Here is a 67,329-nt window from a genome sequence, read left to right on the forward strand (position 1 = left end):
CTGGCATCTACCCCGAGCCCGGAGGCATGCATCACGCAGCACTGCCTGCTGGCGTCCTCCCGGGGCTCCGTCCGCCTGGGACTGAAAGCAGTGGATGAGAAGTGACTGAGGGGATAGGACACTCCTGCAGCTGACGAGCAGGAGGGCGAGAAGCACTGTGCCCGAGCACTGACGGGGCTGCAGTTTTATAATCAAAACACTCCTGCAGCTGACGAGCAGGAGGGCGAGAAGCGCCGTGCCCGAGCACTGACGGGGCTGCAGTTTTATAATCAAAGGAGGAGTGGGGAGGGGAGAAGACCGGCTTTGTCTTTTTTGAGTAGACGTCATGCTTCCATTATCGGCTCTGCCTCCAGGTTGAGCTGGGGAGTTTCCTGTCCCTACGTGGTCAAGCTAGGTCCACAGATTACCGCTTTTCGTGGGTGGAGAGAGCACGTCCTAGGACTCATTAACCTACTGAGCTCCCGGGCAGGATGCGGGCCTCATGCACCTTGTTGAGGGCCTGTCCCGGGCTCTGCTGGATGGTTTTGTCGCTAAGCCAGCCTGCTTGGTTCTGTGGTTAGGCAACCCTGCTTTCTCAGTTATCATTAACTTACAGGGGTCTCTCAAGTTTCCTATTTACACTTCCCCAGTGGAAGTAACTATGTAATCACCCATGTTGCCCCTTCATTCTGTCCCTGTCATAACCAGGTTTTACAGCTCACTTCTCAGTCCAGGAGCCCCGGCAAGAGGAACAGACACTCCATGAGCGGAAGGGGAGGCGCTGGAAAGGTTGTCTCGGGGGTGAGCGTGAGGAAGTGATTTAAGAGACGTAAAAACCAAACTCAATGTGGGAACCTCAGTTGGATGCAATAACAAATCAGCTATAAGTGACAACCTGGTGACAATTAGTGAAAGTTGGTGAAAGTTTTAGCATCGATGTAGACTGATGTCTACTGTCCCCCCAGATTCCTATCTTTAAAACTGAACCCCCAATGTGATGCTATTAGGAAGTGGGGCCTTGGGGCGGTGATTAGGTCATGAGGCTGGAGCCCCCGGGAATGGGATTAGTGCCCTCACGAAGAAACCCCAGGGAGCTCCCTGGCCCCTCCCACCAGGAAGGAGGAAGACAGTGAGAAGGTCCAGCCACGCAGCACGAAGTAGCCGGAACCAGACACCAAATGGGCCGGTGTCTTGATGCTGGGCTTTCAGCCCCCAGACCTGTATAAGCCCCTCAGTCTGTTACAGCAGCTAGGATGGATGAAGACAAGAATGAACCACTACACTGATAAAGTTAAGGAATCGTTGATTTCGTTAGGAGTGATCCTGTAGGAAATTTGTTTATTTGGAAAGGCACACTGAAGTATTCGGAAGTGAAATGTTCCCCATGTCCTCTGTTCATTTATTTTATTTATTTTTATTGAAGTATAGTTGATTTATAACACAATATTATATAAGTTGTGGGCTTCCCTGATGGCTCAGCTAGTAAAGAATCTGCCTGCAACGCGGGAGACCTGGGTTTGATCCCTGGGTTGGGAAGATACCCTGGAGAAGGGAAAGGCTCCCCACTCCAGCATTCTGGCCTGGAGAATTCCGTGGACTGTACAGTCCATGAGGTCGCAAAGAGTCAGACTCAACTGAGTGACTTTCACTTCATTATATAAGTTGCAGGTGAACAATAGAGTGATTTACAGCATTTAATGGTTATACTCCATTTGTTGTTTTTATAAAAATTTGGCCATAGTCCCTGTGTTGTATAATCCCTCTTTAATTTAAAATTCCTTTCTGGGGGCTTCCTTGGTGGCTCAGTGGTAAAGAAACCGCCTGCCAATGCAGGAGACATGGGTTTGATCCATGGGAGGATCCCACATGCCATGGAGCAACTCACCTGTGTGCCACAACTCCTGAGACTGTGCTCCAGAGCCTGGAGCTGCAACTGCCGAAGCCGCGCGCCTTAGAGCCCCTGGTCCAGAAGAAGACAGGCCACCGTGAGGAGGAGCCATGCGCTGCAACGAGAGGGGCCCACTTGCAGCAGCTGGAGAAAGACCCTGCACAGCCTCAAGTAAAAAATAAAACAAATAAGTAAATAAAATGAAGACTCCTTCTTGAAGCAGAAGCGGTGCGTGTCGACAGTTGTGGAGTCTAAGCTGCACGTAATGGCTGCTCGTCACGCTCTCCCATCCAGTCAGCGTGTCTGAGACTTTCTGCAGAGAACAAGTCTAATGGAGCAGCAGAGTAAGAGAAGATGCTGCTACACTCATAAAACTGATGACTTGGAAAATACAGCAAGCCCTTCAAACCTATGAGAAAAAATCAGCAAATCTTCACTAAAAACAACAAAAACACAAACAGGGCTTCACAGAGGAGGAGACCCCGTGACGGGCAAGCACGCTCCGTCATCAGGGGCCTGCAAGCTGCAGCCACGCTTGACGCTGCTCTGTGTCTCCAGATGCAAAACCCATGGAGCACGCTGGGAAACTCTTCTGAAAATGCCCAGCACCGTCTTGGAAAGTGAAGATGTTAATGAAGGAAAACGGGCTAGTAGACTCAGGTGTCCAGTGACTCTACCCAGGAGCAGAGGCCACCTCGGCTGTGGTCTGGAGAGGAGGGCAGACCCCCAGGCTGAACTGACAGGGTGTCTAGAAGAAAGCACAGGGGTCTGGGGGTAGCCAGTGGCATCTTCCCCTTTCACCTCTCAGCACACTCACGCCGGCCCCAGGACTCTGCCCGGGAACCGATACCCTGTCCATGGTCACCCAAAGGTCAGCACCCTGGACAGGGCCCCTGCAGCCCTGTCCTGCTGGGGTCTCGCAGGCAGGGCCTGGGCACACACCCAGACCTCATCCAAAGAGGACTTTGAATGAAGGAATGGGAAAGGGTCCTGTCCTCAGAGAGTCCCAGGCAGAGGGAGAAGGGGTGGGGCTAGGGAGGCAGAGGCCCGCGCTGGGAACCCGGGCTGAGCAAACTATAGCCAGCCTGCCTTTCAGACAGCCCAGGGAGCGGCCAACCTGCATTCTCCAGGATGGAGGTCCTAGCTGCCTCCATTTTCCAGACTCCCTTGCAGCTACATGCAGCCATGTGACTAAGTTCTGAATCATGAGACGTGAGTGGAAGTGCCCTGTGAGATTTTCAGGACGTCTTCCTGGATGTCTGCCCTTATATCCTGCTCTGCTAGGAACAGGAGGCAGTGACTGAGCTCCAGCAGTCATTGTGTGGCCATGAGGCTGCCAGGTAAGCCTAGGGATTGGGAACTGAGAGTTGGAGGGGCCTGGTTCCCAATGGCTGCAGAGCCAATACCATCCCTAGGCTGCCAGTATTATGGGGAAATAAACAATGTTGCTCAAGACCTGGTTCTTTGAGTCTCGATGCACACGTGCATGCTAAGTCACTTCAGTCATGCCCAAATCTGTGCAACCCATGGGCTGTAGCCTGCCAGACTCCTCTGTCCATAGCATTCTCCAGGCAAGAATACTGGAGTGAGCTGCCATTCCCTTCTCCAGGAGATCTTCCCGACCCAGGGATCGAACCCACGTCTCTTAAGTCTCCGGCGTTAGCAGGCGAAACACTAGCACCACAAGGTCTGCACCAAACCTAGCTCGGATGCACAGGCCTGTGACTTGGGGGTAGGGGTTGGGGAGGGATCTTCTCTGGCTGTGAAAGTTCTCAGCCCCACCCTCTAGCTGGCTCACCCGGCTCCAGATGTCTGTCAAGGGCGCAGAGGGAGGTACGGAGGATGAAGAGGAAGTGGCCAGAAGGGGAAGCAGCAGGCTGCAGAGAGGAGGCAGGTGGGAGGTGATCGCGGTAACGGCCTGCAAGCTGACGGCCTGCGTCTGTGGCGAAGCCAAGATGAACGCCAAGGCGGGACCCTTGGAGGTAAGAGCCAGCGAGGCCAGATGGGAGGGCCGGACCGAGGGCCCTGAGAAGGGGGCTTTAGTCCACCGCCCCTGACCGGTGCTGCCAGCAGCCCTGGGCCCAGAGGGTCACGAAGCTCCAGTGCGGCCTGCGGGTCATCATCCATCCCTCCAGTGGTGTGTGCAGCCAGGACCACAGGGCCTGGGCTCTCCCGGCGAGCTCAGCCTGGGGTGGGCAGCTGCACCCCAGGCCCTGCAGGGTGGCAAGTCCCACCCTTTCAGCTGGGATCTGCCCAGCACAGGGCGGGGGTAGCACGGAGCTGCCCCCCAGGGGTCTCCCAGCCCAACACAGCCTTGAGATGCCAGTGCTGGTGGGTCACCCTCTCCCAACAGCCAGTCCCAACCCTGGACACATGGGGTCCTCAGGGTCGAGCTGCCCAGAGCCCCCTGGACGGTGGGCCTCCCCAGGCCCTTGTAGTTCACAAGGGGGTAGGTGGCCTGGCAGTCATCTCCGCTGGGTGGCCCCTGGGTGGGGCTGCGGGGGCAGGGCACTCCCACCTTCTTGTGAGCCTGGCCCGGGAACCCGCACAGGGCTGCACCCTGATCGCCTCTCCTGAGCATCAGTGAAGGGTCTGGGGAGCCCCCCTGGGGCAGGAAGGGGAGTGGCAGACCCCCAAGCTCCCTTCTTCAGGGTGTAGGGGCTCCTGGTGGGGAGGGGTGCCAGGCCTCGGGCTCTGAGCCCCTTCTCTAATTCCAGGGCCCCCCGCCCCCAGGCCCAGCTCCCATGGCTGCCCCTCCCCCATGGAGGCTGGCTGGGGGCCCTGCAGGAGGACACCCCCAGAACCCGGGGCCTGTGCGACAGCCTGGCTCCCTGGGCCCCAGTGCCCAGCTGAGCTGTGCTCACAGGCGGGCAGCGTGACCCCAGCCCCAGGCCCCAGGTGGCACTGGCCACTCACCATCAAGGCCAGGAGGGAGGGCTGCACCTGCCCCTCACAGAAGCCTCAGAAGTTGGTTGGTGGTGGGCGCCGGGGAGTGGGGTTGGGGGGACCACATCTCTGTGCATGGACCCCGCCCCACACTCAAGGGAGGGCAGCCTCAGCTCAGAGCTGTGGAGCATCCTGCTTGGGGTGGCATTTGAGACTGCTCTGGGGAGGGGAACAACTCCAACCGGATCCAGTCTGCCTGGCTTCCAGCTCCTTGTGAGAGGGACCACTCTGAGGAGATAAGACCTCCGTCCCCAGCTGGCTGCAGAGTTCTGGGGCAGAGAGAGACCCCCGCCAGCATCAAGGGGTCCTGACTCAGCCCCCAGCCCCCAGAAGAACAACCCTCTCTCTGTGCCAGGCCCCCAGCCAGGGCCAGGGTCACTGCCTGGCTCCCAGGAGGGGCCAGCACAGGGCCAGGATGGGGGGCCCAGCCCAGGAAGGGAAGCAGCTATTTATGAACCAGCATCGAGAGGACCCAGCCTGAAAGCAGAAATGGCGGCAGACTTGCTGCGGTTGAAACGAGGAACTGAGATTCAGACGCCCACACCGCACTGGGGGGCGCCGAGAGGGAAACCAGCAGGCCATACATGCCCCGGGCACACACAGGACGCACGGGCACACAGACACGCACACGCACACACAGACACACACACGGATGCACATGCACACAGGATGCACACGCACACGCACACGCACACACGCGCCAGTGCTGGGTGATGGACTCAATCCCTTCAGGCCAGGCCAGGGTGAGGGTCACCTGGGCCAGGAACAGGGTCTGCAGGGTCCCCACGAGGTGGCCTCCCCGCTGCCCAGCTGCCCGGGAGTGTGGGGTCACCACGCCCAGGCCCAGAGCTGCGGGTGATGCCGGTCACCCCGCCCAGGGGCTGAGGCCTCTGCTGCACACGGGTGGCCCCGGCGTGGCCCGGCTCCACACTGCCCTGCAGCCCGCGGGAGAGGGCAGTCAGCACTGCGAGAGTGGGGGCCCGCAGGAGGGGATGAGCCGCCACACAGGACCCCCGGGACAGAGCGGCAGGGGCAGAAGGAGCCACGAGGGGCCAGGACTCCCCGCCCAGGGGCTGCTGGCACCTGTCTGGAGGACCCGGGAACACGTCCAGCCCCCAGGCCGTGGCCTCAGGCCTGCCCTGGCCAGCCCCTCCTGGCGGCAGGGGTGGTCTGTCTCAGGAGAGTGCGGCCCCCGGGACCCGGGTGGTGTCTTCCTCCAGCTGCAGGTGCGGGGGATGCTCGTGCTGCTGTGCCTGGGCGCCGTGACCCTCACCTGCCTCCTGGGGCTGGGGTCCTCCCCTTCCGCCTGGAGCCAGGGCTGCCCTGAGGAAGGGCCCGCCAGGCCTGGGGGCCTTGGCTCCCGTGTGGACTGGGATCCTCGAGGACGGGAGGCCCGGCGGCGGCATCAGCAAAAGGACTCCTGCCGGTGAGCAAGCCGTGGGCTCCGCGGGGCAGCGGCGGGCGGGCAAGCCCGGGAGGCTCTGCCCCAGACGCCCCTGCCTTCCCAGCCTGGGTCTCCCCAGAGGGACAAGCACTGTCCTTCTTCCCCTCCTCTGGGAAGAGGCAGGTTCCGGGAGGGTGGGCTGGAGGCAGGGGGTCGTCAGGGCGGGATGAGGAGTGCTCTTGGCAGGACACACAGGCTGTCACCCGGGACTGGGTGGCTGTCGCAGCCCTCCCGCCTGGGGTAGGGCCACAGGCCCCGCCCCTCCCGGCCGTCCCAGGGTCCTGGAACCTCAGAACCACACAGCACACCCCCTGACCGAGCCCTTCTGGGTCAGTGTTGGTGACTCCAAGGGCCTCCACACCCACAGGAGCCCAGACCCAACAGCTCTGAGGGGAGCACGCTGGGCTTGGGTGGGGGTGGGGACTGGCACCAAGCCCTGACTCGGGCAGGCCCCCCCGGGCACTCCTGGTGTCAGGCCTGCCCTGCCCCATCCGCCCTGGGCTCTGCCTCCTGCTTGCTGACTGGGATGGAGCAGGTGATGCGAGGCTGGCCGGCTGCTCTTATGCTCACACCCGGCACCGCCTCTGCAGGCTCGTCCTCGTGGAGAGCATCCCCCAGGACCTGCGATCTGTAGCAGGCAGCCCGGCCGCCCAGCCCCTGGCCCAGGCCTGGATGCAGCTGCTGGACGCCGCCCGAGAGAGCGTCCACGTGGCCTCCTTCTACTGGTCCCTCACGGGGCCCGACATCGGGGTCAACGACTCGTCTTCCCAGCCGGTGTGTGGCCCTCGCCCCTGACTTGGATCCCGCGGGCTGTGCCAGGGCCAGGCACACAGCAAGGCCAGCAGGCTGCCCGTCTGTCTGACCGAGCTGTGGGCAGTTGGGGCCGCCTCGGGGGAGATCTGGGCCCCTCCTTGTGGGATAGGGTGGTCTCTCTCTCACCCTGGCCTGCTCTAACAGGGCGAGGCCCTCCTGCAAAAGCTGCAGCAGCTGCTGGACAGAAACGTGTCCCTGGCCGTGGCCACCAGCACCCCAACTCCGGCCAAGAACTCCACTGACCTGCAGGTCCTGGAAAGCCGAGGTGGGAGCCTGCCATCCTGGGCCCGGGGGCCAGCGAGAGCTCTGGGGCTGCCTGGGGAGGGGCTGGGAGCCTGGGGGAACCCCGGGCCGACCAACGCCTCCTTCTCCCACCTGTAAAGTGGGGGTGAGGACACCGTCCATGAGGAGGAAGGAACTGGGCTCAGCACGACGCGGGCTCACCCACCGCTCTGCCCCCTTGTCAGGTGCCCAGGTGAGACACGTGCCCATGGGAAAGCTCACTGGCGGCGTTTTGCACTCCAAGTTCTGGGTGGTGGATGGGCGGCACATCTACGTGGGCAGTGCCAACATGGACTGGCGGTCCCTGACACAGGTGAGTCCCCGAGCCCCAGGAGGGGAGGCCCCCTGGAGTTCGTCCGCCCTGGCACCCCTGACGTCCCCGTGTGGGCAGTCATCTCGGGGGATGGAGGCAGGTCTGTAACGCCCCTGTGGTAGAAACACCCGGAGGCTGGTTGCTGCTGCTAAGTCGCTTCAGTCACGTCCGACTCTGTGCGACCCCATAGACGGAAGCCCACCAGGCTCCCCCGTCCCTGGGATTCTCCAGGCAAGAACACTGGAGTGGGGTGCCATTTCCTTCTCCAATGCATGAAAGTGAAAAGTGAAAGTGAAGTCGCTCAGTTGTATCCGACCCTCAGAGACCCCATGGATTGCAGCCCACCAGGCTCCTCCATCCATGGGATTTTCCAGGCAAGAGTACTGGAGGGTTACAGGACTCTAAAGGCACTGCTGTAGAAGGTCGCTTACCCGCCTGGAAACACGGTCAGGTCACCTTGTCCAAGGGGCCATGCGGACAAAGCAGGAACCCTTTCAGGAGAAGCAGCGCTTTAGCCGTCAGCCATCAGCAGCGGTTGTCGATTAGCAGTGAAGAACGAGCTGTTTTTCTTTGGGCGCTGATGCTTTCTATTGTTTTCTGGCAATGAACACGTATTGGCCTTGGATCATAATGTGTAAGAAGAGCAAGGACCCACTGGGCTCCCCTCCCTGTAGCTCCCCTGTACACGTGGATTCCATGATGCTGCTGCAGACTGGCTGCCCAGTGGGGGTGCGCGCCTGCCGGGCAGCCTTGGCCCGGCTGGGGGGGTCCACCCAGCCCCACACAGGGCCCCCCGCCCCTGCAGCACTGCCGGATGCCCACAGGTGAAGGAGCTCGGTGCTGTCATCTACAACTGCAGCCGCCTGGCCCAGGACCTGGAGAAGACCTTCCAGACCTACTGGGTGCTGGGGACACCCAGGGCTGTCCTCCCCAAGCGCTGGCCTCAGAACTTCTCCTCTCACATCAACCGCTTCCAGCCGCTCCGGGATCACTTTGACGGGGTGCCCACCACGGTCTACTTCTCCGTAAGAGTGGACAGGCCCTGAGGCCCTTCTGAGCCCCTGCTCTCTGCCCGGCCACACCCACCAGAAGTCTCGCCCACCCGGGCCTGCCCTGCAGACCGCGGCACCTGCGAGGTCCGCGGCTGTGGTCCCTGGGGTGACCCCGGCAGAGCACCCTGCCATCATCATCCACAGGAGACAGGCGGCCTGGGTGGCGGGGGATGCTCTGTGGCCCCGGGAACCTCCAGGCACATCGCTGGGTGGGGTCTGACTCAGGGAGCAGGAAGGGTAGCGGGGGCGGGTAGGACCAGAGCACCAGTGATGGTGTCCCTCCACCGCAGAGGGGAGGGAACGGGGGGCAGGCGGCCACAGCCACCAGCCAGGAACCTCCCTGGGGTACGGGCAGCTACCCCAGTGCTCGGTTGCAGTGGAGACCTGGCCTCAGAGGAGGGACACGTGTCCCGATGTGGGAGTCCGGCTGAGCCCCCCAGGGAGCTTCCTCGAGGGTCAGGCCAGCCCAGGGCCCCACCCCTGCGGGCTGCGCCTCCTGCCTTATTCCCAGTTCCCAGGGCTGGAGGGTGGGTGTGTGGTGGGGTCTCGGGCCAGTAACCAAGCAGCTCAGAACCAGACCCCTTAGGGACCCGCCTCCACCCGGCCCCACAGGCGTCACCGCCCTCTCTCTGCCCCCACGGCCGCACCCGCGACCTGGATGCGCTGCTAGCGGTCATGGGGGCTGCCCGGGAGTTCCTCTACGCCTCGGTGATGGAGTACTTCCCCACCACACGCTTCAGACACCCCGCCAGGTGGGCCGGCTGGGGGCTGTCCTGTCTTCTCGCCTGTAGGGACCCCGTCGAGGCAGGCTGGCAGGGCTCCGCCGGCCCGAGGACCCTGACCTGCCATGTCCCTCCCCCAGCTACTGGCCAGTGCTGGACACGGCGCTGCGGGTGGCGGCCTTCAGCAGGGGGGTGCGCGTGCGCCTGCTGGTCAGCTGCTGGCTCAACACGGACCCCAGGATGTTCCCCTTCCTGCGGTCCCTGCAGGCACTCAGCAACCCAGCGGCCAACGTGTCCATGGACGTGGTAAGAATGCGTCCCTGGGCCGGGCTGGGCAGCGGCCTGTCTGCTCCCCGACACACACTCTCTGTTCTCCCAAGAAAGTCTTCATCGTGCCTGTGGGGAACCACTCCAACATCCCCTTCAGCAGGGTGAACCACAGCAAGTTCATGGTCACGGAGAAGGCGGCCTACATAGGTGAGCCGGGCGGCAGCCTGCGTCCTCCAGGGCTCCACGCGAGGCCACCCCAGTCTGCACGAAGCTCGTGTCCCCCAGGCAGGGGGCCTGCGTGCAGGAGGGCTCAGGGCTCTCCATGGAGGCAGCCAGCCCTGTGGTCAGCTGGCCCCACAGGGCAGGTGGGGAATCTCCGCACGGAGCTCACTGAGCCCTGAGTTTGTGGGCGGGCAGGGGTTGGACCCCTCCAGTGGCCACAGGGGCCACCAGGCTGGGTGGGGCAGCAGAGGGACCCGTGCGGCCCCATCCCCAGCCTCCTGTGCCCGCTGCCCGCAGGCACGTCCAACTGGTCAGAAGATTACTTCAGCAGCACCTCAGGTGTGGGCCTGGTGGTCAGCCAGAGGGCCTCTGGCGCCCAGCCGGGGGTGAGCACCGTGCAGGAGCAGCTGCGGCAGCTCTTCGAGCGAGACTGGAGCTCCCGCTACGCCGTGGGCCTGGATGGACAGGCCCAGGGCCAGGACTGTGTTTGGCAGGGCTGAGGTTCGGCCCTTCCTGGCAGCGGGGTCCTGGCAGCGGGGTGGGGCCTCCTTGCCTTGCCTGGCCCCCAGCCTGGACTCCAAGCAGCTTCACTCGCACAAGCCCTGGTCAGGGGCGGGACTGTCCACTTCAGGGCGGACACAAACCACTTGCTCTCCAAATCTAGCCCCTTTGAACCCCCCGCCTGCTCCAGGGAGCTGTCCGGGATGCCCCTCCCTGACTCCCACGGAGCCGCCATTCCTGTCCACAAGTGGGGCCTCTAGAAAACGCGTGTGCCTCTGTGTCTCTGTGTGCATCGGCTGTGGGGCCGCGCCCGCTTCTGCTCAGCCTCGATATACCTGCGAGGGGCCTGTGTCTATGAGGCCACACCGAGGCGAGGCCAGGCACCTACTGGGGGAGCCCCTGACTCTCACTGGTGTCCAGTCCTGGGCCCACAGGAACCCAGGGACAGGTCAGGGGATGGGTTCAGCAAAGAGAGGGGTTCAGAGGCCTGTCTCAGCCCAGTTCACCATCTCCTGGTTTCTGACCTTGGCTTCAGAGCCCACCTGCCCAGGCAGAGGGCCCCAGACTGCCTGAGGCTAGAACTGTGGGCTGGTTCAATGTCCAAGAGACCCTGGCAGCTGAGGGAGCCATCGAGTGGACACCAGGTCCACCCTGACCCACCACCCCTGGGCCCCGAGTCCTCACGATCTCAGAGAGAGCCAGCGGGGCAGCTGTCAGACAGCTAGGACGTGAGCATCCTTGCCTGCCAGGATGGTCCCCAAACCCCGCCAGACCCATGGGGGTCAGGAGAGGATGCCACGGCTCCATGCGGGCCTCCCAGGCATCCAGCGGGTCCAGGAGCTGGTCTGTGCGTGAGCTGCTGCCCCTGGTGCCCACCCCCCACCGCCCCACCCCAGCTGTGCCCCAGGAGCAGCAGAATCCCAGACCGCTCTGCTCCCCCGGCCGCTTGGCCACAGTCCAGGCCGTGATGGGGAGATGGTGAGGGCCCATAGCCAGGGCAAGGCCTGCCCCACATGTGGTAGGTCTGGTGGCCAGCCGCAGAGGCCTGCTCCAAAGCAGAATCCCTCCGCCCCCCGGGAGACCCAGCGTGATGAGGCTCGAGAAGCCTGGGGGCTCCTTCTGGGGTGTGGGGGACAGAGCCTGCCCCTGAGGACCCTGGACCCAGGCCCTTGTGTGGACGGGTCCGCTGCCTGGATGGGGGGCGCCAGCCACCTCACTTGGGACAGGTGGGGTGAACAGGCGGTTAGTGGCACAGCTCTCGCCGGGGGCCAAGCCCGCTGCAGGACGCAGGAAGGTGCTGTGAGCTGTCCGTCAGCCAAGCCCGAGGCAGGGCCCCAAGAGCAGCCTCCAGCTGGCGAGGAACGGGGCCCCGGGCCACCCAGCCAGCAAGGAACTGACTGCCACCGGCAGCTCCGTGAGTTTGGGAGGAGGCTCCTTCCCAGGTTTTATCTGGGGATGAGACAGGGGCCTCGTGGGATGCGGCTGAGGGCTCCCCAGAGCCTCCAGCACCACGGCCCCAGTAAGTCAGACGTGACTCTGTGTGCAGAGAGGCGTGGAGCCCACGAGCCAGGCTGCCCCCCACTATGGTGTTCCCGGGGGGCTGGACTCCCCCGTTTTCTCTCCCGGGGCCAAGAGAGGCTCCTGTAACCTCCTGGACTGCAGGACCAAGTCCCCACTGAGCACCCCCCTCCAGCTTCCAGAGGGCCCCACATCCCTGACTGGGGGCCCCTTCCCCGCCGGCCCCCACGGGAGATGCGACTTCCCTCGGGAGAGAGGGCGGGGGAGGGGAGGGGGCTGCCCTCTGGGCCCAGAGGCCCCCAGCGTCCCTGCCCCGCCCTCAGTGCTGAGAGCAGCTACCCCTCTCCGAGCAGAAGGAGGTGGCTCCAGGAACCTTCCCCGGGCAGCAGGGAGGGGGCCAGGCTCCAGGTCCCCCCATGGAGCGCGGCACCCCCACAGGCCCAGAAAGGGCGCCTGAAGGCCACGGGGAGGAGTTGTGACTCTGAAGGGCTGTAGGACGCTCCCTGACCTTGTTCTGAGTCTGCTCCCATGGGCGGCTGGCAGGGACGGCCACCGTGGTGCAGGGAGCCCTGAGCCAGGCCGCTGTGGCCGCCGAGGACCCAGCGAAGCCTCCGGGCCGGGGCCTTCTGCCCCCTGGGCCGCCCCTGTGCTGCCCATGGCCCTCGCCTGGGGCGGCCTCCCAGCTCAGGGCAGCCTGTCCCTGGCCTCGCAGTGGAGCCCTGGGCCCACACCTTCCTCCTCTGTCTCTCACAGCTGCAGGCGGGAAGAAGGGCCCGAGCAGACAGACGGGTGGGGGAGCCGCCCTGACTGTGCTGGCAGAGCAACCTAGCAGCCCTCAGGGGTGTGTGGGGAGCGGAGGTGGGCTCCACCCAGAACAAAGCACCTCGCAGCCGAAACGGGAGGGGGCAGCGCTTTATTTATAGCCCGTTCGGTGTCCAGGGAGCAGCCAAGTGGGTCCCATCTTCAGGCACACTGAGGGGCTGGGGGCCACGCATGCCGGAGAGGGCACTGGCGGGCAAGTGGGCACCCATGGACGTCTGGTGGGAGCTCGTGGACGGATGCCTAGACCACCTGGGTGGTCTGCTGCCCCAAGCCCGGCGTGGGCAGCATCACTCAAAGCATCCCAGGCTCGCCGTGGCGAGACGGCCCGTGAAGAGCGGGCTGGTTCTAAGCAGGCAGGGAGAGGGTCTCTTGGACTGTGGCAGACTCTGCCAGAAACAGGGAAACAGCCTTCACCAGGAAGCAGCAACCGTGTCTTCGAGGGGCTTGTAGGCAGGTGTCTCGAGTAACATGTGTCTAATAAGGCCCCTCAGGAGCCTGGGACCCTCCTGAAGCTTTGGGAGGCAGCTTCGGGAGGGCCGGGGGCAGGGGCCCCTCTGCTCGCAGCCAGCTCCGCTTCATCCTCCACTCTGGGGGTCACGGCAGAGACTCGCGTCCACATGCGGGGTGCGGGGCACAGCCTCCCCTTCCGTCCTCACTGGGCAGCGGGCCCAGGCGCAGGCTCGACCAGGGCCCCCGGGTCCGGCTCCAGCAGGATGAGCTCCGTCCTGGCCCTGGATGTGACCATGGCCCCAGCGCCCGGCACCGTCTCCTCCCTGTCCTCGGGGGAGAAGCTCTCGCGGGCATCAAAAAAGGTGGCGGCTTCTTCCTGGAGCTTTTGCTCTGCCGGAGCCGCCTCTTCCTCCGAGCTCTTGCTTTTCTTGGTGGGGGAGGAGGAGAACCCTAATTTGGGAAATCGGAACCAGCCGGCCTTCTCGGGTTTCTTGGGAGGCTCTGCCTCAGGCGGGGTCTGGGCGGGGGCTGGTCCGTGGGCTTCATCTTTGGAGTCGGCACCTGTCTCTTCGGAGGAAGAAGAGAAACCGATGCTGGGAAGCCAAAACCGGAACAGACCGGAAGACCTCTTACCTTCTGGCTTCTCTTTTGGAGCCTGGTCTCCTTCGGCCAGGCCCGCGGCTGCCTCCTCGCTGTCCTCTTCTGGGGGAAATTCGAGGATCTCTGCGGGCTCCTCGTCAGAGCAGCTCTCCGTACCCGGGTGGCCAGAGTACAGGTTGGTGGTGAGTGCTGGCCCTCTGGGTATGCTGACGCCGGACGAGATCACTTCAAATGGTTCTCCGGTGTCTGGCTGCAGGTCTCCAGAAACAGGGTCTGTTCCAGGGGCAGCGTCTTCAGAAGCCTCCTGCAAGCCCCCTGTCAGTCGGGAGTCTTGGACCCTCCCCTGCGTGGGGGGCTCAGGGATCTTCACTTTCAGCAATGAAAATCCGTAGGAAGCCGTTTGGATCTCGGACGCAGGGATCTCTGATTCCCGCACAATCTGGGTGGAATCGGCCTCGGGTCCCGAGGGGTCGGCTGGCTCTGCCATCACCCCGCCATGTATGCCAACCCTGGTGCCCTCTCCCCGAGCGCCGTGAATGTGCACTCGGACCCTGGAAGCTTCTGGGGAGAGGTCAAAGGCCACAGGCTGCTCCCCGGGGGTCCCAGGGCCGGCCTTCAGGATGCTGGCACCCCAAGCTCCCACGCTTTCTGTGCGCAAGGCGTCATCCAGGCTGCTCCCTGTGCACTGCACCTCCCGCACGGCGGGGATGAAGACGTCTGCCTCCGATCCGGGGTCAGGGAAGGCGAACCTCGGCATGCTCAGCCTCGGCAGTTTGACAGTTACCACGGAGCCCTCCCAGGGCTGACCCACGCTGACCACAGAAACCTGGGATGGCCCGTCGGTGCTGGACACCTTCAGTTTAACGGGGCCTTCAGGTTGGGAGGACCATCTCTCCGTCCTCCCCTCTCCCCTGGCGAGGTCCAGGCCTGCAGGCCCAGCAGGAGGAGCTTCGGTTTCCAAAAGTGCCCCGCTGGGCATCTGAAGTGGAAGGGAGCCTTCGCCCGGGCGGACCCTGACCTCGGAAGTGGACAGGCCCGCAGGGGGTGCCCCTGGAGGAGGCAGGTGCGGTGTTGAGCCTCTGCCATCTAGGTTTATCTTCAGCACGCCCGCATGGGACATGCTCTTCTCAGCTGGCTCCAGGGGCTCAGGCGCCTCCACCTCTGACCCCAGAGGCCCCTGAGCCTTGATGAGAGCTGGCCCTTCTTCCCCCAGTGCATGGGCAGCAGGCGTGGGACTCGGTGCCCCAGGCATCCCCTTCTCCCTGGCGGGGCGCCGGATGATGGGCAAGTGGAGGGCGGGCATCCTGAACCAGCCCCCCGGCGCGGCTGTGCTCCTCTCCGTCGGGGCGTCCACAGCTGAAGCTCTGCACGACGGCTGGAGGGGGTCTCCTGGTGGCTGGGCCGTCCCCTCACCATGAGGCAGGCCGGCTGAGACATCCCCAGACCCGTGCCCTTGGCTGCGATCTGCCAAGGGCAGGCCGCGAGCAGAGTCCAGCCCCTGAGCATCGCTGGGGAGGCACAGGGCAGGCGGGCGCTCGGCAGCCTGAACATCCACCGCAGAATCTGCTGCTTCTGGGCTAGAAAACCCGAACTTTGGTCGATGAAACTTAGGAAAAGTCACCCGACCATAAGATGCAAGAAATAGGGGGTCCACAGGGCCGGCAGGACTACCAGGTGGGCGTGGAAAGCTCTCGTCAGGCGGCAAAGTGGCAGGACTTTCTCTATCATCCTGGGAACACGAGGGGATTTCTGGAGGGAAATGTGGGGCGTCGGGAACAGGCATCTGGTACTTGATGAGAGTGACTGCCTCCGGAGGGACCGCAGAGGACTCAGCCTGAGAACTGCTGACATCAAGGCTGCCTGAGGAAGTACCAGGCCACCCCACGCGGGGACACAGCAGGGACAGTTTATGGCTAGAAACATCCGGCAAGGCGGGATCCACATCAGACACACTAGAGGGCAAAGAAAGCTGAGGATCACCTTCAACAAGGGTAGAACTTCTCAAAGATTTCCCTGGTGAAGAAAACAATGCTGGAAACTTAAAATGCGGTTTCCTGACATGGATTTTAACATCATCTTCAGTTTTAAATGTGCGGCCTCTTGCGGCCACCTCCTTGTCCCCCAGGGACAGGTCGCCCTCCAGCTTGGCGCCCGGGGCCTGGGTGTCCACCTCCACGCTGGGCAGCGACACCTCCACGTCGGGGGCGGCCACCTCGGCCTTGGCGCCCTTCAGGTCCAGCTTGGGCCCCTTGATGTCCACCTGCGGGGCCTTGATGTCCACCTTGGGCAGCTTGACGCTGGGCATCTGCACCTTGGGCAGGTGGGCCTTGATTCCGACTCCCGCCGCCCCTTCCTTGAGCTCGGCTTCGGGCAGGTGGCCCTCCGGCAGCTTGACGCCCACCTCGGCGGCCTTGACCTCCAGCTCGGCCGCGGGCAGCTCCACGCGGACCTCACTGGGCTTGACGTCGGCCTGCACCGAGGGCAGGGTCGCCTCGGCCTGGGCCTTGGGCAGGGACACGTCCACGGCGGCCTCGACGGCCTTGCTGGGCGCCGACACGCCGAAGGACGGCATCTTGAACTTGGGCATTTTGAACTTGCTGTCTCTGGCGGCCACCTCCTTGTCCCCCAGGGACAGGTCGCCCTCCAGCTTGGCGCCCGGGGCCTGGGTGTCCACCTCCACGCTGGGCAGCGACACCTCCACGTCGGGGGCGGCCACCTCGGCCTTGGCGCCCTTCAGGTCCAGCTTGGGCCCCTTGATGTCCACCTGCGGGGCCTTGATGTCCACCTTGGGCAGCTTGACGCTGGGCATCTGCACCTTGGGCAGGTGGGCCTTGATTCCGACTCCCGCCGCCCCTTCCTTGAGCTCGGCTTCGGGCAGGTGGCCCTCCGGCAGCTTGACGCCCACCTCGGCGGCCTTGACCTCCAGCTCGGCCGCGGGCAGCTCCACGCGGACCTCACTGGGCTTGACGTCGGCCTGCACCGAGGGCAGGGTCGCCTCGGCCTGGGCCTTGGGCAGGGACACGTCCACGGCGGCCTCGACGGCCTTGCTGGGCGCCGACACGCCGAAGGACGGCATCTTGAACTTGGGCATTTTGAACTTGCTGTCTCTGGCGGCCACCTCCTTGTCCCCCAGGGACAGGTCGCCCTCCAGCTTGGCGCCCGGGGCCTGGGTGTCCACCTCCACGCTGGGCAGCGACACCTCCACGTCGGGGGCGGCCACCTCGGCCTTGGCGCCCTTCAGGTCCAGCTTGGGCCCCTTGATGTCCACCTGCGGGGCCTTGATGTCCACCTTGGGCAGCTTGACGCTGGGCATCTGCACCTTGGGCAGGTGGGCCTTGATTCCGACTCCCGCCGCCCCTTCCTTGAGCTCGGCTTCGGGCAGGTGGCCCTCCGGCAGCTTGACGCCCACCTCGGCGGCCTTGACCTCCAGCTCGGCCGCGGGCAGCTCCACGCGGACCTCACTGGGCTTGACGTCGGCCTGCACCGAGGGCAGGGTCGCCTCGGCCTGGGCCTTGGGCAGGGACACGTCCACGGCGGCCTCGACGGCCTTGCTGGGCGCCGACACGCCGAAGGACGGCATCTTGAACTTGGGCATTTTGAACTTGCTGTCTCTGGCGGCCACCTCCTTGTCCCCCAGGGACAGGTCGCCCTCCAGCTTGGCGCCCGGGGCCTGGGTGTCCACCTCCACGCTGGGCAGCGACACCTCCACGTTGGGGGCGGCCACCTCGGCCTTGGCGCCCTTCAGGTCCAGCTTGGGCCCCTTGATGTCCACCTGCAGGGCCTTGATGTCCACCTTGGGCAGCTTGACGCTGGGCATCTGCACCTTGGGCAGGTGGGCCTTGATTCCGACTCCCGCCGCCCCTTCCTTGAGCTCGGCTTCGGGCAGGTGGCCCTCCGGCAGCTTGACGCCCACCTCGGCGGCCTTGACCTCCAGCTCGGCCGCGGGCAGCTCCACGCGGACCTCACTGGGCTTGACGTCGGCCTGCACCGAGGGCAGGGTCGCCTCGGCCTGGGCCTTGGGCAGGGACACGTCCACGGCGGCCTCGACGGCCTTGCTGGGCGCCGACACGCCGAAGGACGGCATCTTGAACTTGGGCATTTTGAACTTGCTGTCTCTGGCGGCCACCTCCTTGTCCCCCAGGGACAGGTCGCCCTCCAGCTTGGCGCCCGGGGCCTGGGTGTCCACCTCCACGCTGGGCAGCGACACCTCCACGTCGGGGGCGGCCACCTCGGCCTTGGCGCCCTTCAGGTCCAGCTTGGGCCCCTTGATGTCCACCTGCGGGGCCTTGATGTCCACCTTGGGCAGCTTGACGCTGGGCATCTGCACCTTGGGCAGGTGGGCCTTGATTCCGACTCCCGCCGCCCCTTCCTTGAGCTCGGCTTCGGGCAGGTGGCCCTCCGGCAGCTTGACGCCCACCTCGGCGGCCTTGACCTCCAGCTCAGCCGCGGGCAGCTCCACGCGGACCTCACTGGGCTTGACGTCGGCCTGCACCGAGGGCAGGGTCGCCTCGGCCTGGGCCTTGGGCAGGGACACGTCCACGACGGCCTCGACGGCCTTGCTGGGCGCCGACACGCCGAAGGACGGCATCTTGAACTTGGGCATTTTGAACTTGCTGTCTCTGGCGGCCACCTCCTTGTCCCCCAGGGACAGGTCGCCCTCCAGCTTGGCGCCCGGGGCCTGGGTGTCCACCTCCACGCTGGGCAGCGACACCTCCACGTCGGGGGCGGCCACCTCGGCCTTGGCGCCCTTCAGGTCCAGCTTGGGCCCCTTGATGTCCACCTGCGGGGCCTTGATGTCCACCTTGGGCAGCTTGACGCTGGGCATCTGCACCTTGGGCAGGTGGGCCTTGATTCCGACTCCCGCCGCCCCTTCCTTGAGCTCGGCTTCGGGCAGGTGGCCCTCCGGCAGCTTGACGCCCACCTCGGCGGCCTTGACCTCCAGCTCGGCCGCGGGCAGCTCCACGCGGACCTCACTGGGCTTGACGTCGGCCTGCACCGAGGGCAGGGTCGCCTCGGCCTGGGCCTTGGGCAGGGACACGTCCACGGCGGCCTCGACGGCCTTGCTGGGCGCCGACACGCCGAAGGACGGCATCTTGAACTTGGGCATTTTGAACTTGCTGTCTCTGGCGGCCACCTCCTTGTCCCCCAGGGACAGGTCGCCCTCCAGCTTGGCGCCCAGGGCCTGGGTGTCCACCTCCACGCTGGGCAGCGACACCTCCACGTCGGGGGCGGCCACCTCGGCCTTGGCGCCCTTCAGGTCCAGCTTGGGCCCCTTGATGTCCACCTGCGGGGCCTTGATGTCCACCTTGGGCAGCTTGACGCTGGGCATCTGCACCTTGGGCAGGTGGGCCTTGATTCCGACTCCCGCCGCCCCTTCCTTGAGCTCGGCTTCGGGCAGGTGGCCCTCCGGCAGCTTGACGCCCACCTCGGCGGCCTTGACCTCCAGCTCGGCCGCGGGCAGCTCCACGCGGACCTCACTGGGCTTGACGTCGGCCTGCACCGAGGGCAGGGTCGCCTCGGCCTGGGCCTTGGGCAGGGACACGTCCACGGCGGCCTCGACGGCCTTGCTGGGCGCCGACACGCCGAAGGACGGCATCTTGAACTTGGGCATTTTGAACTTGCTGTCTCTGGCGGCCACCTCCTTGTCCCCCAGGGACAGGTCGCCCTCCAGCTTGGCGCCCGGGGCCTGGGTGTCCACCTCCACGCTGGGCAGCGACACCTCCACGTCGGGGGCGGCCACCTCGGCCTTGGCGCCCTTCAGGTCCAGCTTGGGCCCCTTGATGTCCACCTGCGGGGCCTTGATGTCCACCTTGGGCAGCTTGACGCTGGGCATCTGCACCTTGGGCAGGTGGGCCTTGATTCCGACTCCCGCCGCCCCTTCCTTGAGCTCGGCTTCGGGCAGGTGGCCCTCCGGCAGCTTGACGCCCACCTCGGCGGCCTTGACCTCCAGCTCGGCCGCGGGCAGCTCCACGCGGACCTCACTGGGCTTGACGTCGGCCTGCACCGAGGGCAGGGTCGCCTCGGCCTGGGCCTTGGGCAGGGACACGTCCACGGCGGCCTCGACGGCCTTGCTGGGCGCCGACACGCCGAAGGACGGCATCTTGAACTTGGGCATTTTGAACTTGCTGTCTCTGGCGGCCACCTCCTTGTCCCCCAGGGACAGGTCGCCCTCCAGCTTGGCGCCCAGGGCCTGGGTGTCCACCTCCACGCTGGGCAGCGACACCTCCACGTCGGGGGCGGCCACCTCGGCCTTGGCGCCCTTCAGGTCCAGCTTGGGCCCCTTGATGTCCACCTGCGGGGCCTTGATGTCCACCTTGGGCAGCTTGACGCTGGGCATCTGCACCTTGGGCAGGTGGGCCTTGATTCCGACTCCCGCCGCCCCTTCCTTGAGCTCGGCTTCGGGCAGGTGGCCCTCCGGCAGCTTGACGCCCACCTCGGCGGCCTTGACCTCCAGCTCGGCCGCGGGCAGCTCCACGCGGACCTCACTGGGCTTGACGTCGGCCTGCACCGAGGGCAGGGTCGCCTCGGCCTGGGCCTTGGGCAGGGACACGTCCACGGCGGCCTCGACGGCCTTGCTGGGCGCCGACACGCCGAAGGACGGCATCTTGAACTTGGGCATTTTGAACTTGCTGTCTCTGGCGGCCACCTCCTTGTCCCCCAGGGACAGGTCGCCCTCCAGCTTGGCGCCCGGGGCCTGGGTGTCCACCTCCACGCTGGGCAGCGACACCTCCACGTCGGGGGCGGCCACCTCAGCCTTGGCGCCCTTCAGGTCCAGCTTGGGCCCCTTGATGTCCACCTGCGGGGCCTTGATGTCCACCTTGGGCAGCTTGACGCTGGGCATCTGCACCTTGGGCAGGTGGGCCTTGATTCCGACTCCCGCCGCCCCTTCCTTGAGCTCGGCTTCGGGCAGGTGGCCCTCCGGCAGCTTGACGCCCACCTCGGCGGCCTTGACCTCCAGCTCGGCCGCGGGCAGCTCCACGCGGACCTCACTGGGCTTGACGTCGGCCTGCACCGAGGGCAGGGTCGCCTCGGCCTGGGCCTTGGGCAGGGACACGTCCACGGCGGCCTCGACGGCCTTGCTGGGCGCCGACACGCCGAAGGACGGCATCTTGAACTTGGGCATTTTGAACTTGCTGTCTCTGGCGGCCACCTCCTTGTCCCCCAGGGACAGGTCGCCCTCCAGCTTGGCGCCCGGGGCCTGGGTGTCCACCTCCACGCTGGGCAGCGACACCTCCACGTCGGGGGCGGCCACCTCGGCCTTGGCGCCCTTCAGGTCCAGCTTGGGCCCCTTGATGTCCACCTGCGGGGCCTTGATGTCCACCTTGGGCAGCTTGACGCTGGGCATCTGCACCTTGGGCAGGTGGGCCTTGATTCCGACTCCCGCCGCCCCTTCCTTGAGCTCGGCTTCGGGCAGGTGGCCCTCCGGCAGCTTGACGCCCACCTCGGCGGCCTTGACCTCCAGCTCGGCCGCGGGCAGCTCCACGCGGACCTCACTGGGCTTGACGTCGGCCTGCACCGAGGGCAGGGTCGCCTCGGCCTGGGCCTTGGGCAGGGACACGTCCACGGCGGCCTCGACGGCCTTGCTGGGCACCGACACGCCGAAGGACGGCATCTTGAACTTGGGCATTTTGAACTTGCTGTCTCTGGCGGCCACCTCCTTGTCCCCCAGGGACAGGTCGCCCTCCAGCTTGGCGCCCGGGCCCTGGGTGTCCACCTCCACGCTGGGCAGCGACACCTCCACGTCGGGGGCGGCCACCTCGGCCTTGGCGCCCTTCAGGTCCAGCTTGGGCCCCTTGATGTCCACCTGCGGGGCCTTGATGTCCACCTTGGGCAGCTTGACGCTGGGCATCTGCACCTTGGGCAGGTGGGCCTTGATTCCGACTCCCGCCGCCCCTTCCTTGAGCTCGGCTTCGGGCAGGTGGCCCTCCGGCAGCTTGACGCCCACCTCGGCGGCCTTGACCTCCAGCTCGGCCGCGGGCAGCTCCACGCGGACCTCACTGGGCTTGACGTCGGCCTGCACCGAGGGCAGGGTCGCCTCGGCCTGGGCCTTGGGCAGGGACACGTCCACGGCGGCCTCGACGGCCTTGCTGGGCGCCGACACGCCGAAGGACGGCATCTTGAACTTGGGCATTTTGAACTTGCTGTCTCTGGCGGCCACCTCCTTGTCCCCCAGGGACAGGTCGCCCTCCAGCTTGGCGCCCGGGGCCTGGGTGTCCACCTCCACGCTGGGCAGCGACACCTCCACGTCGGGGGCGGCCACCTCGGCCTTGGCGCCCTTCAGGTCCAGCTTGGGCCCCTTGATGTCCACCTGCGGGGCCTTGATGTCCACCTTGGGCAGCTTGACGCTGGGCATCTGCACCTTGGGCAGGTGGGCCTTGATTCCGACTCCCGCCGCCCCTTCCTTGAGCTCGGCTTCGGGCAGGTGGCCCTCCGGCAGCTTGACGCCCACCTCGGCGGCCTTGACCTCCAGCTCGGCCGCGGGCAGCTCCACGCGGACCTCACTGGGCTTGACGTCGGCCTGCACCGAGGGCAGGGTCGCCTCGGCCTGGGCCTTGGGCAGGGACACGTCCACGGCGGCCTCGACGGCCTTGCTGGGCGCCGACACGCCGAAGGACGGCATCTTGAACTTGGGCATTTTGAACTTGCTGTCTCTGGCGGCCACCTCCTTGTCCCCCAGGGACAGGTCGCCCTCCAGCTTGGCGCCCGGGGCCTGGGTGTCCACCTCCACGCTGGGCAGCGACACCTCCACGTCGGGGGCGGCCACCTCGGCCTTGGCGCCCTTCAGGTCCAGCTTGGGCCCCTTGATGTCCACCTGCGGGGCCTTGATGTCCACCTTGGGCAGCTTGACGCTGGGCATCTGCACCTTGGGCAGGTGGGCCTTGATTCCGACTCCCGCCGCCCCTTCCTTGAGCTCGGCTTCGGGCAGGTGGCCCTCCGGCAGCTTGACGCCCACCTCGGCGGCCTTGACCTCCAGCTCGGCCGCGGGCAGCTCCACGCGGACCTCACTGGGCTTGACGTCGGCCTGCACCGAGGGCAGGGTCGCCTCGGCCTGGGCCTTGGGCAGGGACACGTCCACGGCGGCCTCGACGGCCTTGCTGGGCGCCGACACGCCGAAGGACGGCATCTTGAACTTGGGCATTTTGAACTTGCTGTCTCTGGCGGCCACCTCCTTGTCCCCCAGGGACAGGTCGCCCTCCAGCTTGGCGCCCGGGGCCTGGGTGTCCACCTCCACGCTGGGCAGCGACACCTCCACGTTGGGGGCGGCCACCTCGGCCTTGGCGCCCTTCAGGTCCAGCTTGGGCCCCTTGATGTCCACCTGCAGGGCCTTGATGTCCACCTTGGGCAGCTTGACGCTGGGCATCTGCACCTTGGGCAGGTGGGCCTTGATTCCGACTCCCGCCGCCCCTTCCTTGAGCTCGGCTTCGGGCAGGTGGCCCTCCGGCAGCTTGACGCCCACCTCGGCGGCCTTGACCTCCAGCTCGGCCGCGGGCAGCTCCACGCGGACCTCACTGGGCTTGACGTCGGCCTGCACCGAGGGCAGGGTCGCCTCGGCCTGGGCCTTGGGCAGGGACACGTCCACGGCGGCCTCGACGGCCTTGCTGGGCGCCGACACGCCGAAGGACGGCATCTTGAACTTGGGCATTTTGAACTTGCTGTCTCTGGCGGCCACCTCCTTGTCCCCCAGGGACAGGTCGCCCTCCAGCTTGGCGCCCGGGGCCTGGGTGTCCACCTCCACGCTGGGCAGCGACACCTCCACGTCGGGGGCGGCCACCTCGGCCTTGGCGCCCTTCAGGTCCAGCTTGGGCCCCTTGATGTCCACCTGCGGGGCCTTGATGTCCACCTTGGGCAGCTTGACGCTGGGCATCTGCACCTTGGGCAGGTGGGCCTTGATTCCGACTCCCGCCGCCCCTTCCTTGAGCTCGGCTTCGGGCAGGTGGCCCTCCGGCAGCTTGACGCCCACCTCGGCGGCCTTGACCTCCAGCTCGGCCGCGGGCAGCTCCACGCGGACCTCACTGGGCTTGACGTCGGCCTGCACCGAGGGCAGGGTCGCCTCGGCCTGGGCCTTGGGCAGGGACACGTCCACGACGGCCTCGACGGCCTTGCTGGGCGCCGACACGCCGAAGGACGGCATCTTGAACTTGGGCATTTTGAACTTGCTGTCTCTGGCGGCCACCTCCTTGTCCCCCAGGGACAGGTCGCCCTCCAGCTTGGCGCCCGGGGCCTGGGTGTCCACCTCCACGCTGGGCAGCGACACCTCCACGTCGGGGGCGGCCACCTCGGCCTTGGCGCCCTTCAGGTCCAGCTTGGGCCCCTTGATGTCCACCTGCGGGGCCTTGATGTCCACCTTGGGCAGCTTGACGCTGGGCATCTGCACCTTGGGCAGGTGGGCCTTGATTCCGACTCCCGCCGCCCCTTCCTTGAGCTCGGCTTCGGGCAGGTGGCCCTCCGGCAGCTTGACGCCCACCTCGGCGGCCTTGACCTCCAGCTCGGCCGCGGGCAGCTCCACGCGGACCTCACTGGGCTTGACGTCGGCCTGCACCGAGGGCAGGGTCGCCTCGGCCTGGGCCTTGGGCAGGGACACGTCCACGGCGGCCTCGACGGCCTTGCTGGGCGCCGACACGCCGAAGGACGGCATCTTGAACTTGGGCATTTTGAACTTGCTGTCTCTGGCGGCCACCTCCTTGTCCCCCAGGGACAGGTCGCCCTCCAGCTTGGCGCCCAGGGCCTGGGTGTCCACCTCCACGCTGGGCAGCGACACCTCCACGTCGGGGGCGGCCACCTCGGCCTTGGCGCCCTTCAGGTCCAGCTTGGGCCCCTTGATGTCCACCTGCGGGGCCTTGATGTCCACCTTGGGCAGCTTGACGCTGGGCATCTGCACCTTGGGCAGGTGGGCCTTGATTCCGACTCCCGCCGCCCCTTCCTTGAGCTCGGCTTCGGGCAGGTGGCCCTCCGGCAGCTTGACGCCCACCTCGGCGGCCTTGACCTCCAGCTCGGCCGCGGGCAGCTCCACGCGGACCTCACTGGGCTTGACGTCGGCCTGCACCGAGGGCAGGGTCGCCTCGGCCTGGGCCTTGGGCAGGGACACGTCCACGGCGGCCTCGACGGCCTTGCTGGGCGCCGACACGCCGAAGGACGGCATCTTGAACTTGGGCATTTTGAACTTGCTGTCTCTGGCGGCCACCTCCTTGTCCCCCAGGGACAGGTCGCCCTCCAGCTTGGCGCCCGGGGCCTGGGTGTCCACCTCCACGCTGGGCAGCGACACCTCCACGTCGGGGGCGGCCACCTCGGCCTTGGCGCCCTTCAGGTCCAGCTTGGGCCCCTTGATGTCCACCTGCGGGGCCTTGATGTCCACCTTGGGCAGCTTGACGCTGGGCATCTGCACCTTGGGCAGGTGGGCCTTGATTCCGACTCCCGCCGCCCCTTCCTTGAGCTCGGCTTCGGGCAGGTGGCCCTCCGGCAGCTTGACGCCCACCTCGGCGGCCTTGACCTCCAGCTCGGCCGCGGGCAGCTCCACGCGGACCTCACTGGGCTTGACGTCGGCCTGCACCGAGGGCAGGGTCGCCTCGGCCTGGGCCTTGGGCAGGGACACGTCCACGGCGGCCTCGACGGCCTTGCTGGGCGCCGACACGCCGAAGGACGGCATCTTGAACTTGGGCATTTTGAACTTGCTGTCTCTGGCGGCCACCTCCTTGTCCCCCAGGGACAGGTCGCCCTCCAGCTTGGCGCCCAGGGCCTGGGTGTCCACCTCCACGCTGGGCAGCGACACCTCCACGTCGGGGGCGGCCACCTCGGCCTTGGCGCCCTTCAGGTCCAGCTTGGGCCCCTTGATGTCCACCTGCGGGGCCTTGATGTCCACCTTGGGCAGCTTGACGCTGGGCATCTGCACCTTGGGCAGGTGGGCCTTGATTCCGACTCCCGCCGCCCCTTCCTTGAGCTCGGCTTCGGGCAGGTGGCCCTCCGGCAGCTTGACGCCCACCTCGGCGGCCTTGACCTCCAGCTCGGCCGCGGGCAGCTCCACGCGGACCTCACTGGGCTTGACGTCGGCCTGCACCGAGGGCAGGGTCGCCTCGGCCTGGGCCTTGGGCAGGGACACGTCCACGGCGGCCTCGACGGCCTTGCTGGGCGCCGACACGCCGAAGGACGGCATCTTGAACTTGGGCATTTTGAACTTGCTGTCTCTGGCGGCCACCTCCTTGTCCCCCAGGGACAGGTCGCCCTCCAGCTTGGCGCCCGGGGCCTGGGTGTCCACCTCCACGCTGGGCAGCGACACCTCCACGTCGGGGGCGGCCACCTCAGCCTTGGCGCCCTTCAGGTCCAGCTTGGGCCCCTTGATGTCCACCTGCGGGGCCTTGATGTCCACCTTGGGCAGCTTGACGCTGGGCATCTGCACCTTGGGCAGGTGGGCCTTGATTCCGACTCCCGCCGCCCCTTCCTTGAGCTCGGCTTCGGGCAGGTGGCCCTCCGGCAGCTTGACGCCCACCTCGGCGGCCTTGACCTCCAGCTCGGCCGCGGGCAGCTCCACGCGGACCTCACTGGGCTTGACGTCGGCCTGCACCGAGGGCAGGGTCGCCTCGGCCTGGGCCTTGGGCAGGGACACGTCCACGGCGGCCTCGACGGCCTTGCTGGGCGCCGACACGCCGAAGGACGGCATCTTGAACTTGGGCATTTTGAACTTGCTGTCTCTGGCGGCCACCTCCTTGTCCCCCAGGGACAGGTCGCCCTCCAGCTTGGCGCCCGGGGCCTGGGTGTCCACCTCCACGCTGGGCAGCGACACCTCCACGTCGGGGGCGGCCACCTCGGCCTTGGCGCCCTTCAGGTCCAGCTTGGGCCCCTTGATGTCCACCTGCGGGGCCTTGATGTCCACCTTGGGCAGCTTGACGCTGGGCATCTGCACCTTGGGCAGGTGGGCCTTGATTCCGACTCCCGCCGCCCCTTCCTTGAGCTCGGCTTCGGGCAGGTGGCCCTCCGGCAGCTTGACGCCCACCTCGGCGGCCTTGACCTCCAGCTCAGCCGCAGGCAGCTCCACGCGGACCTCACTGGGCTTGACGTCGGCCTGCACCGAGGGCAGGGTCGCCTCGGCCTGGGCCTTGGGCAGGGACACGTCCACGGCGGCCTCGACGGCCTTGCTGGGCGCCGACACGCCGAAGGACGGCATCTTGAACTTGGGCATTTTGAACTTGCTGTCTCTGGCGGCCACCTCCTTGTCCCCCAGGGACAGGTCGCCCTCCAGCTTGGCGCCCGGGGCCTGGGTGTCCACCTCCACGCTGGGCAGCGACACCTCCACGTCGGGGGCGGCCACCTCGGCCTTGGCGCCCTTCAGGTCCAGCTTGGGCCCCTTGATGTCCACCTGCGGGGCCTTGATGTCCACCTTGGGCAGCTTGACGCTGGGCATCTGCACCTTGGGCAGGTGGGCCTTGATTCCGACTCCCGCCGCCCCTTCCTTGAGCTCGGCTTCGGGCAGGTGGCCCTCCGGCAGCTTGACGCCCACCTCGGCGGCCTTGACCTCCAGCTCGGCCGCGGGCAGCTCCACGCGGACCTCACTGGGCTTGACGTCGGCCTGCACCGAGGGCAGGGTCGCCTCGGCCTGGGCCTTGGGCAGGGACACGTCCACGGCGGCCTCGACGGCCTTGCTGGGCGCCGACACGCCGAAGGACGGCATCTTGAACTTGGGCATTTTGAACTTGCTGTCTCTGGCGGCCACCTCCTTGTCCCCCAGGGACAGGTCGCCCTCCAGCTTGGCGCCCGGGGCCTGGGTGTCCACCTCCACGCTGGGCAGTGACACCTCCACGTCGGGGGCGGCCACCTCGGCCTTGGCGCCCTTCAGGTCCAGCTTGGGCCCCTTGATGTCCACCTGCGGGGCCTTGATGTCCACCTTGGGCAGCTTGACGCTGGGCATCTGCACCTTGGGCAGGTGGGCCTTGATTCCGACTCCCGCCGCCCCTTCCTTGAGCTCGGCTTCGGGCAGGTGGCCCTCCGGCAGCTTGACGCCCACCTCGGCGGCCTTGACCTCCAGCTCGGCCGCGGGCAGCTCCACGCGGACCTCACTGGGCTTGACGTCGGCCTGCACCGAGGGCAGGGTCGCCTCGGCCTGGGCCTTGGGCAGGGACACGTCCACGGCGGCCTCGACGGCCTTGCTGGGCGCCGACACGCCGAAGGACGGCATCTTGAACTTGAACCTGCTGTCTCTGCCGTGACCGTCTTTACCCTTTTCCTCGACGTCTATAGTCCCTCCTGTGACGCTGGTTTGTTTTTGTTTATCTGTTTCCTGAATTTGTGTCGTTTTTTCTCCTTTTCCCTCCTTGGCTGGTGACCACCCGAATGACGGCAGCTTGAACTTCAGGATTCTTGTCCTTCCTTCCGTCTCCTCCGTTTCCTGTTCCCCTTCCCTGCTGTCATCTCCCTGCTTCTGCTCCGCGTCCTCCTCTCCTCCTCCCTCTCGTTTTGTCCGCTGTGTTTCTTGTGGTCTTGTCATCGTCTGTGACTCTGTGTCCCCTTCGTCGTCGCCCGTGGCCCTGGAGTCGTCGGTAGAGACCCGTGTCCACCAGCTTCCCCAGCGCACCGGGGCTGTGCCCTCTGCCTCCTCCGGTACTCCTTCTCTGGCCACCTTGAACTTGGGTGTCTTTAAGCTGGTTATGCGGATGCGGAATTCTGGCTGGCCGTTCTGGTAGGTGCCCTGGTCTGCGGAGCCCTTCAGAGACAGCCTGGCAGTGCCCAGCTGTGGCCCCTGAGTGTCCTCCGCGGCTCCCTCCCTGGTCTCGCCTGGGGCTGTCCCCGCCTCTGTTTGTTCCTCCGCAAGAGTCTCCTGCGGGCCCCTGGCCTGTGTTTTCTTCCTTCGCAGTCTGGGTGCGGGGCCCGCCCCGTCGCCTGTGGGTCCCTGGCCAGGCAGTGCCGGCTCCTTGGGCCCCTCAGCCTCCTCAGCCACCCCGATGGCCTCTTGTTCGGCCTCCAAGGGCCCTGCCTCCTCCAGCAGCTCAGCTGGGCCTGCTCCGCCCTGGTCGCCCCTGCCCGACGGGCCCTTCCCTGAGCCCACCCTGAGCCTCAGGCTGGGGAACCGTCTCCTCCGCTGGCTGCCCGGCTCCTCCTCCTGGGCCTGCTCCTCCGCAGGGAGCCGGGCCTCTGTGTCGGTGCTTGTGGGCGACAGGTCGGGCCCCTGCCCCCGCTCGTAGGCCTCCGAGGAGCTGTGCGACCTCCGGGGCCCTCGTTTGCCCTTCAGTGCTTGGAACTTGGGCCAGGAAAGCCGCTCCCGCTGGGCTCGCCGGCCCCTGCCCTCCCTGGGTGTGGGGAGGAGCCTCTGCTGGTCTCCGTCACCCTGCAGCGTCTTTGTGGGGGTCTCCGTGCACCCGTCAGCGACATCCTGGTCCTGGAACAGGGAGAGCGAACCTGTTGGCCCCAAACAGGGAGGCGGAGGCCCTGGGCTCCGGGGACTGGAAGGGGTGGGGAGGAGCCAGCAGGGGCCAAGCCCTGAGGGCCGGGGCGCTCACCTGCTCCTCGCCGACCTTCGGGCCAGGCTCGGCCACTCCGGCAGGAAGCTTCCGTCTGATTTTGAACTGAACCTTGTAGGGCTCTGAGTACTGAAGGATTTTGAGAGCATCTTCATATTTAATGTTGTCGAAGAATATCGTTGTGCTGAGTAGTTGATCCCCTGGACAAAGACAGAGTGGCCTGGCGCTTTAGTGCCCCCGCCCTCCAGGGCCTCAAAGGAGGGGCCCACAGGGGGTGTGAGTGGAAGGCTGCCCGCCCCTCCCGTTTACTAAGCCCCCAGTGGATAGGAGCCCCTCATTTTCAGGCAGAGAGCTCAGCACAGAGACTGGCCCCAGCCTTGACATGGCTGAGAGGTCTCCAGGGGCCACCCTGCGTCCACTGGGGCCCCTCCCCCAATGGGACCATGGGGACACCCCCAGGGGTCACCCTGCATCCACTGGGGCCCGTCCCCCAATGGGACCATGGGGCACTCCCAGGGGCCACCCTGCGTCCAGTGGGGCCCCTCCCCCAATGGGACCATGGGGACACCCCCAGGGGTCACCCTGTGTCCACTGGGGCCTGTCCCCCGATGGGACCGTGGGGACACTCCCAGGGACCACCCTGCGTCCACTGGGGCCAGTTCCTGTCTCCTGATGGGACCGTGGGGACACTCTCCGGGGTCACCCTGTGTCCACTGGGGCCCATCCGCCTCCCCCGATGGGACCAAAGGGACACTCCCAGGGGCCACCCTGTGTCCACTGGGGCCCATCCCCCTCCCCCGATGGGACCGTGGGGAACTGGGGACGGGCCCGTGGCACCTTCTCTCAGGCTGAAGAGCTTGGCAGCTGACGAGTCCTTCAGCACTTGCTTGACAAAGATGCCCTGGTCCCCACCGCCCGTGACACTGTAGCCGCTGGCTCCAGCCTCCACGTCCGTCTTCAGTGTCACTTCTGTCCCATCCTGCGTGGACTGAAAGCACAGCAGGGCCTTGGTGAGCATGGGCCTCTCCCCACCACGGGGGTAGGTGCTGGGGGCTGCCTCCTCTGAAGCCCGGGGACCCCAGAGCCCTCTGCGACCCCAGAGCACACCTGGGCCACTGTGTCCGGCTCTGGGGGAGGCCGGCGGCTGCCACCTCTGCTGACAGCAGCCTCCCCTGGTCCGTGTCCCTGCTTGCCAGGGCTCAGGAGCACCCTGCCCCACCGTCCAGGCCCAGCAGGGCTTGCTGAGCAGAGGAAGAGTCTTTGCCCGCACTTGGCCAAGGCTTCCTGCAGGGGCTCCCCGTTCATCATCACCTCATTGCCAGTGCTGATCACTTACAAGGTGATACTCATGTGGCGCTCAGACCAAGGAGGGCCGTTTGTTGTTGCTGTTTAATCACTCAGTCATGTTCGACTCTGCGACTCCATGGACTGCAGCATGCCAGGCCTCCCTGTCCTTCACCATTTCCCAGAGCTTGCTCAAACCCATGTCCATCGAGTCGGTGATGCCAGCCAGCCAGATCATCCTCTGTCATCCCTTTCTTCTCCTGCCTTTTATCGCTTCCAGCATCAGGTCTTTTCTAATGAGTCAATTCTTCGCATCAGCTGGCCAAATTATTAGAGTTTCAGCTTCAGCATCAGTCCTTCCAGTGAATATTCAGGACTGATTTCCTTTAGGATGGACTGGTTTGATCTCCTCGAAGTCCAAGGGACTCTCAAGAGTATTCTCCAACACCACAGTTCAAAGGCATCAATTCTTCAGTGGTCAGCCTTTTTCACTGTCCAGCTCACACACCCATACACAACTATTGGAAAAACCATAGCTTTGACTAGACAGACTTTGTCGGCAAAGTAATGTCTCTGCTTTTTAATATGCTGTCTAGGTTGGTCATAGCTTTTCTTCCAAGGAGCAAGCGTCTTTTAATTTCACAGCTGCAGTCACCATCTGCAGTGATTTTAGAGCCCCCCAAAATAAAATTTCTCAGTTTCCATTATTTCCCCATCTATTTGTCATGAAGTGATGGGACTGGATGTCATGATCTTTGTTTTTAGAACGTTGGGTTTTAAGCCAGCTTTTTCACTCTCCTCTTTCACTTTCATCAAGAGGCTCTTCAGTTCTTCTTTGCTTTCTGCCATTAGGGCAGAATCTGCCATATCATTTTCATATCTGAGGTTATCGATATTTCTCCCTATAATCTAGATTCCAACTTGTGCTTCATCCAGCCCGGCATTTCGCATGATGTACTCTGCATATAAGTTAAATAAGCAGGGCGACAATATACAGCCTTGATGTACTCCTTTCCCAATTTGAAACCAGTTCATAATTCCATGCCTGGTTCTAACTGTTGCTTCTTGACCTGCATACAGGTTTCTCAGGAGGCACATAAGATGGTCTGGTATTCCCATCTCTTTAAAAATTTTCCACAGTTTGTTGTGATCCACATGGTCAAAGGTTTTGGCATAGTCAATAAAGCAGAAGGAGATAGTTTTCTGGGACTCTCTTGCTTTTTCGATGATCCAGCGGATGTTGACAATTTGAACTCTGGTTCCTCTGCCTTTTCTAAATCCAGCTTGAACATCTGGAATTTCTCAGTTCACATATTGTTGAAGCTTGGCTTGGAGAACTTTGAGCATTACTTTGCTAGCGTGTGAGATGAGTGCAATTGTGCGGTAGTTTGAGCATTCTTTGGCATTGCCCTTGTTTGGGACTGGAATGAAAACTGACCTTTTCCACTCCTGTGGCCAGTGCCGAGTTTTCCGAATTTGCTGGCATACTGAGTGCAGCATCATCTTTCAGGATTTGAAATAACTCAACTGGAATACCATCACCTCCACTAGTTTGCTCATAGTGATGCTTCCTAAGGTCCACTTGACTTCACACTCCAGGATGTCTGGCTCTAGGTGAGTGATCACACCACAGTCATTATCTGGGTCTTTAAGATCTTTTTTGTACAGTTCTTCTGTGTATTCTTGCCACCTCCTCTTAATATCCTCTGCTTCTGTTAGGTCCATACCGTTTTTGTCCTTCATTGTGCCTATCTTGGCATGAAATGTTCCCTTGGTATCTCTAATTTTCTTGAAGAGATCTCTAGTCTTTCCCATTCTATTGCTTTCATCTATTTTTTTGCATTGTTCGCTTAAAAAGGCTTTCTTATCTCTCCTTGCTATTCTTAGAACTCTGCATTCGGATGGGTATATCTTTCCTTTTCTCCTTTGCCTTTAGCTTCTCTTCTTTTCTCAGCTATTTGTAAGACCTCCTCAGACAACCATTTTGCCTTTTTGCGTTTTTCTTTTTTGGGGATGGTTTTGATCACCACCTCCTGTACAATGCCTGGGAGAATGCCAAGAACGGCATGACGGGCCTGAGCTCAGACATGACGGATCCTCGGGGTCTGGGAGAGCCCTGGAGTTGCTGGCCTTGGGGAAGACACTGTCAGTGACAGAACAGGCTGCCAGGCAGTGGTTTGCCTGGCTCCCCAGGAGCCCAGAGAACCCAGCTCCTCCTGTGGTCTTGGATGTAACAGGCAGTGGCCAGACCCACCGCACAGGTGGGAACACTGAGGTCTGGGCACCTGGGTCCACCTGGTCAGTGGTCTGGACCTTTCCTTCTGAGTCTTGGGAGGCCTGGACCAGCGTTCCGGAGCCCCGCCCCCTGGCCTGATGAAGGAGGTGGCACACCCTTCCCCAAAGCACTAGGGCACCGTGCCAGCTTCCTGCTTCTCGACACCTCACTCTGGCCCTGGATTCCTTGGCTGGAGCCCCTGTCAGGTGCTGGCCAGTGCCCACCCCAACGTCCACTCGCCACATGCCCACCTCCAGGCGGCTCATCCTGGAAAGCGTCCGCGAGTCCCCTGAGTCCCGCTTCCACCAGGACCTCCGCCTCCTCGGCGCGTCTTCCTGCAGCAGCAACAAACAGCAGGTGACCGACCTGCCCCAGCCCAGGGGACAGGAGGCGTGCGGAGGGCCCAGATGCCCGAACCTGCCCAGAACCTGCAGGGTGCAGCCGTGTGCAAGCGGAGCCAGGCTCCTCCGGGGGAAGGCAGCTCTGGGCCTTGACGCTTCCCAGGGGGCCCAGCCCCCACGTCCACAGGTAGAGGGGACAGAGACGAAGCAGCGCCAGAGTGAGTCCTTTTAGGGAGCCCACCATTGCTGGCTTAACGCAGTCACCTCCAGAGGTGGCTGCAAAGACCCTCTCTGTGTCTCCTCGCCAGAGAGCCGTGTGTGCACATGTCCTGTGCCCCATCGCACACGGGGGCATGAGATCTCTTCCCCACCTGCACACGTGTGTGCCATCTCTACCGTGTCTTGGCTGGCTGAAGGGAGGGCCCCAGGGAAAGGGCAGAGGAGATGGCTGAGCAGACACAGCTGTCCACGTGGCGCGATCCAGAGGCGGTGTGGCCGCCTGTGCCTCTCCCAGCTGAGCCCTCCCTCGGCCTGTGTGGGTCCGTCTAGGGGGCTTACCGGAAGTCTGAAGCCGTCGCCCTCAGTCACGCACTCGTAGACAGGCGAGGAGCCCTGTGGCCGGGGACGGATGAGCTCGGGCCCCGGCTCTGCAGTCACCTGGCAGGAGGAGAGAAGCTCAGGCTACCCTCAGCCACTCGGCTCTGCTCAATTCCAGGAAGGGACCGGGGGTGGGGGGGTGGGGGGAGTGGGCAGGAGTGCGCACACACCCTCCCGGACCTCACTTACCGAGCGCTCCTCCTCGGATTCTGCATCTGGCTCTCCAGGCTGCAGCTGCCGACCGGACACTGCAAAGGGAGGGCTGAGTCAGTGGAGCCTTGCCGGCAGGTGGAGCGGATGGTGGAGCTGGGGGCAGGGGCCCAGGAGAGGCTGTGGACACACAGGTGGGGTAGCCCTGGACACTGGGTCTGGGAGCACAAGCAAAGGTCAGGGGAGGACCCACAGTCACTGAGCTGGGGAGGCATCGAGACCGGGTCTGAAAGCAGTGAGCCGGGATGGAGGTGCACGGATCGAGGAGGTAAACTTCGCAGATTTGGTCAAAGCAAGTTACTAAACAAACACACAAAGAAAACAGTAATTACGGTCCTGACAAGGAATCAGAATCCAGAGTTACTATAATATGGAAAGTATGACGTCCAGTATCCAACACAAAAGTACATACCGTGCAGGGAAACGAGAAAGCATGATCTTTAGTGAGGAAGAAAAACGGCTCATGGAGCCTGTCTTTGAATGTCCACAGAAGTTGCATTTGGCACAGACTCCAGAGCAAGAGTCACGCATTTGTTCAAAAAAGTAAAGCAGGACATGTTTGCAGAATTAACGAAAAACATGATGACCATGGCTTGATGAAGAAAGTCATAAAGAAACAGAATTTTTTTTTTTAATTGGAAATTCTGGAGTTGAAAGTTTACTGGAGAGACTCCACAGCAGAGCTGAGATGATAGAGGAAGTGAAAACCTGGTAGATCAGGGGGATCCCCTGGTGGCCCAGTGATCAGGACTCAGCACTTCCACTGCTAGGGCCCAGGTTCAATCCCTGGTCAGGGAACTAAGATCCTGCAAGCTCTGTGGTGCAGTCAGAAAAAACAACCACAACAAAAACACTTGTATATTAATAGAAATTAGTCAATTTAACCGCTCTAATGGCAGAAAGCGAAGAAGAACTAAAGAAGCTCGTGATATGAGTGAAAGCAGAGAGTCAAACTGGCTTAAAACTCAACGTTAAAAAGACTAAGGTCATGGCATCTGGTACCATGGCCTGGCGAATAAAAGGGAAAAAAGTGTAAGCAGTGACAAATTTTATTTTCTTGGGCTTCAAAATCACTGGAGACGGTGAGCACATCCATGAAATAAAAGATGCTTGCTCCTTGAAAGAAGAACTATGACAACCCTAAATAGTGTATTGAAAAGCAGAGACATCACTTTGCTGACAAAGGTCCGTACAGTCAAAGTTATGGTTTTTCCAGTAGTCATTTACAGATGTGAGAGTTGGACCATAAAGAAGGCTGAGTACAAGGGATTGATGCTTTCGAATTGTGATGCAGGAGAAGGCTGTTAAGAGTCCCTTGGACAGCAAAGAGATCAAACCAGACCACCCTAAAGAAAATCAACCCTGAATATTCATTGGAAGGATTAATGCCAAGGCTGAAGCTCCAATACTTTGGCCACCTGATGCGAAGAGCCAACTCATTGGAAAAGACCCTGGTGCTGCGAAAGACTGAAGACAAAAAGGATAAGGGGACGACAGAGGATAAGATGGTGAGATAGTATCAATGATTCAGTGGACATGATTTTGAACAAACTGAGAAATAGTGGAGGACGGATTATGGCCTGTGCACTAAATCTGTCCTGTTGCTTGTTTTGAAGGTGAAGTTCTGTTGGGTCACAATTTGCTCATCCATTTACATGTTGTTCACAACCACTGCTGTGCTGCAGCCACGGAGCTGCGAGGAGGATCACATGGCCTGCAAAGCTGGGGCGCTGCTGCCCGTGGGGTCACAAGGTGCTGGACATAGCAACTGAGCAACAAAAACCAGTGTGAATAACAAGGGGGAAAGGATTGAAGGAAAATGAACAGAGCCTCGGAGACCCATGGGATGACATTAAGAATGCCAATTATGTGTAGCTGAAGTCTCAGAAGGAAAAAGAGAGAGGCAGAAAAAAATTTTTGAGAGAATAATGGCTGAAAACAATCTACAGATCTCAGAAGCTCAACAAAGCCGAGCAGGATAAACACAAAGGGACCCAGACCTAGAGAATCACATCAGAACGTTCACAAGAAAGAGACAATTTTGAAAGCAACAAGGAAACGTGGCCCGTCATATTTGACGGTGGCACAGTGCAATTACTATCCAAGACCACGGAAGCCGGGAAAAAGTGGAACGACAGACTCAAATCGTGAGAGAGAAATGTTGTCAAAGACGAATTGCATATCTAGTAAAGTACCCTTCAAACATAAAGGCAAAACAAAGACATCTGCAAAAGAACAAAGACAGAGAATTCACTGCCAGTCTTCCTAGAAGAAATGCTAAAGGAACCGGTATTAGGTACTAGCCCGTTTCCACAGAAAGAAACGAAGAATGCAGAAAAGGGTCACTATGTGGGCAAATATAAAAGACGCAGCAAACACATCTTTCCAATGAGATATCTATAAATATACCTCATTCCATCTTTTAACTGCTTGAAAAGATATGACCGTATAAAGCAGGGGTTTGCAGACTTCTCTCGTGACAGGTCAGACAGCACGCATTTCAGGCTTTGCAGGCCGTGTGGTCTTCCTCGCAGGTCCACGGTTGTCGCTCAGCAGCGGTTGCAGACAACATGCAAATGAACGAGCACGACTGTGACCCAACAAAACTCCACCTTCAAAACAAGCAGCGTGACGGATTCGGTGCACGGGCCATAATGTGGCAACATCCCATAAAAGGTGGTAATCATACAGTCATATTGTTGGGATTATAATACATATAGATGTAATATATGCGGCAATAACAGCAAAAAAGAAGGGGAAGGATATATGTTGGATCAGTTTCTATATTTTAGCAGAATTAAGTAACTGCTAGGGACTACCAGTGGGAGTAGGCTCGGGCTACAAACGGGCTCCTGAGAACTGGGGGTGCTGGGAATGTTCTAGAACCGGACAGGGTGCTGGCTGCACAGCTCTGTAGAGTTACTGAAACGACTGAGTCGCGCATTTACAGGGGGTGAGGCTCACGGTGTGCAGATCACACCTGAGCAGACCTGTAAAAGGAAAAGGCAAGCGACTGCATAAACAAAGTAAAACAGAGAATCCAGCGTCTGTAGGAGTAACGCTCACGACAACTACACCATGAAGGGAGGGGCTGCGGGACGGACGCTCCTTCTGTAAAGCTCTCACATCACACGCGAGCGAGTGTCACGTGACTGGAAGACACACTGAGATAATAAGAAATACGTGGTGTAAACCACGAAGCAGCCGTCAAGATGAAGAAGATGTGTAGCTAACAGGCCAACGGCGGAAATAAAATACAATACTAAAAATGTGTGTTTGTAAAATATACATTAATATAAATGGCAAAATAATAAAATATGCATACATGCACATATACAATGCTTATGAGCGTATCATTGTATATATACATATAGAATGATTTGTATATACAAGAATGTATATAGTTTGGATATATACAAATTATATGTATAATTATATGTGTAATGTATATAATTTACATTAATTACATTAATATAATTATACACGTATGTGTATAATTTACATTAATATTTGTCTAATACATAATTATATACATTTAATGTATAATACATATCAACTTATAAATATGAACTTTATACTTATATATGCAATATATGTTATTAAGCAATTATATACATGTGTGTGTGTGTGACGCCAAGTTGCTTCAGTCCTGTCTGACTCTGTGAAACCCTATGGACCGCAGCCTACCAGGCTCCTCTGTCCATGAGATTCTCCAGGCAAGAATGCTAGAGTGGATTGCTGTGCCCTCCTCCAGGGGATCTTCCTGACACAGGGATGAAACCCACGTCTCTTAGGTCTAGCCTGCACTGGCAGGGGGGCTCTTTACCACTAGTGCCACCTGGGAAGCTATGTATACATACTTCAGTAACTCTAAAACATGGTAAGGGATGAGGGGAAGAGGAGCAAAGGATGGACTGAGTAAAATTAGGAAGCAACTAGCAAGATGGTAGGATTTAAGCCGCCCGTATTGACAATATATTAAATATAAAAGGACTCAAAATTCCAATCAAAAAGGTAGAGATTGTCAGATGAAATTCAAAAACCAACCCTGATTACATGCCATCTAGGCAAAATGGGCTATAAATAAGAAGAAGTGAGGTGAAAGTTGCTCAGTCGCGCCTGACCCTTTGCCACCCCATGGACTGTACAGTCCGTGGAATTCTCCAGGCCAGAACACTGGAGTGGGTAGCCTTTCCCTTCTCCAGGGGATCTTCCAAACCCAGGGATTCAACCCAGGTTTCCCGCATTGCAGGCTAATTCTTTACCAGCTGGGCCATGAGGGAAGCCAGCTATACTGGAGTGGGTAGCCTATCCCTTCTCCAGCTGATCTTTCCAACCAGGAATCAACCCGGGGTCTCCCGCATCGCAGGTGGATTCTTTACCAGCTGAGCCACCAGGGAAGCCCTTAAATGGAGAAGACAAGACAACATGGGGTGTGCAGCACGCAGGCTCAGTCACGCAGTTGTTTCTGGCTCTTTGAGACCCCGTGGACTGTAGCCCGCCAGGCGTCTCTATCCATGGGGATCCTCCAGCCAAGAACACTGGAGTGAGTTACCATTTCCTTCTCCAGGGGATCTTCCAAACCCAGGGATCGAACACGTGTCTCCTGCATTGGCAGGCAGGCTCTTTACCACTAGTGCCACAAGGCAAGAAAAAAAATATCTCATCATTTCAAAATAATAATCATTTTAAAACTAATCATTTCATAATAATAATAAAGGGCACAATTCATCAAAAAAAAAAATCTACGTCTGTATACACCTAATAACAGGGGCAAAAAACACTGAAAACTGGAAAAACTGAAAGGAGAAATAAACAAATTCACATTGAAGACAGAGACTCTAACACTCCGCTCAGTGCCCGAAAACCTTCTGAAACAAAATAGGGAAGAAGAGAACTGGCCTACCCGTCACCCCACAGGCCACACTGACCCCTGGAGATCACGCCACCTGGCGGGAGCAGGGCACGCATTCCTCTTCACTGAGATGGACCAAGCGCCGGCCCGTTTAAATATCTCAATAAATTAAAAATAATTTAAACCATTTACAGTCAGCTAGGTATTTACTCTGACCCCCAACAGAACCAAGTCAGTAGGATATAAACACAAATATCAAAGGAAAAGAATAGAAAGTCTACAATAGTCCCATGCTTTGTAAGATCAATTGATTTTTGACAAAGCAGCCAAAATATTCCAATAGAAAATTAATAGTCTTTTCAACAGCAGTGCTGGGACAAGTGGATATGCATTTGCGGGGGGGGAATACCTGGACGCTTACTTCGTAGCATGTGGAAAAATTAAGTCAAAATGAATCACAGAGCTAAATGTAAAACTTACAACTGCCAGGCACTAGGGATGGATTCCTCTGGGAGGGGGCAGACCAGCTGGGGAGAGGCCTCAGGAGGGGGTTGCGGTGTACACCAGCGCGTCCCCCTTGGGAGAAGGCATTTAGCTACCGACACACCGATGACTTGTACCTTTTCCCCAAAAATGTTTCAATTCTACATAACATTGAAATGAGGAAATTATAAACTGTATGCCAATAAACTTGGAAATGCTACTGGCGGTAGCAGCAGCAGCAACCTTGAAAATGCAGAGGAATTGGACACACTCCTAGAGACACCGGGGCCAGCATCGCTCAGGAGAAACCGGCTATGCAAATAGTCCTGTGATGATTCAGCGATCAAAACCCCTCCTTAAAACCGGTCTACCAGCGCCTGCAGGCCCAGCACTCCCTGAATTGTACTCAAGATTCCAGGAGAAGCGCTCTGGATCTTACAGACTCCAGCCGGGCTCAGAGAACCCTCCCTGGGTGAGCACGCACTGCTGGCGAGGAGGCGACACCTGCCAACCGCGGAGTTCCCACCAACCCCCGCCAGCAGGGCTTGGAGCAGGCGGGGACCCCTGTCCCACGGGTTGGTCCCCAGCGCGTCCCTGTCCCCATGGAGCCCGCGGGGGACGCCCAGGCCTGGGGGGAGTGCAGCTCTGGCGTTTCCTCTCTGGCCAACTTGCCCGTGCCACCCGAGCAAGCCCGTCCCACTCTGAGCCTTGACTTCCCCGGATGTTAGAGAGCTACTATGCCCACGGAGAACCAGAGGGATGCAGAGGTCGGGGCGCGGCGGGGAGGTGGGAGCCGGTCCCGGCGGATTCCAGGCCGCCCGCGGGAAGAGGAGACCCAGGTCTGCTCCCCGCCGAGCCCGCTGCCCTGCGGAAGCCAAGGGCGAGGGCAGCGGACCCCGCACCGTCCAGCCGTAGTCTCCCTTCCCGTCCTGCCCATCCCCAAAGTGGGCGCGCTGGGTCTGCTCCGGGACCGGATGCGGCGGGGGAAGGCCAAGGGTGGCCGCGCCCCGGCCCGGGGTCCCTGGCCTGGCCCGTTCTGGGTGGCCTCCCGCTCCCTGTGCCCCGCGCTCCGGGCTAGGGCGCCGGCAGAGAGGCGGGGAGCTGCGCGGACCCGCCCAGGAAGGCAGCCAGGCCGCCCCCAGCCCGCAACCTTCTCTGAGTCACAGCAAAACAAGGCCGGGACCGCCCTCCGCGCCGGGCTGGCAGGCGTGTCCCTGGGGGCGCGGGCGGCGGCCCGCCCAGAGCCGGATCGCGGCTACGGCTACGGGAGGCGGGGGACCCCAGGCGGTGTGCAGCCGGGCCTTGGGCTGGGCGCTGCAGTGCACGGCCCCAAAGTCAGGTGGGGATCCCCCAGGCCCCGAGAATTTGTACCCCCGGACCTGCTCCCGGGGAGGCTGGAGGCTGAAGGGAAAGGCCGGAGCGGGGCGGGGGGAGAACCTGAGGGTCCGGGAACCTGGGGGCAGGCAGGCTCAGCCTGCCCAGCTTGGGCTGGACCCGCGCTGCTCCTGCTGTTGAGGTCCCAGCTGGCCTAGTCCCGCCCCCACAGTAACCCCGCCCCCATCCGCCCCCCCCCCCCCCGCCCCCACCCCGCCCCCACCCCCCACAATAACCCCCACCCCCATCCATCCCCCCGCCCCGACCCCGGGTGCAAGAGCCCTGTACCTGAGGTAGGAACCAAAAGTGGGGGCTCAGGGAGGCTCAGGGAGGCAAGCACAGGCCAAGCCCAAGGTCAGGCGGGTGGGAAGGTGCAGGGCTGTAAGTTCTGGGTCCCTGTGCACCCCTTAAGGCAGAACCCCAGGCTGGCTGGAGCCCAACCCAGAGACGCACAAACAGGAAGGAGGAAATCCTGCCTGCCCCAGGGCCAAGTGGCCAGCAGCCCTGCCAGCCTCGGACCTGCCCCCACGGAGGGGAGAGGAGGCCTCCTTGTAGCCCCGAGCTCTGTCCTGCCAGTCCCTGTGTCCTGTGGCCCCCTGCACCCTGAGTGCACGCGAGGAGTCCCGGCAGCCGGCCTGACCCGGCGGAGAGCCCAGACCCAGCACTCGCCTGGAATAAAGACTGATAACATAAGGTCACCAAAGCCCACTTTGCAGAGGAGGATGTGGAGGTGACTCGCTGAGCCAGGCCCAGCCGGTCTGGCTGCTGGCACCTGCTGCCTCGCCCAATGCCTGTCCCCTCCTCCCCAGGGCTCAGGCCCGGCCGTGGCCCCGGCACCCGGGTTGGGCTACATACACACCCTAACTAGTCCACGGCCTCAAACGCTACCTGCTGGGGGACTTGGGGGGTAGGGGGTGGGCAACACATCATCAGAAAAGCTTCACTTCCAAGAATGGTAATCCTCTGGGGTGGGGCCTCCAGGAAGCATCTGTGGAGCGGGCAGAGCCAAGGAGCAGCCCGATGCTGGCTGGGGGACAGCTGCAGAAAGGGGGCGTTCACCTGGATGACTTCCCCACACTCACCTTGTCCCTGGGGCCCCGGACTGACCTGGGGACTCTCCCACCAGCCCCAGCCAGGGGGCAGTTCTTAGGGGGCCCAGCGTAGGACCACTCATGGGCGCAGCAGGTTTCATAAACAGAACCCTGACTGACCGCCCCGGGAGCCCAGCTCCAGCCTCCAGGTGGGCCAGGTGTGGGGCGAGTTTACTCGGACAGCGGTAGGGCCGGGGACTGTCAGTGCAAGGGGAAGGAGGGAGGCAGCAGCAGGGCTTTTGATAGTGGGCTGAGTGTCCACCCCTGGGGTGCGTGTGTGTGTGTTCACAAGCCTGAGGGCGTGTGTTCATGGGGTCTTCATGCCCATGTCGGGTGTGTGTGTGTGGACAACATGCACAGCCCCAGGGGAGCCCCTGGCTGGCCCAGGCTCCCTCCACAGGGGACGCTGCCCTCAGGCTGGGAGCCCAGTGCCCACAGGGGTGCCTGGGACACCCCACCTCACCCCACCCTGGAATGTCAGGAGGAAAGGGCTGAGCGCAGCTGACTTGTCATGAGACCGCCAGACTTTCTGAAGCAAAGCCCACAGGCAGTTGAGGGCCCGCCCTGCCTCCCTGGAATTTCTCAAGAGAGGTCTGCTGCCCGGGATGGCAGCCTGGGCTTCGGCTCTGCTTGCAGGAAGCCCTCGGTCCCCCCGGCCCACAGCCACCTCCACTGCAGCCCCGGCTGCCACCAGCTTCCAGGTCACCCTCTCCAGCCTGGCTGTCTGCCTGGCCCACCAACACCGGTGCCCTCCCTGGACCTTTGGAGCTGGGCTCCAGACCAGCCCTCTCTCCCGACCTCTGTCCTTCTCAGATGCAGCTTCCTCTGCCATCTCACTGTCATCTCACTGGCCAGCTTGGCCACCTTGTCATCATCTCTGGCCACTGCCCAGTCCCTGGTTCCTGGAACATTGTCACCAACACTGGCATGCAGTAGGTGCATACTAAATGCTAGAGCCGGGAGTAGGTGGGTGGAGGAAGGGACGGCGAGTCCCGCCCAGCCTGAGGGTGCAGCGGGGTCTCAAGGGCTAGGAGGGGCAGCAGGTGAGCTCAGCGCATCTCCTTCTGCACCTGGACGCTCGGAGGCCTGAAGGCGGCTCCTGGACCAGCAGCTGCACGGGCCTGGCAGCAGAAAGCAGTGTCTGGACCCTCCCACCCAGCCCAGCAGGCCCAGCAGGCCAAGTCTGACTGTATCCAGGCTGAAAGGCCAGCACCCAGGTGCCCAGTGCCATGTGACCCTGGGATGCTGCCGCAGGCCCCCACGGCCTGCCCGGCACCTGCAGATAAGTTTGGCTGAAGCCCCCTCCCCTTCCCCAGGCCCTCAGCGCACCAAAGCATCACCTGAAGGACCCACCCTCAGCCACACAGCCCAGCTGGGGGTCTGCCTTTTCTGGGACTGAAACGGCCATGCTGACCATGGTGACCCTTGGCCACCAGGACCTGACCAGCCTGCCCCTCCAGCATCAGCTGGGCTGGAGGAAGGCAGACTCAAGGAGATGGCGATGGAGATGCCCAGCCCAGCTCTGCCACCCTCCTCCCAGAGTCACCCCCTCCACCCTGCAGGGGTGCCTGGGCCCGCCAGGGCTGAGCTCAGAAGGGGGCAGGGGGCAGGGGGCAGAGGGTGGGTACCAAAGACCGCTCAGCCGCTTACCGAGGCAGACGTCCTCCCAACTTGCCCCGAAGTGAAGATCCAGACTCCCAGCTCCCTGGGTCTGTCCTCCAGGCTCCTCCCCTCCACACAGCGCCCTCAGGCCCCGCCCTCATGCCCCCTTCCCAGCCAGCCCAGAGTCAGCCAACACCTCTCCCCGCCCAGAGGGACTGGGCGGGCCCCCTCACAGGCCCCCACAGCTGGGCCAGGCCCCTCCCGCTCAGTTTCAGGAGCAGGGGGGCCCGCGCCCTCCCCCAGAGTGCCCCCCCAGTCAGAGCAGCTGACTGGGGGAGGAAACACCAGCACGCTCAGGGATGCAGTGAGTCATTGCCACCGCCCTGCCCTGGCCTGGCCCGGCCCAGTCCATTCCTGCTGTGTGGAAAGACTCGCTGTCACACAGGACCATCCAGGCAGGCTGGGCACCGGCCTGGGCCAGAGGCTGGGGGGCTGGCAGGCCGGGGTGCCGGGGAGAGACGGAGGCCCTTCCGGGACAGACTAGGATGGCTCCCTCTGGGAGGGCAGCGCCTCACGGCCCCTCAGGCTCTGCTGAGACCCCCGCCCAGGGCACAGCCAGCCTCTTCCACGGCCAGGGCCACAAAGGCCAGAGCAGGGCAGACGGAGCCCGTCCATGGCCTGGGCCAGTGACCTTGGGGACGGTGGCCCTGGCCACTGCCCCCCGGCCAAGCCCCTTGAGGGCAGCCTGACCCCGGCCACCCTCTAGCCCCTTCAGCCAAAACCCGGCACCCAAAGTTCCAGGGCACCTGATGAGCTAGCTGGGCGTGGGGGTCCCTGGAACCAGCTATCGTTCCCAGCCTCCCGCAGTCGTTGGACATAAGAGGCTGAGCAGCACCTGCGGAAGCCCCCTGCTCCCCGGAGCCCGCCTGCCCAGCCTGCCAGCTCCTGTCGCCTCACCTTCCGCCCCCCAGGACTCCCTGCCCCCGGGGACCCCTGAGGGGGCGGGAGGACGGGGGCTCTGGCTGCCAGGCCCTGCCCTGAGCCGGGGCAGGCCCAGCAGGCCCCGGCAGGCCCGCAGACTGTACTATCTGCTGGGTCCCAGGGCCGCCCCGCCCTGCGCCCCACAGTCCCGGGGGCGGGGCCCACTGGCTGCGGGCACCTGCACCCCACAAGCAGGCTGGAGCAGGCCGGCACCGCTGAGGGGCCCAGTGGGGGTGCAAGGGCAGTGAGGGGTCAGGCCCAGCCCTAGGAAGGGTCAGCCTGCACCCGCGCCCCCACCAGACACACCCACCAGTGTCAGTGGCCACAGGGCTGGGGCGGCCTCAGGGAACCGAGGGCAGCAGTCACCGGAAGAAGCCACAGGAGGGCTAGGCTGCCCCAGAACAGGGGAGCCGAGAGCAGCCTTAAGAGCGGGGGATGGCAGGGACGGCCCCGGCTGCTCAGAAGGCTCCAGCCAGCTTGAGGAGGCTGGCACTGCCCGGGACAAGGGTGAGAGGCCGCAAGGGAGGCTGGCATGTAGGCCGCTCCTGGCCACCCCCCACCCACCCCACAAAAACCTCACGGTCGTAAACGACTCTGGCTGTGCGAAAAGCAGCTCGGCCTGCTGGCCCGCGAGCACGCCTCGTCCGCCGGCCCACACGGCTCTCACCTGTGGGCTCTTTCTTTCCTGCCTGGCGCCCCACCAGGCTGCCGCCTCCAGGCGGGCTGACTCAGCTGGAAGGAGGGCCGGGTGCTGGCGCAGAGCAGCGCACCCCGCTGCCTCCCCGCCAGAGCCGGGGTGCCCCGCGCCAGTCAAGCTGCCCCCACCACCTGCCCTGCCCTGGACCTTCGCAAAGGTGTGGCCAGCCTCCCCACCCGAGCAGCCTGAGCCCCAGTGCGGTGCTGTCTGCAGGCTGGACCTCCTCCAGCCTCACTCCCCACCCCACGACAGGCCCTCCCCAGACTCCAGCGTGGACACTTGCTGCTTGCTCAGCCCCAGCCCCCTGCTGGCGCAGACCCTGGTCTGTCCCCTAGAGGCCAGCACCAACCGCCCCTGGGAGGTGGGCGCTGGCTGGAGTGCTGGGAGAGAAGGGAGGGAGCCAGCTGAAGGGGCAAGGCCCTGGGTCAGCACTGCTGTGACCCAGTTGGGGCGAGGGTCCGGGGGCTGCCCCGCACCTCACCTCTGGGCTGGCATCCGTTCTGAGGGGTGTGCCTGGCCCCCCCAGCAGACAAGCACGCTGAGTGAGGACCTGCCATCGCCCCAGCACTCAGGGACCCCGCCTGCCGGTCCCCTGGCTCCAGGTGGCCAGGCAGGTGCAGGGCCAGCAGGAGGGCCTGTGGGCATCTCCAGGCCGGCATGCAGGCTGCCAGGCATGTGCCCGCCGACCCCTGCCACCCAGACTCCTAGGTTTTCCTCGGAGGCTTCGTGGGAAGGGGTGGGGCAGGCCCGGGGTCAGCTGAGAGCTAGTCAGCTGGTAAGGAGGCTGGGGTCGAGCGTGCCCTTCCGGGTGGTGTGTCACAGAGAAGCCCGCGGGTGCGCCTGCCTCCCAGGAGCAAGGACTGCCCTGGGGGGAGCCGCCCCATGGGGTCCTGCAGCCAAGCGCCCAGTGGGAGGCCATCTCCTTCCCACCTGAGCTGGGCCCGGCAAGGTTGGTGGCTCCTGGGGACAAGGGCATCAGCCAGGGTCAAGGGCGGTGTGGAGGAGGCCACCCGGAGCCAGTGCAGGCGGCCCACCATCAGCATGGGGTGGGAGGCCACTCGGCTAGAGCCGCAAACACAGAAGTCTTGCCCTGGCCCAGCGGGGCCCGACCTGCAGGGCCGCCCACCCGCACTGAGAACGGAGGGTGGGGCTGAGCCGCCGTGAAGGGGCCCAGACGCAGATACCCACTGCAGGCGTCCGGCCCTGGCCCTCCCCGCTCTGCACCCTGGCCGTCCTCTCGGCGGTGGGCACCCACATCCGGTGCTGTGTCCAGGCAGGAGCCCAACTGGGATCCTTCCCAGGGCTCCTGGTGGTTCACCAGCTAAGGCGGTGGGGAGCCAGCCTCTGCCGGCGGCAGCGGGGGGCCTGCCCTGGGCGTGATGTACCGGCCAAGTCCCTCCCACAGGGCTCTCGGGGGAGGGGGCCCAGCGCGGCCCCTCACCGTCCTGTGTACACACGGGGGCCCCTCCAGCCCCCCAGGCAAGCAGTGGGCTCGGGCGTGCCACTGCCCACCCCGCCCCGGGCCCTCAGGCCTCCTGGGCCCAGCTCCATCTTTCCATTTTAGAAAGTGCTTCTGACTATTAAATATTTACCCCAGTGAGGTGGACCTTCAGCTCCGGCAGCCTGTGCCCCAAAAAAGAAACACCAGGGAAGCCTGGAGGGAGGGGAGCCTGGCGATGCCCCTGAGGCCCTGAAGTGACCGGCCCGGCCAAGAGTGGGGAGGGGCTCGGGGAGGGCGGCTGGCTCCGCGAGGGCGTCCTGTGCACAGCCTCTCCTCTGCCTCAGCTCCCCCGTCGCCCCTCCTGCACCCTGCTGGGCCTCATCCCTTCCCATGGGACCGGCCCTGAAACACTCTGGGGCTCCCAGCGGCCCTGGGAACACAGCCCTTCCTCCTAACAGCCTTAATCCCTGCCCCACCCCAGACCCACCCCGTTACGCTGCTCGCTGCTCCCCATCAACATGCTCTCCAGGCTCTCCCCATCAGGCGGCCCTTCTGGAAGCCCTCCCTGACTTCCCTGTGGGCTGAGGGTGCACTGGTTGCAGAAGTCCTGCCTGTCTCATCTTTGCTCAGTAAACGCCCCTGCTTCCCAACCTGTGCACACCTGAGGCCCAGGGCCCCTGGGACGCACAGATGGACGGACGGACGGACGGACAGACAGGAAACCCCTCTTCACAGCAGTCCTAAGAATAGGGTCTGCTTCCTCCTGCCCTCTGCAGTGCAGGAGACCCAGGTTCCATCCCTGGGTCGGGAAGATCCCCTGGAGGAGGAAACGGCAACCCACTCCAGTAGGCTTGCCTGGAGAATCTCATGGATAGAGGAGGCTGGGGGGCCACAGTCCACGAAGTTGCAAAAGCCGGACAAGATTTAGTGACTAAATCACCACCTCCTGCTACCGTCCAGGCAGAGGACCAAGCCAGGGAAATCTGGGCTTTTCACCCCTGAAGTGGGCGGTGGGGGCCCCAGATGGCCCAGGCCCCACTCCCCTGTCTGGGGTTCTCCTCCCTGGCACCTCCACTTCCCCATCCCCAGGCAAACCAGCCCCAGGCTGGACCTGAAACAGAGCCCATCTGCAAAGGCAGTCACAGAGGATACCGACAGTCAAGTCTGAAGGAGAACAATCCAGGGGGCTTCCTGGAAGAGGCAGCTCCTGGCTGGGCCCGAATAGAAGCATTTAGCCAGAGGGAAGAAGGGCATCACGACATTCCTGCCACAGGCCCAGCCACGGTGAGCCCCAGGTGGAGCGGGTGCATAGTGGGAGGCAGGTGGTTTGGGGGCACTGGACCCTCCACGCCTGGGCTCTGCCCCACTTCCTAAGGGGCCTTGGGGCAGGAGCCAGGCTGTCCAGCTTGTCTCCCCACAAGAAGTGGGGGTGTCGTCAGGGGCACACACACATGCCATCACGAGGGGTGGCTTTCAGAATCTCATTAAAGTGCCAGGAGGGTCCAGACCCCCACCCAGGATGACCGCCCTGTCTCCTTCTCGGTGCCTGCCCTTGTGTGTCCCTGCCTGGGAGCGCAGGGCAGCGCCAGAGCCTGGGGCACGGCTGCTCTGGACCCTTAGAGGCCACAGAGGCTCCCCGTTGGCTCCAGGCTCTGCCTCGCTGCTCTGAGACTCTGTGGCCCTGTCTCCACCAGTACAGAGAACCAGGCAAAGCTGCCCATTTGGACCGCTCATGGGGGCAGCCCTGGGCCTTCCTGGCCACACCTCTCTGCCCCGCCTGGGCCTGAGCAGCCGTGGTCACTCCCATTCACAGATCTGAGACCCAGCCTGGAGCCCAGAGCCCAGGGCTGTGCAGGGGCCATCAGAGGGGACGCCTGACACCGCATGGCACTCCCAAAGGCCCTGGGGTTGCCGTGGCCCCTGCCAGGGAGGGACCACCCAGACCCCTCATGGTGTCACCAGCATCTGGGGCTCTCTGGCCCTGTGGGGGCTTCTGGGGGGTTGGGGGAGGGGCCACAAACAAGCCAGGGGTTGAAGGGCAGAGGCCCAGACTGGGAGCTGGGGCTTCCCAGGTGGCTCATTGGTAAAGAGTCCACCCGACAACGCAGGAGCTGTAGGAGACCTAGGTTCGATCCCTGGGTCAGGAAGATTCCCTGGAGGAGGAAATGGCAATCCACTCCAGTATTCTGGCCTGGAGAATCCCATGGACAGAGGAGCCTGGTGGGCTACAGTCCACAGGGTGGTAAAGAGTGGGACACAACTGAGCGACTGAGCATGCATGCATGTCAGTGGTCTAGCTGCCCAGGACCCAGCTCTGCCTCAGGAAGGAACCAGCTGTCCCTGGAAGAGGAAGGCGGGGAGGTGGGGGGAGCACCCAGGGTGACGTGGTTGGTGCCTGCAGAAGGGAGGAGCAGGGGGAGTCCCCAGGAAGACAGTAGTGGGGTAGGGGCGTGTGAGTGAGTGACAGTCGCTCAGCCATGTCCAACGCTTTGCGACCCCATGGACTGTAGCCCGCCAGGCTCCCCTGTCCATGGACTTCGCCAGGCAAGGATACTGGAGTGGGTGAGTGCTACTCAGACTGGCCATGCCCACAGTAAAGCTGGGCGGATCCCTGCGCTGGTGTGTTCCCAACACAGCCACCAGAGGGCAGCCTCCGCGTGCAGGTTAGACCTGACACAGCTCCCATCCCCTGGCTGGGGCACAGGCTCTGAGACAGGCCTTCAGAGAACCTGGAGCAGATGGTCCAGGAGGGAAGCTTTGAGCTGGGCAGAAAGACAAGGGACCGGGAGGGTCTGCCCGCCGCTGGCCTGCTAGGAGGGAACTGCAGCAGGACGATGCCTGCACTGAAGCCCTAAGCATGCATGTTCTCTGGCCTCCTCCGAAGGATGGAGAGGGTCGAGAATCCGCACGTTGGACACGACCTGCAGGGCCTCTGACCCAGCAAGTCTTGTTCCCTAAGAGGGGTTGGTTTTTCTGGCTGGACACAAGGAGGAACTTCCCCAGAGGCCAAAGAGGCACAGGTCAAAGTGAGAATGGGGGCCTCAGCTGGGGAGGGGCTCTCAGCACAGGCCTCTGTGAGACAGGAGGGTGGATGAGATGGCCGGAGACCCTGCAGCTTAGGTGTCTTGAGCGAGGAGGAGGCCAGGGTGGGAGGCAGAGCAATGGTCCCATGACCTTTGGGCCCTTCTGTCCCTGTGATGCAGCGGAGTCCCAGAGGTGTGGGCCAGGCCCACTGCAGTCAGGAGGAGGGGGCTGGGGGCCTGTCATCCTCCCTCTGGCCGTCCAGGGAGAACTGGGGTGGGATTCTCACCTGGGCAAGGGAAGCCCACACAGGAGGTGAGCTGGGCTTCGGTGCCAGCCAGACAATGGACATTAGGAGGGACCACGGCGGCTCCTGTTGCAGCTGGAGGGGTACCCCACCCTTGCCGCGCTGGCACTGCCATCATCATCACCATCGAGCCGGCTTCCCCAGGGAGTGGGTTTCGCCTGTGCCGATGCAGTGCGGCCCCAGCCCCCCTTGCCGCGGTTGGCCAGGTGTCCTGGGTGTGGCCAGGCTGCAGCATGACTGACCCTGAGCTGGAAGGACTGTCCCTGCCCCACCCCACCCTGCCCTCCATGCTGCTGAGACACCCAGGCCCTGAAACTAGGCCCAGTGCAGGGACAGACAGATGACAGACAGACTGAGCACCCGGTTCTCCCTCTGTGGCCAGAGGCACAGACAGCGGCCCCTTCCCTTGCGCAGACTGGGGGACCCTGTGCCTGAGCTCTGATCTCACTCAGGCCCCTCACCAAGTCCCAGACCTCAGCCACCACCTAGGACCCAGCACACCAGAGCCACACGGTGGACCCAGCCCAGCCTGGCCCCACAGTTCTGGACCGAAGCCAGGAACCTTAACTCCTGGTCAACCTAGGCTGGTCGCCCCCAAACCCCCAAATCACAGGGCAGTCCTGGAGGCCGTTCCCCACCGTCTGGTGACTCATGGTAGTCTCACTCCACGCACACGTGCAGCCCTCCCCAGGCGGCTGCCTCCAGGGACAGCACGAAGTCCCAGAGGGCTGCAGTAGGGGCACAGTGGCAGAGAGGGAGGTGCAAACAGGACAGTGAGGTTCCGAGAGGCGAGGAACGACACAAGAGTAGGGAAGAGTCGGCGACCCGGGGAACAAAGTGAGCAGCAGGGACAGAGAGGGGAGGCCGACGGACAGGGACAGGTAAGAGGGGAAGCGCGGGAGCAGAAAGCAGAGGTCCGAGCAGCCCCCGAGGCGCAGAGACGCGTTCGAGACCGCGGGCGGGTCCCAGACGCGCCCCGACCCCGACCGGCGCCTCAGCCCGCCCGCACTGCGCGCCCCAGGACCCGCCCGGCGCGCGCCCAGCGGGGAGCCCACCCGCCCCGAGGGGAGCGGGCTGCAGGCGGGGAGGAGGCGCACCGCTGCCGGGGGCTCCGGGCCAGGTGGGCAGCATCACGTGGAAGCAGTCGCACATCTTGGCGGCCGGGCGGTGCGGGCCCGCGGCGGCCCGTCGCGTCCAGTCGCAGGTCCCGGCTCCGGCGCGCGGGCGGCCCGGGGGCCGGGCGAGGGCCGCACTCTGCCTCCGCAGCCCTGCGCTGCAGCTGGCGGCCGGCAGCAGACTGCGGGCTGTGCAGGCTCCCCAAGCCCCGCCACCGCCCGGACCCCGCCCCGGCCCGCCCAGCCCGCGCTGAGCGGCTGCGGAGCAAGCACGGGTGGGGCCGCCGTCCTCATTCAACCCATTGGCTGCGGCCCTCAAGGCCCCGCCCTCCTGGCGGCCACGCCCCGCCCCCGTCCAGCGGGGAACCAGTCCGAGCCAGGCCCCGCCCCCCTAAGGTCCCGCCCCGCCCCGCCCCACAGTCCAGCCTTGCGGGTTTCCCACCTCCAGGCAGACACCCCGCGCCAGCCACGCTACGGCCTAGCCCCGCCCTTAGCCTGGCCCCGCCCCGAGCCCTCAAAGGACCTTTCAGATGTTGACTTTGGGCCTCTGCCAGCGAGGGGTCCCGGGACGCTGCGCCAGACTCCTGGACTTGACCTGCTCGCCTCAGTCTTGTCTCCCAGTCTGGGGACTGACATTGCAGTCACACACTGGGGAGCGGGGCATCCTGGACGAGGGCCTAGGAGTAGTGGGGGTCCAGGGAGGCCATGGCCTGCGACCTGACGCCACTAGCCCTGCCCTGGGGGCTCCCGATCTGGAGGTGTGCGCTGCCAGAGGCAGCATGGTGCAACGGTGGAAGTGGGCGGGGAGCGGGCCTGGAAGGCTCTGCGTGGACAGCCTAAGCTCGGACTTCAGGAGCAGGGCAGAGGGTTCTGGACAGAAGCGACCCTGAAGTGTGTGTTTCTGTGGAAGTAGGGATTAGCTGAGGCTCAGCCTTGTGCAGACTGAGGAAAGGCCCCTTGGGGCATGCGGGTCTCCTGGGGTGGGGGTGGGGAGCCTGGGCCTGAGCAGACCCAGGAGAGCACTGGCCACCTTCCCAGGGGCTGCCCTGGCCTGGGGCCAGCGGGGCTGGGACAGGTGAGACACACAGCAACTTTTCCTGGGGCAGAAAGAGGCCGAAACAGGAGACCCAACCGCACAAACATGCAGACTTGATGCAGACACACAAACACACAGACGCACACATGCCACACACACAGACCCTCGTAGGTGAGACAACACGTACTCACAGCAGCACCCAGACACAGGTCCACTGGGATCTGTCCTCATGCACTCCAAGACAGGCACCACCCGCCCACCCCACCCCGCACACACACAGATGCTTGAGAGTGCGCTCAAAGGCATGCACGCACTCGGGACCCCCTGCCCAGATGAGCACAACAGGAACAGACACACACAGGGGCATGCACACACAGACCGCACGATGCACTCCTGGGCTCACTCGGGGGGCACACAGCCCACGAGGCCCAGGTGAGATGCCTCATGGGATGACTCATGCCTGGTGTTCCCGTTAGCCAGGCTGCAGCCGGGCAGCCTTCCAGCGGTGGGTCAGATGGACGAGCTCATCATTGCCGGGAACAGGCCTTGGCAGATTCCAGCCTCTCGAGCCTGTGGCACGATGGGGCACTGCCGTGTCCTTCAGGTGGGGACACTGAGGCTTGGGCCTCACCCCTCCTGCCCTGATGTCTTCTCTTGGGCCAGCAGCACTCCCCAGGGGCCAGAGACCCTGCCCTGCTGTGTCCAGATGGGAATCAGTCACTCGTGGGCACAGGGAGAGAGCTGTCTGTGTTCCTGGGTGTGCTTGGCACCTGCTTGGGCCTGCTGGGGGGCTCAGCCTGCCTATCCTCTGTGTGTTTGACTCTGGCCTCGGGGGCCTGGGAACAAGCAGCCATCTGCAATCAGCGCGAGCTCTCTGTCCCCCTGCCCCTCGGATAAGTCATGATCCTGGGACCCTGTCCAGCTGCAGTGGCCTCACCCCGTGTGACACATCCTGGTGGTCCAGCATGCTGCACACAGAGCTGTGGGAGGGGGAGGTTGGAGCCTTGGGTAGGGTGCCAGGGGGTTCCCCACGTCAGCAGAGGCCAGGAGGGGGTCTCATGTGGCCACTGAAGGAGAGCGGAGGTGGGCACCGCTGGCCCCTGCCAGGACAGCCCCTGTGCAATTGGGTGCCCCCTGGGAATCCTGAATATTCATTGGAAGGACTGATGCTGAAGCTGAAACTCCAATACTTTGGCCACCTGATGTGAAGAACTGACTCATTGGAAAAGCCCCTGATGCTGGGAAAGAGTGAAGGCAGGAGAAGGGGATGACAGAGGATGAGGTGGTTGGATGGCATCACCGATTTGATGGACACGAGTTTGAGCAAGCTCTGGGAGTTGGTGATGGACAGGTAAGCCTGGTGTGCTGCAGCCCATGGGGTCGCAAAGAGTCGGACACAACTGAGCGACTGAACTGACTGGGAATCCTGGCTGGCCAGGGCCTGGGGGAAGCTGGAGCAGGGACCCTCCCTGGGACCACTTCTGCCCTTGGCCTTGGTGAGGGCTGAGCCAGCTTATATTGTCCTGCTGGTGCCTGGCTGGCGCTGCAGCCAGGGACGTGGCTGAGCACTGGCTCAGGCCCCGGATTCAGGATGAGGGTAGGCAGGGCCCCCAGCCTGAGGGGCTGCCCCAGCTCTGCCGCCTGCTCTGAGGCAGAGGGCTGGCATCACCTGCTGCGCTCATCCCCATGTACCACCACGGTCCCTGCACGCCCATTTCATTTCTGGAAGGGTGTGGCCCCTTGGGCAGTGGACCCCACAGGTGGCAGCCTGCAGCTGCATAGAGGGAGATGGCCCCCAAGTCGGCCCCGGGGCAGGGAGGCTGAGCCCTGCCTCCCCACATCCATCCCTCCTCCCACCTGTGGAGGCCTTGGATGCCCCAGCCTCGCCCCTGGGCTACAGAGCCAGACAGGTGGGGTCTACGAGGCCTACGCGAGCCCCACTCCCGCCCTCCCTACAGCCCAGCCACAGCTTGGCCAGGCCCCTGCTGTGGAGCCCTGGCAGCCAGGAGCTCCAGCCGTCAGGCTCCACTCCAGCCCCGTCCTGCGGTGCCCCTCTGGGCACAGACGCCCCGCCAGGGAAGGGCACAGCAGCTAGGCATGGCTCAGGAATAGCTGCCCCTGCACCAGCCCCCAGAGCATGGAGATACGGGCTGACCCACAGCTGTGCTGGCACTCAAAGGGCCCCATACCACTTCTGAGGGTCACCCTACGGGGGCCAGCAGTGGCTGTCATGCTGCACTCACAGGCTCACCTCCTCCCTAGGACCACCACACTGGAGAGCTGGGGCCACACCCCAGCCTTGGGCCACCGGTCAGGGGTCTCAGACTGGGTCTCAAGGCACTGGGGCTGGCGAGACAGTGCATGTGGGGGCCAAGGGTGAGGAGCCAGGGCTAGAGCCCCCTAGGTCCCAGGCCCTCAGCAGAGCCCGCAGCCTGCCCCACCCACCTGGCTGGCTGCTTTCGTGCCTCTCCAGGCAGGCAGGCATTGATGTCCAGAGCATCAATGATTGATGCCTCCTTGCAGCCACTGCAGCAGCATAATCAAAAATAGCTTGGCTGGTGTCCCTGCCCTAGCCCAACTGGAGGGGCATAACTGCATGGTGTGAGCCCTGGGACTTCCTCCACTGCCGTCTGCCCTCCCACCCAGTCCTCGCACAGAAGAGGCTGGGGAGGGCTCCAGGCCTCTCACTGCAGGCTGAGTGCCTGCTCCAGGCCTGGGGAGGGGTGTCCTCCTCGACTCACCCCAACGACTCAGGGTGCTTCCTGAAGCAAGAGACCCTTCCCCATGGCTCATCAGGTGATGCTCAGAGATGCTAGGATCCTCTGGGGCTCCAGGCAGAGTAGAGGCCCTTCTTCCTGGGGCTGGGTCAGGGGAGGCTTGGCTGGGCAATGGGAGAAGAGAAGCTCCCCCCACCCTAGTCTGCACCATTCAACAGGGCTGGGGCTCAGGGACAGACCCAGGAGCCCATGTGGGCTTTCTCCTGCACGCTGCACCCGGCCTCCACAGCACCATGGGGCGTCCTGGCTTGTGTCCCCATTACTCCCACTTTCGTGGGGACCTGGCCCCTCTGACCAGTTTCCTCCATATGAAGCCATTTAAACTTCAACAGCTGCCTGCCCTGCCCTGTCTGCTCACCTGGAGGGCTGGCCCTCAGCTCCTGTCCCAGGTCGTGCCCAGAGCCCCAGATGCTGGCCTGAGGAGTCGGGGGCCACCTGTCAGCTACTTGGGCTTCCCCCACCCATTCCTGCATCCAGCGCCAGGCACCAATGTCAAGGTCACGCCTGCTGCCTCTCTGAGTTTTGGCTCCCCCAACACAGCACCTCCTGAGCAGGGTAGCCAGGGGTCAGCCAGGTGTATTAGCTTCCTATGGCTGCTGTAACAAATACACACACATGCAGTTTAGTTCAGTTCAGGTCAGTTGCTCAGTCGTGTCCGACTCTTTGCGACCCCATGAACCGCAGCACACCAGGCCTCCCTGTCCATCACCAATTCCTGGAGTTCACCCAAACCCATGTCCATCGAGTCAGTGATGCCATCCAGCCATCTCATCCTCTGTTGTCCCCTTCTCCTCCTGCCCTCGCAGCATCAGGGTCTTTTCAAATGAGTCAGCTCTTCGCCAAAGAGCTGGCCAAAGTACTGGAGTTTCAGCTTCAACATCAGTCCTTCCAATGAACACCCAGGACTGATCTCCTTTAGGATGGACTGGTTGGATCTCCTTGCAGTCCAAGGAACTCTCAAGAGTCTTCTCCAACACCACAGTTCAAAAGCATCAATTCTAGTGGCTTACACCAACTCTCATTTATTGCTTACAGTTCCAAGTGTCAGCAGACTTGTATTCCTTCTAGAGGTCTGTTCTGGGGCAGATCCATGTCCTGGCTTTTTTCAGCTCCAAAGGCCATCTGCATTCCTTGGTTCATAGCCCTGCATCACTCTGATCTTTGCTTCCATCTTGCCACCTTCTCTTTCAGACTCTGACCCTCCTCCCTCCCTCTTGTAAGGACCCTTGTCCATTACAACGCTGTAACCTAGGACCATCTCCCCATCACAAGAGGTCTAACATAATCATGTCTGTAAAATTCCTTCTGGGGCTTCCCTGGTGACTCAATGGTCAGCAACCTACCTGCCAATGCAGGAGACTTGGGTTCAATCCCTGGGTCGGGAAGATCCACTGGAGAAGGAAATGGCAACCCACCCCAGTGTTCTTGCCTGGGGAAATCCCATAGGCAGAGGAGCCTGGCGGGCAACAGTCCACGGGGTTGCAAAGAGTCAGACACGACTTAGCAACTAAAGAACAAAAGTTCCTTCTGCTTTGTAAGGGGTCATATTCACAGGTTCTGGGGATCAGGAGGGGCTCATCCTGGAGGCATTATTCACCTACCACACCACATAATGTAGGACAACCTACCCTTGGCTCTGTGTCATGCCTGGGTCATCCCCTTCTGTCCCCTGAGGGTCACAGGGTCATCCTCACTCTTCACATGGGGAATTGCTGAGGGTCAGAAGAGCTGGTTCCACTCCAACAAAACTTCCTACTCGGGCTTTTGTGCCTGAGCATCAGCTTCCTTACCTGATGGGGGGACACTTCTCCTACCCCTTTCCAGCTCCTGGACTGTGCAGATGGCATGGACAGTGGATGAGGGGGTCCAAGCAGTGGGTGGACTACAGGGGACAGTTAGCCCTGGGTGCTGTCGGGGCAGGAGAGGGCTGGTGTCTGGTCACCTTCCTGCAGGTCACCCCGGTGACTGCCCAGCACTGGGCAGTCTGCCTGCATCGCTCCAGTACTGCATCTCTGGCCACCGTGCCCCACAGGAGGCAGGGGAGGGGCAGATTGTCAAGGTCCAGGGTTCAGAAAATGATCTCGTCTAGTCACTTTTAAAATTGAAATTTTCTGTAGCTTGGCTGAGGACCAGGGAGAGAACGAGTGATTGATGCAAACTGGACAGGGCCCAGGCAGATCCCTAGGTCACAGGGTGGAGAAATCCGAGCATGGAAGTAGACCGGGAGACCCGGCGTGGATCAGGGCTTCCGCGGGGGCATGATGGTCGAGTCTGCGGAAGGCTGACTTCATGAGACTGGGTAAGATGGAGAAAGGCCCAGAATGACTGGGAGGGGAGTTGGCAGGAGGGTGAGGCTGGCCGTCAATGCCCACCTTGCTCTTGGGCCGGCGGCTGCAGGAGGGTCTGATGGCCCATGGCCCAGGCTGGCCCTGCTCTGCCTTGGGGCCGGCTGGTGACCACGCTGAGAATCAGGGCACTCCATGGGACCCTGGGGTTCGGATTGGGCATCACACAGCTAGACACGCCCGTTGCGGCGGGGCCGCAGAGCGAGGGGCAGCAGCGGGCAGCCTGCTTGGGAGGACTGCTGGTGAGGGCAGCGGGAGCCTGCTCCTCCCGGCCGCGCAGGGCGCGCTGCAAGGGGGCGGTTGAGCGAGGGGCGCATCTAACGAAAGGAGAGCCCCTTCACGCGGCGGCCTAGGGGCGCAAGGTGACAGCGCCCACCCAGGCCGGGCCCGCTCCACCGCCCAAGAGGCTCGGCCGACACAGGGGGCTGAGCCTGGAGTTGCCACGCCCCGCGCGGCGCCGGCGCGCTGACGTCAGAGCGGCAGACGCCGGAAGTGGGACTGGCGCGCGTCGTTGCCGGGCAACGGGCCGGCGCCGGCCTAGGGACACCCGGCATTCCTGCTGCGCCGGCTGGAGGAGACGGCTAGGCAGCCGAGGTGGGTGCAGGCCGGGGCCGATAGCCGCCGGGGCCCCAGCGCGCCCTGAGTCCGACCCTCAGGAGCCCTAGGCCAGGCCCGATCGGGGTCCTCAGCGGCCGCCTCGGATCTCCGCCCCCCTCTCCCCCGGCCCCGGAGAGGGAACTACCCGAGCCCCCGGCCCAACTCTCGGGGCTTCCTCGGCACTGCCCTCCCGCGGGCGCCCCGACTCTCCCCTCCTCTGCCGGACTGGGCCTCGGAGACCCTTGCCCACGGCGACCGAGGCAGGACCCCGCAGTTCGCCCACCCTGCAAGGCTGTGCTGACCCCCAGGACCTGTCTGGTCTCTAGAACACGCCCCTGTGCTGGGCCGGTCGCCCAGGCGCGCGGAGGAAGAAAGCGGGCAGCGGCTCCGGTCACTTCTCCTGGGTGACCAGGCAGTCTGTGTCCCTTCCACAGAGACAGTGGACTCACACCAGGCCATCTGTACTCCTGAAGAAGCCGTGGGCAGCTGCTGGGCCGTGGGCGAGCAGGTGACCCCCTCCGGCGCTGTCCACTCGGGGCTGCTCCCGCGCAGCAGTATGGATGTCTCCTGAGCGTCTTCCCATCGCGTCTGTGCGGGCCCGGGGCACCAACATGCAAGACCAGCGGGAGCTGGGGGGCGCAGCTGGCCAGGGGCTCCCTCTCTGCGCCTTTCTGAGTGACCTCCCAGAGCAAGGAGGCGGGGTTTCCCTCCGCCAGGTTTCTAAAGACAGCGGTGCCCCTGGGAGGCAGAGTGGTGACGCTGTGGAGTGGGCGAGGCTCCGCTGCGCCCTTCCCCCGCCGGACGGGGAAGCCAGGACCTCTGGGGGCAGCTGCGAGGGCTTGTCTACCAGCACCGCCAGGGGTCCAGACCCAGGGGAACACAGCGGCGCCTGGGGGGAGTTTGAAGTCTTTCAAGAATCCTCAGCCAGCTCTGAACAATTCTGTCAGTCTTTTGAGCTCCAGGAGAGGCCCGCAGCCTCTCAGCCATGGAGAACCGCTTCTGCCCAAAAGCAGCATGGTTCTAGCCAGCCTCACCAGGGTGGAGTGACAGGAACCGGCGCCATCGCCGCTTCTGAGGTATTTCTAAAGTCTTGGCCATGTTGCACAGGAAGTGTCTCCTACCCTGTGGTGGGCTGGTCAGGGAGGGGTCCGCTTGTCTCTGGGCCTTCATCCTGGCCCCTCCTGCTCTCTGTCCCCTCCACCTTCCCGTCTGCCCACTCTCCATCAGCTGGGCTATGTTTTCCTGGGCCCAGTTCTGGGCATGTGGGGGAAGAGCATTTTGTTTGAGTCCGTAATCTCCTTACTTAGAAAACCTTGCCAGATCACATGTCAGTGTGTGTTAGTGATGGGGCGCTGGAGGCGGCCTGGACAGCCCAGCACGCGCCCCTCGTCCCTCCCGTCCTGCCCTGACCACCAGCGTTTCCCTTCACTGTGACTGCCTCTCACCCTCCTCTCTCTCTGCCTTCTCGTCCCTCGTGGTCTGCCCCTAACACCAAAAGCGAAACAGAGAAGGGAGGAGAGGAAAAGGTCCGCTGGTTCTAGGGTGGACCATTTGCTTTCTAAGCCCGGCAGTGTTTCCCTGGACCTCTGATGAGATCAACTCCACATTCAGTTAGCTCTGCTCCAACGCTTGTTTTGAAGACAGGACTGTCTTCCAATGCAGTTACTGTATTGGGGAACAATTTGAGCGTAATGTGAACTTTGCCGGAAACACAGGGTAAATGCAGAAAACCACACGTGCTGAACCGAGGCCCACGTGAATACACACCACACACATGCCCACCTCTCCCAGCCACCTCGGTCTGCCACACCCATCCCCCGCCCCTGGGGGCTCCCCCACCCAACCCCCCTGACCTCAGACAACTCACCTTCCAGGACTTCACACTTGTCACAACCCACAAACCTCTCTTCCAGGAAGTGCCATTTTTACTGCAGTTGGGACGGATTTCTCAACCAATTCACACGTGTGGAACAGCACTCACATTTCCACTGGGTGCCTGTCTTCTTCCCATGTGTCACTGATGAAGTTTATGACTGTTGTGCCGTGATCACACTCTCCCACACACCCCAGTCTCCGCAGCACGACTCAGTGCAGCGACTTTTAGGAACAAACATGTCATGTTTCAGTAGCGGCAACGATACATGATCATTTACAAATTTCACTTGTGCCACAATTATATATTTAGAATGAGGTGACATGTGTATATGTCTCCTAACTTTGCTGTGTTTTTCTTCTTTTTCAGCTTGATGTTAGCTGTGAGGATGTTTTCAGGTCTGCTTTTCAAGAAGTACCAGTCCCACAGGCCACCGAGGGTATCTCCACCTTAGACCACTTCTTAGAAGCAAGGAATGAAGAAAGCTCTGGCCTTGAATCTGCGCAGAAACTGTGGTAATGAACTTAAACCGGCGCTCGCGTGTCGTCCGGCGGCTGAGCTGGTGGTCCTGGGGTCGTTGGGTCTTCTGCTTCTGCCTCTGTGGAGAGCACTGACCCTCCCGAGTTCCTGCCGCCTGAGGTCACAGGGTCGCAGGGCGGCCTCCTCTAAAGAGCCCTGTCCAGCCCCGCCTCAGGGCCCCTCCAGCCAGTCCGGAGCAGAGTGGGTCTGGGTGGGAGCGCTGCAGGTTCCGGAGGGCCCAGTGGGCCAGTGTGGCGGGCTCAGGGGTTCCTGGGGGACGGGAGCAAGTGATCCCCCAGGTCCTAGAGAGGTGCTCAGTCCACCGCAGGGCTGCCACCCCCAGGGGTTCCTGGGGGACGGGAGCAAGTGATCCCCCAGGTCCTAGAGAGGTGCTCAGTCCACCACAGGGCTGCCACCCCCAGGGCTTCCTGGGGGGCGGGAGCAAGTGATCCCCGAGATCCTAGAGAGGTGCTCAGTCCACCACAGGGCTGCCACCCCCAGGGCCAAGTCCCTGGGAACACAGGTCACAGAGGCACTTGTCTGCCGACGGCCATTTCGTCAGACGGCTGTAGTGGAAACCCATACTAGCTCAAGTGAACGGTGAGGTGGGCCCAGGCCCCAGAGGGCAGTAGAGGTGTCTGGGAGCCGGCTCCTCTGGGACCTAAGCCTGCCTCACAGGCTGGCACTGCAGACAGGGTGGCGGGCAGGCCCTCCTGGGCCCTGGCAGAGGTCTGAGCCAGCCTGCGCCGGGCACTCTCCCCCACCAGCAGAGGTCCCGGGGACGAGGGCTGAAGTGCGCCCAGGGCACACTTCAGCACTGGGCATGTCTGTCACCCTGGAGCTGTTTGGGGACCAGCCACACCCTAGCTCCCAGAGGCCCTCGCTTCTGGAGGCCGGGCCAGTCCACCAGGTGGGGCTCCAGCACACACTCTGGCATCTGCTTCTCAGTCTGTGGGCATCTCTCTGGCACCTGGCATGGTTCCAGGCACCTGAGATCGTCAGGGAGCAAGACGGCAGAGTATATCTAGCACCCTGGAGCTTCTGCCCTAGGAGGAGACACACGGTGGTGAAATCAGTCATTCAGGCCAGGGCTGAGCTCTGTGGAGACAAAGCCAGCAGGAGGGAGCGGTGTTGGGCGAGTAGACGCTTGAGCAAATGAACAAAGAAACAGCAGCCGGGGCTATGCTTTCAGAAGGCTGGAGGGCCAGATGCCTCTGTGCCTCCCTGCCGAAGGCCTTGCAGGCTGCCCTGTAATTAAGGCAGCTCTTTTGCAGTTCTGAATCTAGAAAACTCTGGAGGGCTCTTCACAACACCGGGACCATGACGATCTCCCGATGCATCTGGAGCGAGTCCCGCAGCCGGGAAAACTTCCTTCCTGTTCTCGGAGTAGATGCCGCTCAGAAGGTGGGCTGACCTGGGTAGAGAGGGGCTCCCGGAGGCCGGCAGCACCACACGTCTTTGCCAGCCATGCTATGCAGCGCACCACAGGGCCCGTGTGGGGCTGGGGAGGGGGTGGGAGCACCGGCGGCTGGGCACAGCCTCCTCGGGCCGCCTGGCCAGTGTGGCTCCTTGGGAGGAGCCTGCGGGGCTTGGGGGCGGGGGACCGCTGGGCCGGGGTTCACAAAGGGCGGACCCCCACAGAGCCCAGATCGAAGCCACGTTGCCATTTTACAGGGAGATGTGCCCGAGGCCCAGGTGGAAAGGGAAGCCGGGAGAAGACCCTCTAACCTTCTGTCCCTCTGGCTGACTCTGGTTTGCTTTCTCAGAGCCTCTCGGGGAGCCCTGGCCGCACTCTGGGGGAGCCCGGCCTCCATGAGCCCGAAGAGCTTGGCTTCCACCTGCAGCGCTGCAGAGCCCTGATCCAGACCAAGGTGAGCGTGAGTCACTTCACTGCTTCACCTGTGGCTCTGAGAGTCCGGGGGCGCTGCGGGGTCAGGGCGGCAGGTCCTCCCCACAGCACGGTGGGGCCCAGGCGGAAGAAGGGGCTCCATCCCGCAGCCCCTCGCACAGAAAAGCCTATCCAGGAACGGGGTTTCTGCCCACCACCCTTGGAGCAGGCGTTGGGACAGGGGATGCCCTGACCAGCCAGCTGATCTCCTCCAGAGCCCTGAGCTCCACCCGGAAGGGCCTGTCCACCCCCCGACCCCCACCGCGTGCTGGGCATCCCACCCCCAAGGACAAGGCCTGACACATAGTGGGTGAGAGGGGGTCATGTGGGGAGGGGCCTGAGTGGAGCTGGGGAGGAGGGCATGGAGTGAGCCCACAGGCAGAGCAGGGCGGGGCAGTCCAGCCCATGGGCCAGCCCTCTGCTCTGCAGAACCATCACAGGGCAGGAGGTGGAACCTTCCAGAGGCACGTGGCTGGGCTGTCTTAGAGCAGCAAGACCTAAGTGTCCCCAGCAGCCCCTCTCCCGTGGCAGCCCCAATGGGGATCGGAGCACAGCGGTGGCCTGACAGGAATGTCCAGAGGCCGCGGCTGGGCAGGAGGAAGACCAGGAGGCCAACCTGGCCAGGCCAGAGCTGCCCTCGGGCGCCGTCCCGGCCCGTCCCCTCGGGGAGAGGCTGTGGCTTCGTCCAGAGCTCCTTCGTGTTGACAGTGCGTGGGAGAGCCACAAGACGAGCTGGCCAGGCGCCAGTGGCCGGGGTGTTCCGGGGGGCACGCGTGCTCGCCCTGACTGGTGCCTCCTCTCTTGGCAGCTCTCGGGGACGCCGACTGGTGGACAGGGCAGCCTGATCACCTACAGCCTCTTCCTGAAGACCCCCATACATGGAAATGGGCAGTACATCACAATTCCAAGGAAAAAGAAGATTTTCAGTCCTCGTAACCTAAAACTGACATTGTTTAATAGTGACATTTACTAAAGTGGGAGAGCTTTTGTGTCTTGATGCGGGATTCTACCATTTCCTCCCAGTCTGGTTTGGTACTGGAAACCAGAACTGTTTTGTGGAGGTGGTCCACATCAGGGCGGACACTCTGATGAGGAGGTGCGTCCCTCAGCAGGGCCAGCCGCCAGGAAGAGTGCGCCCGGGTCCCCAGGAGCACCGCCCCCAGCCTGGTGGGGGAAAAAGAAGGTGGCTCTGGGGGCACCTGTGAGACCCCAGGCCCTGTGCCTGAACCACGCTGCCCGGGACCCCAGGCTGGCCTGGCATGCGGCTGGGACTGTCACTGGGAGCAGCCGTCAGGGCCCTCGGAAGGTCCTGCACTGGCCCCCGGCCCGGGTGTCCACGCGGCTGGGCGCGCGGCAGGGGTGGGGGTGCCACTTACCCGGACCAAGCGTGCTCCCTGCAGCAGCCACACCTGCCTGCCAGTGGGCGGGCGGCCTGTCATCAGCTAAGGAAGAGATCCCTCCGACGAAAGAGCCCAGCAGGCGGCACTGACTTTTGTAAAATTTTATTAAATCAAACAGCCCGGACAAGCTGTGTTCTTGCTAAATCGCCAGCTCTGTGAGGACCCACGCTGGACCCTGAGCAGCAGCCCTGCCTGCCCTTGGGGAGCAAAGGCCAGTGGGGCCCACAGGCACAGGGACCCCAGCGTCGGTGTTCCCCCACGGTCACTCTCGAGGCGGGGAGACCATAGCTGGGACGGCCTCAGACGCCAGCTCCATGGACGTGGGTGTCAGACCCCAACAGAGGCCCCGCGGGGACACAGTGACCAGCAGCTGTCACTTGTCACATATCACACGGGAGATGGGGGGGGTCACCCGCACCCCAGCGCCCTCAGCCACTCCACAGACCATCTGCCTTATTTAGGGGTGACTGATTCAGTGTGTTTGAGAAATCTGCCTCTCCTTTCTAGCCGGAAGGTGGGAATCTGGAAACAGCTTTCTGCCATGCTGCTTCCATCACAGGGAGGGGACTGTCTCCGTGGGGTCTCCCAGGGCCCCGCCAGCAGAGATGGCCTGGGCTGTACCATCTCATCCCGACCTTCGGTTAAAGACTTGACGACCTAACATGTGCCCCCATCCTGCACCCCCCCCTCTAATCTTGGTGTCCGTGGCCTGGGCTCCCAGAGACGGAGGCTGGGTCCCGCTGGTGACAGCACAGATCCTGGTCACTAGACGGCGGTCAGTAACGAGGGGCCCAGCCCCCGGCTCTACAGGAGAGAGTTCCCACGAAGATGGAAGCAGTGCAGCACCTACTGAGAGGCCAGAGTGCCGGACGTGCACAGGCAGGCGCAGGCAGCTCAGAGGGACAGCCCCTGGGTCGCCCTGTGGTAGCTCGTCACTCCTGCGGGCGTTTCTTCCTTCGGCCAGTCACCTTGGCGTGCCTGGCTCCCAGCCCACTTCCCCTGTATCTTGGGATCCTCCCGTGTGCGCGCACACATCTCAGCCAAGGTGGATTTTACCGAAAGGGCGTCTGGGTAGAACATCCTTGACCTGACTCCCCTTTGGCCTCCAAGGAGCCTTTTCTGCCCATGGGTGGGGAGGTCTCCTGGACGAGAGCATAAGCAGCATGTGGTCGGGGTGGGGCCCCGCCTCCTCTTGGTTCCCACCCGCAGGGCATATGTCCGATCACTTCATCCTAAGGGGCCCATCTGCCTCCTGCCTCCCACCCAGACTGAAACTCAGATACTGCCGTGTTCCCGTTCCAACAGCGGCCCTCCCTGCCCCACTGGCCCAGGGTCCAGCCAGGGCTCAGGCAGCTCCTCACCGGTGTCCCGACTCTGAACTTTCCCCCACCCCCACCCCACTCTGCTCCTTCACCAGAGCCTGGGCCCCCCTCACTCGCCGTCTAATCGGACGTCCAGTCCGGCCCTGATTCTGCACCCTCATGTCCGCCGCGTGAGGAGGGGGCTTCCTGAGCTGGGAGAGACTGGCAGGATCACGGGGAAGTGCCGCCTGGCCACCCGACTCGGAGGTCAGGGTGTGGGCGGCCAGCACCCTCACCTGGACCAGAACAAGCCCAACCAGCTACCAAACCAGGGCTTAAATAAAGCCGCTATAAAGACTTTAAAAACGAAAGGGGAAGTGTTACTCACTCAGTCGCGTCTGACTCTTTGTGACCCCATGGACTGTATGTAGCCCACCAGACTCCTCCGTCCATGGAATTTTCCAGGCAAGAATACTGGATCGGGTTGCCATTTCTTTCCCCAAATTTGAAAATAGAAATAAAAAGGGTTGAGGTTATAAAGAATACCTAGGCAGCGGAAGAGGCCCACAGCCACTCTCGTCACCCCAGCGGCAAGTGAAGGGACTTCCAGCTCCACGCGGGACCAGCGAGCCCAGGGCCAAGCAGCCCCAGTGGGGGCAGGCCTGGACGCCGCCTCCAGCCCAGGCGGGAAGACTGTAAAATTGAGAAGACTGCTCTGACCAGCACTCTGGGGTTTCTGCCAAGTCTCCATCAGCCTCACGGAGCTGGGTTCGCACACAGCCCTGCAGAGACCTCGGCTGGCGTGAGGAGCCTGGCTTCCTTGATGCTGGAGACAGTGTGCAGTGCGCAGTGACCCCACAGACAGAGGCCGAGAGCTGCCCGAGGACCCAGCGCTGGAGTCTGCCAGCCTGGGGGCCAGCCAGGTTGTGGGGCAGCAGCAGCCAGGATGCAACGCGAGAACGTTTATTCCAAAACCAGATGACAATGAAACACAGCATCAAAAGCTGCGGGAGGCAAGGAAATCAGCGCTCGCTGTGAAATTCACACACAAGAAAAGGGAAGGAGCTGAGACTAATCACTGCCTGACACGCCTCGACGCTTCACCCTGCGTTCCCTGTGAAGTTCTCAGTCACCTTCTCATGTGATGACAGTCTCGTACCACTTTCTGTCCTTAAAGAGGACAGTGTGTGCTTACAATGGACGGTTCAGAAGCTTCTTTCAACGTTACACTAGCCATTGGTCAAGACGTGTGAACCACCCTCAGGGCTGGGCCCCTCCAGAATCTCCCCTCCACAGCTGGCCACTGCATCCGCACTCCATCCACAGAACCCCACTGCCCCTCGCATGCACTCCCTGGACCTTGGGCACCTGGGCAAAAGCAGGTGAATTCCACGTCCTTCCTGTCGCGGAGCTGGCGGAGCTCAGCTGTGATCAGATGCAGCTGCAAACACGCACTGGAAACCTCTCCCTGAAAACCCAGTTTCCTTATCTGGAGCCCAGAGCCAGCCTGGCCTGGGGGGAGTGGGTCCCGAGGTGGTGGGGTGAAGGCAGAAGCCTTAGGACTGCAGCCAACACGCCTTTTTCACAGAGTTTACAAACAGGTGACCGCGTGCACGTGGGAACTTAAAGCTTCCCCCTCCCCCTCCCTAGTCTTGCTGCTGCTGCCAAGTCGCTTCAGTCGTGTCTGACTCTGTGCGACCCCATAGACGGCAGCCCACCAGGCTCCCCCGTCCCTGGGATTCTCCAGACAAGAACACTTGGGTGGGTTGCCATTTCTTTCTCCAATGCATGAAAGTGAAAAGTGAAAGTGAAGTCGCTCAGTTGTGTCTGACTCTTAGCGACCCCATGGCCTGCAGCCTACCAGGCTCCTCCGTCCATGGGATTTTCCAGACAAGAGCACTGGAGTGGGGTGCCGTCGCCTTCTCCTCCCTAGTCCTGCACCTCCATTCAAATCCATCACCAGCAACTGACCACTGTTCCTCCCTGGGGAGCCTGACACTGCCAGGGGAGTCGGTGTCCAGACGGGCCCCATCTCACCCTGCCCAGGACGACTGGGCCATCAGCAGGCTCCCGAAATGCAAGTGGGCCACTGGCAGGAGCAGGAGGAGACTGGGGGCTCGGCTGCATCTGCAGACAGGCACCTAGAGCCAAAGCCCAAGTCACCGCGGAGGCTGCCGGACAAACACTGCGGCCGCCCCCACACGGAGCCGGTGCTCTGAAGACAGAACACCACGAAGACGCAGAGCCCCGCGTGGGGTGTGCTGCTCACACACACCCACTTCAGCTCCTTTCCACAGGGAGCACTTTGAAAATCCGGAGGGAGCACCCCTCGGACAGCGAGAGCCACAGCCCACCTCTCACCCGCAGCTTCCCAACCCGAACCCCTGGGTGCCGTCCCCACCTGCCGCAGAAGGCGGGACGGGAGAGCTGCCTCCGAGCCCACGGGCCTGGGAAGGAGACGGCCCACTGCCCACCCGCAAGCACACCCAAGTGATGCCCGCGCCCGACCCACAGGCCCCGCTGGATCAGCGGACCAAGCTCAGCGAGGCAGAACGTCTGCCCAAGGACACCGTCCGGCAGGTAACTGACAACACTCTCCACTCCGTTAGAGAACTTTTTAATGAAATGAGGTGTAACCGCTGACACTAAGAAAA

At 62.7% G+C, this 67,329-nt stretch overlaps 4 protein-coding genes across 13 annotated transcripts in view; 2 read left to right on the forward strand and 2 right to left on the reverse strand.

The window, feature by feature from the left end:
- The first annotated feature begins 3,721 nt into the window (after nucleotides 1-3,721).
- On the forward strand, nucleotides 3,722-10,696 carry PLD4 (phospholipase D family member 4). 5 transcript variants are annotated; one of them, XM_070775875.1, is made up of 9 exons: nucleotides 3,722-6,239; nucleotides 6,848-7,031; nucleotides 7,215-7,335; nucleotides 7,538-7,665; nucleotides 8,490-8,690; nucleotides 9,330-9,469; nucleotides 9,580-9,745; nucleotides 9,820-9,916; nucleotides 10,229-10,696. In XM_070775875.1, the coding sequence occupies exons 1-9, from the start codon at nucleotides 5,398-5,400 to the stop codon at nucleotides 10,429-10,431; spliced, it is 2,082 nt and encodes a 693-aa protein (XP_070631976.1). In that variant the 5' UTR covers nucleotides 3,722-5,397; the 3' UTR covers nucleotides 10,432-10,696. The 5 variants fall into 5 exon arrangements, with proteins under 5 accessions (XP_070631976.1, XP_070631977.1, XP_070631979.1 ...); XM_070775878.1 differs by having other exon boundaries at nucleotides 3,724-6,239; nucleotides 9,824-9,916; nucleotides 10,229-10,441; XM_070775876.1 differs by lacking the exon at nucleotides 9,330-9,469 and having other exon boundaries at nucleotides 9,824-9,916.
- Nucleotides 10,697-12,847: 2,151 nt separating this feature from the next.
- Nucleotides 12,848-50,991, reverse strand: AHNAK2 (AHNAK nucleoprotein 2). 6 transcript variants are annotated; one of them, XM_070775870.1, is made up of 8 exons: nucleotides 43,426-43,485; nucleotides 36,382-36,584; nucleotides 33,952-34,010; nucleotides 33,724-33,822; nucleotides 33,076-33,159; nucleotides 30,103-30,253; nucleotides 29,305-29,465; nucleotides 12,848-29,183 (listed from the first exon to the last, which is right to left on the reverse strand). In XM_070775870.1, exons 5-8 carry the CDS (start codon nucleotides 33,088-33,090, stop codon nucleotides 13,425-13,427), a joined length of 16,086 nt encoding a protein of 5,361 aa, XP_070631971.1. In that variant the 5' UTR covers nucleotides 33,091-33,159; nucleotides 33,724-33,822; nucleotides 33,952-34,010; nucleotides 36,382-36,584; nucleotides 43,426-43,485; the 3' UTR covers nucleotides 12,848-13,424. The 6 variants fall into 6 exon arrangements, with proteins under 6 accessions (XP_070631971.1, XP_070631972.1, XP_070631968.1 ...); XM_070775871.1 differs by lacking the exon at nucleotides 43,426-43,485 and adding an exon at nucleotides 40,973-41,348; XM_070775867.1 differs by lacking the exons at nucleotides 36,382-36,584; nucleotides 43,426-43,485 and adding an exon at nucleotides 50,922-50,991.
- Nucleotides 50,992-57,165: 6,174 nt separating this feature from the next.
- Nucleotides 57,166-63,501, forward strand: CLBA1 (clathrin binding box of aftiphilin containing 1). The gene is made up of 7 exons (XM_070775938.1): nucleotides 57,166-57,339; nucleotides 57,451-57,691; nucleotides 58,129-58,202; nucleotides 59,937-60,082; nucleotides 61,361-61,490; nucleotides 61,853-61,957; nucleotides 62,783-63,501. Exons 1-7 carry the CDS (start codon nucleotides 57,166-57,168, stop codon nucleotides 62,945-62,947), a joined length of 1,035 nt encoding a protein of 344 aa, XP_070632039.1. The 3' UTR covers nucleotides 62,948-63,501.
- A 3,775-nt stretch (nucleotides 63,502-67,276) lies between these two features.
- Nucleotides 67,277-67,329, reverse strand: part of CDCA4 (cell division cycle associated 4) — a 12,239-nt gene continuing 12,186 nt past the window's right edge. The window contains exon 3 of the mRNA XM_070775939.1: nucleotides 67,277-67,329. This exon is cut by the window's right edge and continues 1,903 nt beyond it. The gene's annotated coding sequence lies outside the window, so the exon portion shown is untranslated.

This window comes from Bos indicus, chromosome 21, assembly GCF_029378745.1.
Source record: "Bos indicus isolate NIAB-ARS_2022 breed Sahiwal x Tharparkar chromosome 21, NIAB-ARS_B.indTharparkar_mat_pri_1.0, whole genome shotgun sequence".
Lineage (NCBI taxonomy): Eukaryota > Metazoa > Chordata > Mammalia > Artiodactyla > Bovidae > Bos > Bos indicus.

Coding starts and splice junctions, on each gene's coding strand:
- PLD4 (XM_070775873.1), top strand. CDS start 5,398: ATGCCCCGGGCACACACAGGACGCACGGGCACACAGACACGCACACGC. Junction 7,336..7,537: donor GCAGGTCCTGGAAAGCCGAG/GTGGGAGCCTGC, acceptor CCCCCTTGTCAG/GTGCCCAGGTGAGACACGTG. Junction 7,666..8,489: donor ACTGGCGGTCCCTGACACAG/GTGAGTCCCCGA, acceptor GGATGCCCACAG/GTGAAGGAGCTCGGTGCTGT.
- AHNAK2 (XM_070775867.1), bottom strand. CDS start 50,976: ATGTGCGACTGCTTCCACGTGATGCTGCCCACCTGGCCCGGAGCCCCC. Junction 34,011..50,921: donor GCCCGGAGCCCCCGGCAGCG/GTGCGCCTCCTC, acceptor CTCCCTTTGCAG/TGTCCGGTCGGCAGCTGCAG. Junction 33,160..33,723: donor GCGACGGCTTCAGACTTCCG/GTAAGCCCCCTA, acceptor TTGCTGCTGCAG/GAAGACGCGCCGAGGAGGCG.
- CLBA1 (XM_070775938.1), top strand. CDS start 57,166: ATGGCCCAGGCTGGCCCTGCTCTGCCTTGGGGCCGGCTGGTGACCACG. Junction 57,340..57,450: donor CCTGCTTGGGAGGACTGCTG/GTGAGGGCAGCG, acceptor GCGGCGGCCTAG/GGGCGCAAGGTGACAGCGCC. Junction 61,958..62,782: donor GAGCCCTGATCCAGACCAAG/GTGAGCGTGAGT, acceptor CTCTCTTGGCAG/CTCTCGGGGACGCCGACTGG.